This window comes from Phyllostomus discolor, chromosome 7, assembly GCF_004126475.2.
Source record: "Phyllostomus discolor isolate MPI-MPIP mPhyDis1 chromosome 7, mPhyDis1.pri.v3, whole genome shotgun sequence".
NCBI classification, from domain to species: Eukaryota; Metazoa; Chordata; class Mammalia; order Chiroptera; family Phyllostomidae; genus Phyllostomus; species Phyllostomus discolor.
The window spans coordinates 88,652,339-88,713,286 of NC_040909.2; the positions used below are offsets into that span (position 1 = coordinate 88,652,339).

At 38.3% G+C, this 60,948-nt stretch overlaps 1 protein-coding gene, 1 long non-coding RNA gene and 1 pseudogene across 2 annotated transcripts; 2 read left to right on the top strand and 1 right to left on the bottom strand.

Moving 5' to 3' along the window:
- The first annotated feature begins 10,275 nt into the window (after window positions 1–10,275).
- LOC118501875 lies at window positions 10,276–11,118 on the top strand. Its single transcript, XR_004904537.1, has 2 exons — window positions 10,276–10,309; window positions 10,851–11,118. It is a non-coding gene; the product is annotated as an uncharacterized LOC118501875 (long non-coding RNA).
- A 23,355-nt stretch (window positions 11,119–34,473) lies between these two features.
- OSGIN2 (oxidative stress induced growth inhibitor family member 2) lies at window positions 34,474–54,495 on the top strand. Its single transcript, XM_028518577.2, is given in 9 exon segments — window positions 34,474–34,996; window positions 37,191–37,345; window positions 45,340–45,476; window positions 46,024–46,098; window positions 46,100–46,123; window positions 46,125–46,172; window positions 46,174–46,218; window positions 49,170–49,261; window positions 51,783–54,495. Coding segments are annotated over 8 exon segments (1,533 nt in total). The 5' UTR covers window positions 34,474–34,996; window positions 37,191–37,278; the 3' UTR covers window positions 52,828–54,495.
- Window positions 54,496–56,627: 2,132 nt separating this feature from the next.
- Window positions 56,628–58,022, bottom strand: LOC114501908 (annotated as a pseudogene).
- Between the last annotated feature and the right edge of the window lie 2,926 nt (window positions 58,023–60,948).

Genomic DNA, 60,948 nt, shown 5'->3' on the forward strand with positions numbered 1-60,948 from the left:
TCTCCCTCTCTAAAAATAAATAAAAATAAAAAAAATCTAAAAAAAAATTCACAATGGTCCAAAACTTATGAGATACAGCAAAGGCAGTCCTGACAGGGAAATTCATAGTGATACAGCCCTACCTAAAAAAGGTAGAACATGTCAAATAAACAATATAATACAACATCTACAAGAACTGGAGGTACAACAACAAACAAAGCCCAGTGAGTAGAAGGAATGAAATAACCAAGATCAGAGTAAAATTAAATAACATAGAGACTAAAAGAACAATTCTAAGGATCTATAAATTCAGGAGTTGTTTCTTTGAAAAGATAAACAAAATACACAATCTTTTAAGCATACTCATCAAGAAAGAGAGAGAAGACTCAGATAAACACAATCAAAAATGAAAGAGGAGAGATTACAACTGATAGCACAGAAATACAAAAGGTTGTAAGAAATTACTATGAAGAACTGTATGGCAAGAAATTTGAAAACCTAGGTGAAAGGGACAAATTTGTAGAAAAACATAATCTTCCAAAACTCAATGAATAAAAGCAGAAAGCCTAAACAGACTGAGAACAGATGACAAAATGAGGCAGTAATCAAAAAACTCCCAGCACACCAAAGCCCTGGACTTGATGGTTTCATAGGAGAATTTTACAAAACATTTAAGGAAGAGCTAACCCCTACACTTCTCAGACTATTTCAAAAAAAAAAAAAAAAAAAACAAGAAGGGGGAAAACTCCCAAAATCTTTTTATGATGTCAGCATCATCCTAACCCCAAAACCAGACAAAGACACAACAAAGAAAGAAAACTACAGGTCAATATCACCAATGAACATAGATGCTAAAATCCTCAATGAAGTGCTGGCAAACTGCATCCAGGAATACATCAAAAAGGTCATAAATTTGATCAAGTGTGATTCATCCCAGGGATGCAAGGATGGCACAATGTTCACAAGTCAATAAATGCAATGCATCATATAAACAAAGGAAAACACAAGAATCTCAAATCATATCAACAGATGCACAGAAAGCATTTGATAATGTACAGCACCCATTTATGGTAAAAAAAAAAACAAAAACTCAGGAAAGTAGGAGTAGAGTGAGGCAGCCACTGGCCAGCAGTGACTGCAAATGCTGCAGCTGCTCATGATATGAGAAAACATATACATGGATTACCGAGTCCTGTGGAGAAATAGGGATGGAATGGCCACTCTCTGTAGTTTAGAGTGCCCGAATCCTGCCCTTCACAGGGTTTTTATAGGGTTTCAATTTGCACAGGAATACAGGTAAAGTTCATCAATCACTGTCAGGCAGTAAAGATCAAACAACAGATAATGTTCAAGGAACTAAAAAGGGCTCCCGCTGAGTTGGGGTCTTATCACCTAAAAAACTACAAAACTTGAGGAGCTAAATCCATTTCCTGCCCAGGCCTTCATAATCTAATTAAGAGCATCCTCAGCAAGCAGGTTTCACAGGAATTTACATATTCCTTTTTCAGGTCTGATCATTCTGGGAAGTCCGAAGTCCCCAGTACGGATTGCACCACCCCTTGTTATTGTCACAGGCTTGAGTAGGGCAGAGGTGACAAAGGCAGCCAGGACATGTGGATGTCTTGCAGGTAGAATGAAGACTCAGGCTTTATCAAAGCCGAGGGGTGAGGTCCATTCACCCCTTTTTCCACAGCCCCCCAAATCCTTCCCTGGGGCCTCCACATGACCATGCCTATCTTAAATGACTCCCCCCTTAGGGAATCTTACCCGTCATTGGCTAACTGGTCAAGCATTGGGGGCCAGACAAAGAGCAGAAGAAAAGAGCGCTCCTGCCAGGGAAATAAGCTTATCTCCTTAGTGTCTCTTGGTTGGAGGTCTCTCATCCAGCCTTAGCCACGGGTGGTTACAGCTTCCTGAGATCAGGCAGGGTGGATGCCAACAGTAGAGGGAACATACCTCAATGTAATAAAGGCCATATGTGAAAAACCCATAGCCATAATCATACTCAACAGACAAAATCTAAAAATTCTCCAAAGATCAGGAACTAGAGTAGGATGTCTGCTTTCATCACTTCTATTCAACACAGTATTGGAAGCCCTAGCCACAGAAATGGGACAAGAAAAAGAAATAAAAGCCATATATATTGGAAAGGAGGAAGTAAAACTGTCATTGTTTGCAGATGACATGATACTGTACATAGCAATCCTATAGATTTGGCCAAAAATACTGTTTGACTTAATAAGTGAATTTGGCAAAACAGTGGGATACAAAGTCAGTATCCAGAAATCAAAGGCATTTTTGTATACCAACAATGAAACATCAGAAGCAGAAATCAAGAAAAAAAATCCCATTTGATGTAGCAACAAGAACAATAAAATACCTAGGAATAAACCTAACACAAGGAGGTAAAAAACCTGTACTCCCAAAACTACACAACGCTGAAGAAAGAAATCAAGGAAGACACAAATAAATAGAATCATATACCATGTTCATGGAATGGAAGAATTAACATCATCAAAATGTCCATACTATCCAAAGCAATTTATAGATTCAGTGCAATTCCTATTAAAGTACCGATGACATATTTCACAGATATAGAAAAAACATTTCAAAAATGTATATGAAACCACAAATAATCCTGAGTAGCCTCAGCAATTTTGAGAAAAAAACAAAGTAGGAGGGATCACAATACCTGATATCAAAATATATAAGGTATTACAAGGCCATGGTAATCAAACAGTATGGTACTGGCATAAGAACAGACACATAGACCACTGGAACAGAATAGAAAGTGCAGAAATAAACCCAAGTCTCTATGGTCAATTAATATTTGAGAAAAGGGACAGAAGCATAAAATGGAATAAAAATAGCCTTTTCTTTTTTTTTTAATCTTTTTTAAGGATTTTATTTATTAATTTATTTTTTAGAGAGGGAAGGGAGAGAGAATGGGACAGAGAGAGAGATATCAATGTGTGGTTGCTGGGGGCCATGGCCTGCAACCCAGGCATGTGCCCTGACTAGGAATCGAACCTGCGACGCCTGGTTCGCAGCCCGCACTCAATCCACTGAGCTACACCAGCCAGGGCTAAAAAATAGCCTTTTCAACAAATGGTGTTGGGAGATCTAGACAGCTACATGAAAAATGAAACTAGATCACCAACTTATACCATACACAAAAATAAACTCAAGGTGGATAATAGACTTAAATATAAATTGTGATACCATAAAAGTCCTGGAGGAGAACATAGACAGGAAAATCTGAGATATTCCATGCAGCAATACTTTCACCAATGTGTCCTGCAGAGGAAGGAACATAAAGGAAAGACTAAACAAATGGGAATTTATACAAATAAAAAGCTTCTGCATGGCTAGAGAAAACATCAGCAAAATGTAAAGGGAACAAAACATAGGGGAAAATATATTCGCCAATGATATCTCAGGCAACAGACTGACCTCCAAAATATATAAAGAACTCACATAACTCTACTCCAGGAAAACAAACAATCAAATTAAAAACTTGGCAAAGGGCCTGAACAGACACTTCTCCAAGGAGCACACACAGAGGGCCCATAGGTATATGAAATGATGCTTACCATCAATAGCCATTAGAGAGATGCTAATTAAAACCAAAATGAGATACCACTTCACAGTGATCAGAGTAGCCATCATTAATAAATCAACAAACAAGTAGTGCTGAAGAGGTTGTAGAGAAAGGGAAACCCTAGTGCATTGTTGGTGGGAACACAGACTGGTACAGCCTCTGTGGAAACAGTATGGAATTTCCTCAAAAAATTAAAAATGGAACTGCATTTTGCCCTGGCAATTCCACTGCTGGAATTATACCCTAAGAATCCTGAAACGCTAATGCAAAAGAGCATATGTGCCCCAATGTCCATAGCAGCACAATTTACAATAGGCAAGTCCTGGAACAGCGTAGGTTCCATCAGTAAATGCGTGGATCAAAACACTGTGGTACATTTACACATGGGACACTACACAGCAGAAAGAAAGAAGGAACTCCTACCCTTTGTGACAGCATGGATAGAACTGGAGAGGATTATGCTAAGTGAAGTAAGCCAAGCAGTGAAAGACAAATACCATATGATCTCACCTATAAGTGGAACCTAATTAACAAAACAAAAAAGTAAGTACAATATAACCAGACACATTGAAACAAAACAAACTGACAGTAACCTGAGGGGCAGGGGGTGGGAAATAATGTGGAAAAGAAGAGAAAGGGCTGTAAATGAACATGTATAAAGGACTCATGGACAAAGCCAAAGTGGGATAGGATTGAGGGTGGGAGATAGAGGTGGGTAGAGTAAAGGAAAGTCGTGATGGGAAATGAAGATGACTGTATTAGAATATTAATAAATATATATATCAAAAATCAAAACAAAAAGTTATTTGTAATTAAAAAATATTTTCCATTTAAAAGGTTGTATTTATTCAGAAAAAAAGAGAGATGACCCAAATAAATAAAATCAGAAACAAAAGAGGTGAAATTGCAATCAATACCACAGAAATTAAAAGGATTTAAGAAATTACTCAGAAGGGTTTGATTTCCAAAATATGTAAGGAACTTTCATGACTCCATATCAGGAAGACAAGCAGTCCAGGTAAAAAAGGGGTCCCTTCCCTCTCTAAAAATAAGTAAATAAAATCTTTAAAAAAAAAAAAAAGGCCCTGGCTGGTGTAGCTCAGTGGATTGAGTGCGGGCTGTGAACCAAAGTGTCGCAGGTTCGATTCCCAGTCAGGATATATGCCTGGGTTGCAGGCCATGACCTCCAGCAACCACACATTGATGTTTCTCTTTCTCTTTCTTCCTCCCTTCCCTCTCTAAAAATAAATAAATAAAATCTTTAAAAAAAAGGAGGGGGGCAAAGGACCTGAACAGATACTTCTCAATCATGCAATAGAGAGGGCCCATATACTAATGAAATAATGCTCAACATCATTAACCATTAGAGAGATGCAAGTTAAAATCACAATGAGCTACCACTTCACACTGGTCAGAATGGACATTATTAATAAATCAATAAACAACAAGTGGTGGCGAGGTTGTGGAGAAAGGGATCCCCAGCACACTGTTGGTGGGAATAGAGACTGGTGCAGCCACTGAGGAAATAGTATGGAATTTCCTCAAAAAACTAAAGATGGAACTGCCTTTCAATCCAGCGAACCCACTGCTGGGACTATAAACTAAGAATCCTGCATCAGCAATTCAGAAAAACCTAGGCACCCCATGTTCATAGCAGCACAATTTACAATAGCCAAGTGCTAGAAACAGCCTAAGTGCCCATGAGAAAATAAGTGGATAAAAAATTTGGTACATTTACACAATGGAATACTATGCAGCAGAGAGAAAGAAGGAACTCTTACCCTTTGTTGATACAGACTCCGGCCCACAGGGTCCGTGTGTTGTGGCTGCAATGAATAAATTCACACGGACTACAGAAGTCCTGTGAAGAAATAGGGATGGCATTGCTCCTCTCTAAGTGAGAGAGAGGGCCCTGACCCCTGCCTGGACAGGCTTTTATTGTTTTTTCTGGGTACATTACGTGGAGGATGGTCCTAATTTAGTTAGCACAGGTTCACTTTAAGTGGTTACCTTTTACAGATAACAAAGGAAAGAATGTTGCTAATTACTTCAAAGAGAAGGATGTTGCAGATCAAGGGGAAAAGTGGTTGAATTGGTTACACTCCATCCTTGGGAGGTGTAGCACAAATTTTAAGAAGGTGCTTTAAAGATATGCAGTAAACATTTGCTGCCTCAATTCAGGGTGAGGGAGTTTTAGCAAAAAGCAAGCCTCATAGCAGCCTAGGTACAATGCAGGCCTGATTCCCCACAGAAAAACTGATCAGTAGGTTTGGCTTCCTGTGTGCCTACCTCGCTCTCTATCAGGTTTTCTGAATCAGGGGCTGGGCTACATTTACCATACCATGTGGACAGGTTCCCTATACTTCACAACAGCATGGATGGAAATGGAGAGCATTATCCTAAGTGAAATAAGCCATGCAGTGAAAAACAAATGCCATATGAGCTCACCTATAAGTAGAACCTAATCAAAAGGCAATTAAATAAGCAAAATAGAAACACAGACATTGAAATAAAGAACAAACTGACAGTAACCTGAGGGGAGGAGGCAGGGGGATAACAGGGGAAAGAAAGGAATGTAACAGGGTGCAGCCAGGGGACCTCCCAAATAGGGACTTGTAATAGGGTCCAGAACTCAGGGTGTCCAGGAAATATTAAAAAAATATTGGCCCTGGCTGGCGTAGCTCAGTGAATTGAGCGCGGGCTGGGAACCAAAGTGTCCCAGGTTCGATTCCCAGCCAGGGTACATTCCTGGGTTGCAGGCCATAACCCCCAGCAACCGCACATTGATGTTTCTCTCTCTCTCCCTCTCCCTCTCCCTCCCTCCCTCCCTCCCTTCCCTCTCTAAAAATAAATAAATAAATAAAAAATATTGATGTCCTCACCCCCACAAATCTGAACTGGGGAATGGGACACATGGAGTAGGTCCATTGAGAGTAGTTCTACATAGCAACAGTTTTGCAACTAACCTCAGACGTGGTCATTTAACATCTCTATAACTTTTAACTGGTTTCATGGATATGTTAAACAGCTGTGGCCACGCTTTGAGCCGGGGTGATAGGAGTGACTTCTACCCAGGACGTAAATAGGAAGCAACCCCCCCGGTTACATTGCCTGCATGAGAGCTTAGAGATAATTTGCTCCATGCCACAGGGCCACACCTGCCCAGACTTACTATGACAGTCCAAAAAAGCTGGAAAAATATGAGAATGCTGGCAAGTGTACCCGATTGTGGGAGGAGTCAGAAATGAGGATGAAGAGGAAGACTGGCACTGGAACTTCAATCCAGGCATGGCAGTCATGAAAAGAGGGGACCACGCTAATTTGGCAAGAAAGGTTAGGACCACATGGCTTTTGGTGAGAAAGGGAGAGCCACATAGCTTTGGGGCTCCCTTTGCCATGCAGCTTAGGAAGCCAGAAAGCAAGATGTAGCAGCATTGCAGAGCTCTCTCTTAGAAGTTTGGAAGAATGCAGGAGTGATGTGGTGGGTAAGAAAAGGGTGGAAGGACTCTTGCTGGTGGGCCATGAGAATGTGCCATGTGGGTTTGGATTAAGAACTGGAGATCGTGGTGATGACACAGCTGATGGTGCTTGGAACAGAAGAAGGCCTGCCAACTGAGCATGGATTATTGGGAAGAACCAGGGGCTACATGAGCCACAGACTTTTATCTCTTTTCCTGAGATATGGTACCCCAGACTGGGCAAAGAGGGGGAAGGAAGGACTGCATGTGTTTGTGGGTGTTTTTAAGGACTTTGGGATTTTAATGAAGGCATTAAGTCATTACCCTAAGTCTGTACAACTTTTTGAATAAATAATTTCTTTCCTATTCCTATATCTAACATCGAGGACTACAATTCCCTGGTGGTGAGCAAGGTGAACTTACTACAGGGGGACCGCAGGAGAAGGGAGGGTTCATTCAGTAATAGTATTTTTGTCCCCTCTCCCATGGGTCAGCTCTGTAATAGGAAGGGGGAAGCAAAAGAACACAGAGGACTGATGGGCACAGACAATGGGAAGGATTGACTGTTGGAGTAGTGGGGACAAGGTAGGGGTGAGCAATGGTAAAGAAGGCAAGACAACTATAACTGAACAACAATAATTTTGAAAAATAAAATTTAAAAATAAAAACATTTTAAAATTTTTAAAAATTCTAAAAGTTAAAGATAAAGAGAGAATCTTAAAAGCAGCAAGAGAAGAGAGTTACCTACAAAGTAGTCCCCATAAGACTATAATCTGATTTCTCAAAAGAAACTTTGCAGGCAAGGAAGTACTGACAGAAGTATTCAAAGTGATGAAAAAGAAGGACCTACATCCAAGATTACTGTATCCAGCAAAGCTATTGTTTAGAATACAAGAGCAGACAAAGAACTTCCCAGACAAGGTAAAGCTAAAAGAGTTAATCTTTACCAAGCCCCTATTGTATGAAATGTTAAAGGGACTTATTTAAGAAAAAGAAGATCAAAACTATGAACAGTAAAATGACAAAAAACTCACAAGTATCAACAACTGAATCTAAAAAAAAAAAAGCAAAATAAACTAAGCAAACAACTAGAATAGGAAAAGAATCATAAAAATGGAGATCACATGGAGAGTTATCAGTGTGGAGGGGGAAGGTGGAGAATATACAAAAAGTTAATGAATCCAAGAGCTAGTTCCTTGAAAAGATAAATAAGATTTACAAAACTTTAAATAGACTTATCAAAAAAAAAAAAAAGAGAAGACCCAAATAAATAAAATAAATGAAAGAAGAGAAATAACACCTGGCACCAAAGAAATATAAATGATTGTAAGAAAATATATGAAAAACTATATGCCAACAAACTGGACACCATGGATGAAGTGGATAATTTCCCAGAAACATAAAGTCTCCCAAAACTAAATCAGGAAAAATCAAAGAATCTCAACAGGCAGATTATACCCAGTGATTTTGAAACAGTAACCAAAAAACTCCCAAAAAACAAAAACCCTAGATCAGATGGCTTACCAGAAGAATTTTTAAAAATATTGCAAGAAGAACTAACTAACACCTCTCCTTCCCAAACTACTTCATAAAATTTAAGAGGACAGAAGGCTCCCAAAATCCTTTCACAAGGCCAGCATTATCCTAATTCTAAAACCAGATAAAGACACTACAAAGAATGAAAATTATAGATCAATATCCCTAAAGAACATAGGAAAAATATTAGCACACCAGATTCAGCAATGCATCAAAAAGATCATACACTATGATCATGTGAGATTTATTCCAGGAATGCAAGGTTGGTACAGCAAATCAATAAATATAATTCACTACATAAACAAAATGAAGGATAAAAACCACTCAATAGATGCACAAAGAGCCTTTGATAAAATCCAGCACCCATTTATGATAAGAATTCTTAGCAAAGTGGAATTAGAGGGAACAAATTTGAACAAAATAAAGGCCATATATGACAATCCTATTGTCAGCATCATACTCAGTGGGCAAAAACTATAGGCATTCCCTCTCTTATTCAACATAGTACTGGAAGTCCTAGCCACAGCAACAGACAAGAAGAAGACATAAAAGACAACCAATTTGGAAAGAAAGAAGTAAAGCTGTCATTATTTGCAGATGATATTATATTATACATAGAGAAGCCCAAAGATTCCACCAAGAAACTACTAGAAGTGATCAATGAATTCAACAAAGTAGCAGGATGCAAAATTTGTATTCAGAAATCAGTTACATTTTTATACACCAGTAATGTTCTAACAGAAAGGGAAACTAAGAAAACAATACCATTCACAATTGCTACAAAATAATAAAATACCTAGGAATAAACCTAACCAGGAATGAAAAAGATCTGTACATGGAAAATTATAAGACACTGAAGAAAGAATTAGAAGATACAAATAAATGGAAGCACATGCCGTGTTCATGGATATGAATTATTAATATCATTAAAATGTCCATAGTCCCCAAAGGAATCTATAGAATCAATGCAATTTCAATCCAGAGTGAGTCCAATGACATATTTCACAGAACTAGGACAAATATTTCAAAAATATATATGGAACTACAAAAGGCCCCACATAGTAACAGCAATCCTGAGAAAGTACAAAGCTGGAGGAATCATGCTACCTAATATGAAGCCATCCTATAAGGCCATAGTAATCAAACAGCATGGTACTTTCATGAAAACAGATATATAGATCAATGGAACAGAACAGAGAGCCCCAAAATAAACTCACATCTTTATAGTCAATTAATATTTGACAGAAGAAGCAATCACATACAGCAGGCTAAAGACAGTTTATTCAACAAATAGTATTGGGAAAATTGGACAGATATGTGCAGTAAAATGAAGCTAGACCGCCTTCTTACACCACACACAAGAATAAATTCAGAATAGATCAAAGGCTTAAATGTTAAATCTAAAACCATAAAAATGTAGAAGAAAACATAGGCAGAAAAATCTCACACATTGGTCATGCCAATATTTTTTTGGATATATCTCCCTTAGGAAGGGAAATGAAAGAATAAACAAACTAAAAAGTTTGGGACAGCAAACTTTTACCCTGGGACTACATCAAACTAAAAAGTTTTTGCACAGCAAAGGAAATCATCAACAAAATAAAATGAAAACCCACAGAATGGGAGAACATATTCACCAATACATCTGGGTAAAGGGTTAATATCCAAAATTTATAAAGAACCTACAAAATTCAACACCATAAAAGCAAACAACCCAATTAAAAAACAGGCAAAGGTCCTTATAGGAGACTGTTCTGCATGGTATGGGCCCAGACAGGACCCACGCCCACAGATAGGTTTTCCCATGGGGAATCAGGCCTGCGGTGTACCTAGGCCACTTTGAGACTTGCTTTTTGTAAAACTCTCTTACCCTGAATTGAGGCAGTAAATGTTTACTGTGTATCTTTAAAGTGACTTCCTGAAATCTATGCTAAACCTTCCAAGGATGAATGTAACCTGTTCAACTACTTTTCCCTTTGCATTTGCAAATATCCTTCTTCTGTGATGTGATTATCGGCATCCTCTCCTTTGTTTTCTGTAAAAGATAACCACCTAAAGCAAACTTGTGCATAAAAAATGAGGACCATTATATAATGTGCACAGAAAAGCAATAAAAGCTTGTCAAGGCAAGGGTCAGGGTGCTCTCCCCTTGAGAGAGTGGCCAAGGTGCTCCAAGGCTGTTTTTCCTCTTGAGAGAGAAGCCATGCTGGCCCTTTTCCTCCACAGGACTCAGTAGTCCATGCGAATTTCTCGTGTCTCATCCACAATGTCATCAGGTCCTGAATAGATACTTCCCCAAAAAGGACATATGGATGGCCAATAGACACATGAAAAGATGTTCAAAGTCAATCATGATCAGAGAGATGCAAATTAAAACTGTAATGAGATACCATCTCACACCTGTTAGAATGGCTATCATCAAGAAATCAACAAACAACAAGAGGATATGGAGCATGGGAACCCATTTGCACTGTTGGAAGAATGCAGACTGGGACAGCCACTGTGGAAAGCAGTATGGAGAGATACCTCAAAAAATTAAAAGTGGATCTGTCTTTCAACCAGTGATCCCACTTCTGGGAATACATCTGAAGGAACCCAAAACACAAATTCGGGAGAACATAAGCACCTCTATATTCATGACAGCATTATTTACAATGTCCAAGATATGGAAGCAGCCCAAGTGTCCACCAGCAGATGAGTAGATAAAACAACTACGGGACATTTGCACAATTGAATACCACTTGGCCATAGAAAAGGGGAAAGTTTTACCCTTTGCAACAGTATGTATGGACCTGGAGAACATTATGCTAAGTGAAATAAGCCAGTCAGAGAAAGACATAGCATATGCTTTCACTCATATGTGGAATTTAATCAACAAACTGAATTAACAAGTAAAATGGGGACAGACTCATAGATAGAGAGCAATATGACAGCTGAGGGAGGAAGTTTAGAGGGTGGCAGGATTGAACAAAAAGGAAAAAGGGTCATGGACATAGACATGGAGAACACTGCAGTGATTGCTGGGGGGAGGTGTGTAAAAGGGAACTAAATGCTAATCAAGAAAATACAAAAAGGATTAAATTTTTAAAAATAACAAGAAAGAAAAAGAATATTACAAAAAATACTAGAAACCCTGGAAACTTTGTCACAAGAACTCCAGAATGTGAGCTCTATCCACAATATAAATCCATGCCTTATCTTTTACAAATATCAACTTCAGCTTAGTGTTCCTGAAAGTGACAAGCGCTGGATCCTTCTTCCTATTAACCAATACTGTTTTTGAAGTAGGTGGTAAAAATTAAACAGCTTCAAAAATTACAATACCTAAAATATCTCATTATCTTTTTTTAGATCATGCCCCTGCTTTCCATGGTACTGAATGCAATACATTGCCAAGAAATCAGAAAAAGAATAGGGTGAGCTGAAAATAATGAAAATACAGTGGCTGATACTTGGAAAGAACATTAGAGATCAGATGGTCCAAATTCCAGCCAACAAATTCTTTCTACAATGTGCTAAGTAACACTACCCGAGGATGCAGCAAATTCAGTCCTTCCTGAAAGCAGCACTTCTGGCTGCCAATCAATGCTAATTTCTACTCCTTTTTTAATGTTTGTCACTATTACTTCTACCATAACTGTCACTACTACTGATTTTATTATATTTGCACAGAACTTTCACATATATTATCTCATTTAATCTTCACAAAAATCATATGAAGTAGGGGGGTCAAAAATTATTATCCCCATTTTATAAATGGGGAGACAGAATCAAGAGATTAGGGAACTTGTCTTGGATCACAGAGTTAGCAAATGCTAGCCTGCCACTGACTAAAACGCTCAGCCTCTCTTCTATGTTAATTATGCTGCTTTGTTAGGAAGTTTTCTTGTGCTGAACCAAAATTTGCTTCCTTGGTATTCTTCTCTACATTAATGCAAATCACTGTCCCCTCAACCAAGAACTCTAAAATAATGTTTTTTCCCCAACTCCTTTGGCTTTTATATTGACATTTGGAAGGAACTTAACAAAATTCTCCAGGAAGTTACGAAGAAACTAGGAACATTGTATAAAGTATCTGTTTGGGTTGGGTTCAGCTACTTGGGAGAGAAACCCAAAATAACCATGGCTTAAAGATTGGCTCACATGAATGTGGAAATAATGTCATCAAGGGCTGTTAGCATGGCTTCACACACTACTGCACTATCTCCACTGCACCAGGGGATACTAAGAGCAATTAGTTGAGTGGACTCTGCTACAGGAAACCTCTATCTGATCAAGAATTTGTCATCAGGATCTAAATAAGCACATATAGAGATGCTCAACAGTATTAATTATTCACAAAAAGTAAATAAAACCAGAATGAGGTGCTACTATATACCACCAGAGTATTTAGTATTAAAAAGATGGACAACACCAAGTGTTATGGAGGATAACAAACAACTGAAACTCTCATAATCACTGATGAGAATGCAAAGTGAGAAAGACAGTAAAGAAATAAAATGTAGTCATTATAGTGGAGCTGAAAAGTTACTAAAATCAGGTCGGCTGAAGCATAAGGAAATGATTCTATTCTTGTTTTAACTTGCCTAAGTAGACTGAGGCACAAGAATATAATTCAATTCTTGTTTTAGCTTGCTTAGGAATGTAAACTTTTGAACAGCCCAACACTCATCAATGCTTGGATATACATAGAACCTCCAGATAACCCTCTATCACCCCCTGAAGAACTAAAGAAAGAATGTTCATGTATCTAGACCACCTGACATCCAGTATATCTAGACAACTGATCATCTGGAGGATCACCATCTCAGACCAGTCCAAAGGCTAAGAATTCAGGCCTGTGAGAACTCTTTTCTTTATTCACAGGAACATTCTGGGTATTGTCCTGTTGTATTTCCAGTTTGCAAACCCTGAGATCCTTGAATGAATCTTTATCACTTATTTCTAGCCAATGTCTCCAGACTCTTTTTGAATTCCTTTGACAAAAATGATACAGTCACTTCGAAAAACAGTTTAGAAATTTCTCATAAAGATAAGTGCTCTCTGCCATATGATTCAGCAGTCCCACTCCTAGGTATTTCTCCAACAAAACGAAAACATACATTTACACAAAGACCTGTATGCAAATGTTTATGACCATTTTATTTATTTTTAAGATTTTATTTATTTTTAGAGAGAGGCAAAAGGAAGGAGAAAGGGAGGGACAGAAATGTTAATGCATGGTTGCCTCTCACATGCCCTATCTGGAGACCTGGCCTGCAACTCAGACATGTGTCCTGACTGGGAATTGAACTGGCAACCCTTTGGTTCAGGGGCCTGCCCTCAATCCACTGAGCTACACCAGCCAGGGCATGACCGTTTTATTTTTAAATTTTTATGCATAATAGCCCCAAACTGGAAACCACTCCAAAGTCGATCAACTGGTAAATAAGTTGTAGTAGTTCACATACTAGAATACTACTCGGTAACAAAAGAGAACACATTCCAGGAAAATTAAAAAGCTGGCACAAAGCCTCAATACAAGACATATCTTGGTGCATTGCTATCATGACTAGGATTTGGAAGTCACTGGAAGTTTCAGTAAAAGGGGATAAGCAGCAGTTAAAATAGACATAACTTGTATGCTATGCCAAGGCTTAAGGTTTATATTTTTGGTGAAGGAATAATTTCTACAATTTGATCTGAACATAATACTGCAAAGAAGCAGATACTGAAATAAAATAAGTAGATAAGGAAGTATTTGTTCAACAGAGCATGTACTGATGTACCATTAAGCAATCCTAACCTGGGCAGGTAGGTTTGGAGTCAAAGCCACAGAAGAGAAGAATGGTATCCATTAAATTTTCCAAGTGTGTGATTTGATATGTAGGATACACGAGATCCACAATGTGTTTCTAAGTCATTTCTGAGTGCTTGCATTAGTTATACAGTTTTTCTTTTAATATTCAGGTGAACACATTATTAAAGTCACAGAAGTAGTGACAGTCTTGACAGTCATAAATATGAAGCTCTTTCAAGTAATCAAGAGAATATCTATAGAGGAAAAAACCAATATTTTCTTCTGCCAGTGGAATAAATGAAGTTTTAACCCTACAGTATATTACTTCAGGTTTTCTCTCTAAAGTATACCTTAAGATGAAGCCAAGAAGTTTAACATATCAATGAATCACACGGGGTTTACAGACAACACTTCCGTTTAACAAAGTAAAGTCTTGTTGACAAAGCCCATCGGTTTGGATTGGTGACAGGAGTACCACAAGTAGAAACAGAAAGTAGAAAGAAAAGGTGGATTTTGGAGAAAAGTTGGAATCAAAAGAGGTAGAGGAGACAGTTAACAAAGGTGTAATAAAGCAACTTACATTCATGGAAGTTTATTGCCAGCTTCTACCTTTGTACCAAGGTTCTCCTTCACAGTCCTGAACACCCTGCCTGGGCCTGTCGTCTTAAAGAGGTAACCAGATGATCATGCTGGAAGGAAGAGATGCACGTCTAAAGGAATAAACAAATAGAGGAGTGAAGAGTCAGTATAACACAATGACTCAGTTCTAGTAGATTATAACCCTTCTCTAAGAGCTCACAAGCCACTTGAATTTACTGCATTTGTAGCTGTCTAAACTCAGCACATGTCTGAGACTGTCAGATGTGTTCAGTTCATTTAACTGTGCCTCAATTCATTTACCTGTGCCTCAGTTCAGAGGTAATGAGGCCTCTGTTGCAACCCCAAACCCTAGTGCCCATTTTGACTAAAATAAATAATATTCAGATTAAAAACAGGCCAGCTTGTGCCATGTGTCAGTGTTATTTTCTTGGTACTTCCATCTATACAGAGCTTTCTTGGATTTTCCTAGACCCACTCCTATGAAATGGAATCCTGGCTCTGAGTAATGAGCAATTAGATGTAAATTCCATTGCCAAAGAAGTTCTGTTGGCTGTAATTAGCTGTCAAATAATAATAAAATAATATTTAAGTACTGTACATGTCAGCAGGAGATTCAAGTTCAAAATACTGGTTTGATCCTTTTTAAGAAATAAATGAAATATTTTACTTTACCCTAGGAATAATGAACATTCAGAAACTATATAATATTAGACAAAATTTAGTCAACTATTTTAAGGGAGAAAAAGGGAGAAAATTCTTTACTTACTGTTTTTGCACTGGTGATTCAACTAATCAACCTAACTGGAACTCACAGGAAGCAGTAAAAGAAGAAAAGATTAGGAAGATTTGTATATTTTAAAGAAATTAGTAGATTTTAGGTTACACATAAGAACAGCTGCTATTGGAAGGACCTCTGCCTCCCAATACAAACACATTGATGAATTATAACAAGGGGTATCTATCAAGCTAGAAATCAACAGGAAAATCTCCAGACTGTAGAAATAAAGGAATGGAAAATGTGGGCAGTGATTAGTGAACTGGAGCAGAAGCCAAAACAGCTTATGTCTTAGGGTGACTGCAAGGTCATCACACATACTTATTTGCTAAGGGTACGCTTGCTTTGCACCTGCTGCTTCAGAGTAATGAATAATTATGTCCCCTTCCAGTTTTCAAAGTGTCCTGATTTAAATGGTATGTATAAATCCTCCTAGCTAATGAACATGTTGAAACCAGTGGGGTGCTAGGTTTCTGAAAAACATAAAGATGAGTGTCCTGGATGAAAATCCGAAGTATAACTTCCTACATAGAACCACGAGTCATAAGGGGTCACCTTTCCATGGGATGGAAAAAACTTGATCCACTGACTCTGCCTAGAGAACTGCAAGGGAGCTTGGGTGGAAAACAAGACACCCACAGGAAGCCAGCACCTCAGCCTGTGGGTAGCTGTGGAATCCAAATTCAGTCTGTTTGCTTGCCCCGAATGATCTTAAACTCAGACATTTAAAACTAGTCTAGTTATAGTAAAACCCACCCAGTCTGGGCAGAGACAAATGTAAAACTGGCTTGTAGTTAGGATTCTACATCCTGAGTATGTAGCCTAAACCCCAAAATTAAGCCCTGCTGGAGATGCATTTACAACTACAGATTATAATAATCCATTTGAAGAATCACTATGAGGAAGTACTAGCAAACACAACAAATCAAAGAATTACACACCAAGGACTAGAGAAAAAGGATATAATATAGTCTGAAATATACTTGACATAAATATTTGAAAGGAAAAAAGGAATATAAATCACAATGAAAAAACAAACTACTATTTAAATAAGCACAGACAGATATGTAAATAAACCACTCAGAATCTTTCTACCAATGAAATATATACTCATAAGAAAAAAATTACTGAATATATTTCAAATATCCTTTATTTAATTAGTTTATCTAAAACTGGGATGTCTTTTGCTAGATAACTCTGGAGTATACTCTTTCATACATAGTATTTTAAAACAGGGAAGAAAATTAATCACCTTTAGCCCTGGTCTGCTAGAACTGCACAAGGAAACTAAATGTGTTTTACATGCTTTTATACAAAGAAATTGATTCCAAACCATAGTTCTGAGCTCTGGATGCCATACTAAATGAAGTTCTAACATACTTATAGAATAAGTTTAATTGACTTCTGTTTAACAATTAACATTAAAATGCACACAAATAAGCACATTCCTCAGTAAAACCCCAAAAGAACAACCCTATTAAATATTCCATTTATAGCACTGTAACAGGCAATTAGACAGTTGATCAAATGACTTTGAATTATGTCATGACTGCTACATATTCTAAAATAAAAATTTAAGATATAACTATATATTCACATTGTGATTCAAGCTACTGTTTGGGAGGATTTATAATAATCTATCTTAAGACTGAGGACAAGGACAGGACTACAAGCCAAGAGGGAGGCATAGGTAAATATACTTTTTGCATCCTCGAACAACCAAAAGAAGGACAACAAATTTATACAAAATAGCAACAAAAAATAGCAGAACTGGCAGAAAAATCCAACTGTATAGAAGTCTGATAACCAAGGAATTAAAGAAGAAATATTCATTCAAACTGGAAGGAGGAGCAGAGATGGGCAGCCAGGACAGAGAGGATGAGTAACAAGGCAGCAGCTAGAGGCACAGGGGAGTGAGGCAGCAGATGGTGGATAGGGCAGTCCCACATTTGCCTGCAGATAAATTGGGAGGAACAACTAGGGAGCAAGACAGATTGCGGCAACCCAGGGTTTCAGCAGAGGGAAATAAAGCCTCAAAACTTCTGACTGAAAAACCTGTGGGGATTGCAGATGCAGGAGAACTCCCAGCCGCACAGGAGAGTTCGTTGGAGAGACCCACAGGGTCCTAGACCATACACAAACCCAGGCACCTGGGAATCAGCACCAGAAAGGGCCCAATTTGCTTGTGGGTAGCAGAGGAAGTAACTGAAAGCCAGCTACTAGCTGAGCAAGCAACATTGTTCCCTCTCAGACCCTCCACACATACAGTGCCACAATGCAGTGATGTGGGTTGCCTGTAACATCCAGCACACGTGAGAACCAATATCGGAGACTTTCAAGGTATCAAAGATGTTACTTTATTGGCCAAGTTTAACCTGCGCAGGGGAGAACTCTCAAAGTGTCCAGCGACACAGTGCCCACAAGAGCTGCAAACGAGAGCCGCCCCGAGCGCGTACAAACTACGTTCTTATATAGGGGCGGGCAAGCAAGCGTTATACAGAAGCAGACGTGGCAGTTAGCAATTCGCTTACAGAGACCACGCACGGGAATTTCAAACCAAGCATTCTTGCATAAGGCGGGAAGGCAGACTGTTTGTTCATTAACCTAGTAATCTCCTGGCTCTAGCTAGCTAGTTTTCTATTTTCTCATTAAAAACTACAAAGCATTGCTTATCTAGCCTACCTAGGGGAGAGTATCTGCTAGACACGGGATGTTTGCTTAACTGCCCTGTGTCTCCCTTATCATTTCCTTTTAGCTACTAATGTGGTTCTTGTCTATTAAGGTTAAATTTAGTTCTTAATTTCCTTGTTCCCAACATTGCCCACCCCCCTCCAGTGAATATCTAATGCTCCTCCTCATACTACATTACAGGCATGCTGAGACAAAGAAATATGGCCCAAATGAAAGAATATACCAAAGCTCCAGAAAACATACAACTAAGCAATGAAGAGATAGCCAATCTATCAGATGCAGAATTCAAAACACTGGTACTCAGGTGCTCACAGAAATGGTTAAGTATGGTTGCAAAACAGAGAAAAAGTGAAGGCTATGCAAAGTGAATAAAGAAAAATATACAAGGAGCCAACAGTGAAGGGAAGTAAACCAGGACTACATCAACGATTTGGAGCAAAAGGAAGAAATAAACATTCAACCAGAACATAATGAAGAAAGAAGCATTCAAAAAATGAGGCGAAGCTTAGGAACTTCTGGGTTAACTTTAAACATTCCAACATCTGAATCATAATAGCACCTGAAGCAGAAGAGGAAGAGCAAGAAATCGAAGACTTATTTGAAAAAATAGTGAAGGGAAACTTTTCAGTCTGGCAAAGGAAATAGACTTCCAGGAAGTCCAGGAAGCTCAGAGAGCCCAAAGAAGTTGGACCCAGGAAGCACACACCAAGGTACGTCATGGTTCAGTTACCCAAGATTGAAGAGTCTTCAAAGCCCAAGAAAGGAGACAGTTATCTACAAAGAATAGTTCCCATTAGACTATCAGCTGATTCTCTCAAAAGAAACCTTGCAGGCAAGGGGCTGAAAGAAGTATTCAAGGTCATGAAGACAAGTATCTACATCCAAGATTACCCTATCTAGCAGAGCTATCATTTAGAATGGAAGACAGATAACGTATTTCCCAGATAAGGTCAAGTTAAGGAGTTCATCATCACCCAGCTATTATTATATGAAATGTTAAAGGGACTTATATAACAAAAAGATTATCAAAAATATGAACTGTAAAATGACAACAAACTCACAATTACTAACAACTGAACCTAAAAACAAAAACAAACTAGCAGACAAGAAGAGAATCAGAAAATGAGATCACACAGAAGGTTATCAGCAGGGTGGGAGAGGGGAAGGAATGGGAGAAAAGGTACAGGGAATAGAATCATAAATGGTGAGTACAAAACTAGACAGGGGGAGGTTAAGAATAGTGTAGGAAATGGAGAAGCCAAAGGACTCATATGTATGACCCAGGGACATGAACTAAGAGAGGGTAATGCTGGTGGCAGAGGCATTACAGGGCAGAAGGGAATAAATGGGAGAAGAAAATGGGACAACTGTAATAGCATAATCAATAAATATACTTAAAAAAGATTGAGGAAAAAGGAGAAATGTATAGCTATTTTAGTAATACTATCTATCTGATATAACTATTACATAAATGCATGTTATCTGTCTTCTTTTTATATAGTTTATAATTTTAAATGTCTTAAAATGCCAGGTTAAAAATTCTTCTTTTACTTTTGAAGCACATCAAGAATAAATTATGTAATGGTGGATATTCAAGTTTTCGTTTCAAATAACTTGAACTGATGTATTTGACATTTAGTTCTTTCAAATCTATAAAAAAATAAACACAAATAGTAGTTGATGTTCAATGAGAGTGAGAATCTTCAAATAAGTAACTGTTTCATTTTAGGTACTTCTTAACATTCTTATATCCATGTTTCAACAAGCATCAACAATGAATATACATACAAAAGAACTGCTATATTGTAAAACCCTTTTATTGACTGGGAAGGTAAATAGTCTTTTAAAACTAAAAAAAAATAGAGGATCTAAGATGGCATCGGAGTAGGAAGGAGCAGATTCGGCTTTCCTCTGCTCAGAGAAGAAAATCCTGACCGATCTATGGAGTAGAAAGGCAAGCAACCAACATATTTCAGCATTTTTGAAAACAGAGGACCAAGGATTGTGGCAGAACCGAAAGAACAAAGAACGGATCCTAAGTGGAGTGCTGCAACAAGGTAGGGTCCCAGGATAAGCGTGTGCTCCCGGGGCTGCAGCCCAGGCCTGGGGCCACTGCTGGGTTTACCATAGGGTTCTTGGGAGAGAGCCAGGTCAAACTGCTCCCTCCCCAGCCGAGCAAGGTCTGAGTGGCCCTGGGAGGAATCCAAGTGCTGGCAAACACACGGGGGGCGGTGAGCACCTTTGGAGGCGGTGGACACCGGAGGGGCTGAGTCGCGCAGCGGACCCGGACTCCCACGGTCACCGATCTGGCTGGAGCTTTGGCGGTGGGAGAAGCCAGCCACGGTGGGGAGCGGCGGGCTTGACGGGAGGAATTTCTCAAGAGGAAGGAGTGAATAGACAAAGACACTGTTTGGGGAATTCTCCTAAAGTGATCAGTGGCTACAGCCTGTCTGCTACCCAGCTGTAGGCGCGCCGGCCCACCGGCACACCAGCCCACTGGGCCCACCAGTGTACAGCCGCACTGGCGCCACGGGCGCACCAGTGCACGGGCGCGCCTGCAAGGAGAGCATCCCTGCACACTAGCCACAGCAGTAAACCGGGGGAAAGAACTGATTCCCCACCCAGGGCCCAAAGCTGAGGAGCCAGTGTGAACTCCACTGGCCAAGGAAGAAAAGCCAAACAAATCATCCTTCAGACTGTCTCAACCAGCAAGAGCAGAAAAACCGGTTTGGCCACTTGAAATCAAGAGACTTTTAATTGATTCTATTTTTTTACCACTTTTAATTTTTAAGTTTTATTGTTTTTATTCTCTTTTTGATTTCTTTTCCTCTCTTTACCTGATTTCTTGTTTTATTCCTTCCTCCTTCCTGTCCTCCAATTTATCTCTTCTTCCTGCCTTCGTCTGCCTTTTCTTTTTTTACTTTTTTAATTTTTCCTAAATACCTACAAGTGAGACAAATCCTGGATCTGTGAAAAGACCAAAGTTGAACCCAAAGAAGGGGCATCACAACAGCTGGGACAGTGGAGAATAAATGTCACTCTGCTATTACAGAGAACCTGCAAGTTATTGCATATTTGTATCATTATTATTTTTCCAGTGTTCCTACATCTTTTTTTAACAGTATTTTTATATTCCTCTTCTTTTTGTATAGCCTGCTTTGCTAGGCTGGATATATTGTATGACCTGACAGCTTTCCCCTGATATCACTTTCTATACTGTATTACTAATCTACTGTCCTTGAACTCACCTGTGTCCCATCAGCACACTACTCGATGTTCTGTACTCCCTATTCTTGTTACCTAGATCTCATAGACTCTGCCATATGAATGTTGCCATAATATTATTGTAAATAACCGCTGTTCCATGCAATTGTAATTACTTCACAACACCCCCATCCCCCAGATCTTAGCCCATTTCAAAGTTTCCTGAACTCTATTACTGTAGTGGTTAACTCTATTCTCTCACACACTACACCTATTTACTATCCTTTACTCTCACCTTACCCCAGAATCTGACCGCCCACAACCTCCCTGCTTTCTAGATCCAACTCACAATCCTTCCTCCCACAACAAGAGTCTTATCTTCTTTCCATCCTTTCTAAAAATCAGCTAGCTGGGTGGAAGACCACAGTTAACACTATACATAGTGAAAGGATCTCCTATATCTTCCCTACTTGCTACTACTCTAAATAGCATAGAATTCTCTGTTGCTGTCTTAAACCATTTTGCCTTCCCCCTCCAACTGAGGACAAAAAAGAATAGGTGGAGGAGGTGAGCACCAGGATACCCACTGGAAGAGGAAACCCAACAACAAAGGAACCACTAACAGATAACAGCAGAAGAAGGTGAAGGAGGGAGTAGTAACCACACAAACCTCAACCGAGGACTTAACTGGAAATACAACTAAACAGTAGAGACAGTACCCAATACAAGCAACTGAACAAGATTTCTTTAAACCTTGTACACAAAGAAGAACCAACTTCAACACAACCTGCCGTTACCAGCACAACAAAATACAGAAGGTGGTAGACAGAGTGACCCACATTCAACCAGCTGGTAGCAAGGAACCACCAAAGAAAGACTCAACAACAATCAAAACCCAAAGGCAAACACAAAGCCAACTTAAACGGAAACCCAAGACTAGTGAGCATGGGAGATCAAGGAAACAGCAACCACTGAACTCACTGCTATTCTACTTAAGAAGTTCACAACATAACCCAGGGAGCCAGAACAGATCAATATAAGGAGCTGGGGTGAACAAGAGGAGTCTCACAAAACAATGGGAGACAAAGAAATAATCCCCAAATGAAAGGAAAGGAGGAAGCCTCAAAAAGAATGCTAAATGAAACAGAGGCCAATTCAACTATCACATATTGAATTCAAAGCAGTGATTGTCAGTAAACTCAATGAGCTCACAATGAGCGTACAAGAAACTACAGGGGAAACTAACAATGAACTCAATGAAACTACATCAGCATAAAAAAGGAAATAGAAACTCTCAACAAGGGCCAAGAGAAATGAAGAATACAATTTCGGAACTGAAGAACACAGTAGAAGGAATGAAAAGCAGGATCGATGAAGCAGAAGATCAGATCAGCGAGCTAGAGGACAAAGTAGAAGAAAACACCCAGAAAGAGCAAGAAAAGGAAAAGAGGCTCAGAAAAAATGAAGAGGGATTAAGAGAAATGCAAGACAATATGAAATGTAATAATATCCGTATAATAGGGATACCAGAAGGAGAAGAAGAACAAAGGATAGAAAACCTAGTTGAACAAGTGATGATGGAAAACTTCCCTAATTTGATGAGAGAAAAAGTCACCCAAATCCAGGAAACACAGAGAGTCCCAATCAAGAGGAACCCAAGGAGGCCCACCTCAAGACACATCACAATTAAAATGGCAAAATTTCAAGATAAAGAGAGAATCTTGAAGGCAGCAAGGGAGAAACAGGAAGTAACATACAAGGGGGCCCCAATAAGGCAAACAGCTGAATTCTCAATGGAAACACTCCAAGCCAGAAGAGAATGGCAAGAAATAATCCAAGTAATAAGAACCAGAGGCCTGCAACCACAACTACTTTACCCAGCAAGGCTCTCAATTAAGATAGAAGGCCAAATAAGAAGCTTCTCAGACAAAAAAAGTCTAAAAGAATACACCTCCACTAAACCAGCTCTGCAAGAGATGCTGAAGGGACTGCTTTAAGGAAAGAAAGGAAAAGAGAGAGTGAGAGAGGATCACACGTACCTAAAAGACAATGAATAAGTACCTATCCATAATAACCTTAAACGTAAATGGATTAAACGCTCCAATCAAAAGACATAGAATAGCTGATTGGTTAAGAAAACATGACCCACACATATGCTGTCTACAAGAGACCCACCTCAGGATAAAAGATCTGCACAGGTTGAAAGTGAAGGGCTGGAAACAAATTTTCCAAGCAAATGGACAAGAAAAAAAGGCCAGGGTAGCAATACTCATATCTGACAAAATAGACTTCCAAAAAAGGACGATAAAGAGAGACCCAGAAGGTCATTTCATAATACTCAAGGGAAGAATTCACCAAGAAGACATAAATATTGTAAATATATATGCACCCAACATAGGAGCACCCAAATACATAAAGAAAATCTTAGAGGACTTCAAGAAAGATATGGACAGCAGCACAATTATTGTGGGCGAATTTAACACCCCACTATCAAAAATGGACAGATGGTCCAAACAAAATATCAACAAAGATATTGTGGCATTGAACAATACCCTAGACGAAATGGGCTTTACTGATATTTACAGAACCCTCCATCCCAAAGAAGCTAAATACACATTTTTTTCAAATGTACATGGAACATTTTCAAAGATTGACCACATGATAGGACACAAAACAAGCCTCAACAATTGCAAAAAAATTGAAATCATACTAAGCAATTTCTCGGATCACAAGGGACTGAAACTAGAAACCAACCCCAAGGAAAAAAACCCAAAACACTCAAATTCATGGAGATTAAACAGCATGCTATTAAACAATGAATGGGTCAAGAATGATATTAGGGAAGAAATCAAACGATTTCTGGAAACAAATGAAAATGAACTCACAACAACCCAAAACTTATGGGACACAGCCAAGGCAGTCCTGAGAGGGAAGTTCATAGCGATACAGGCCCACCTAAAAAAGTTAGAAACATTTCAAACAAACAACCTAACCCTACGTTTACAAGGACTCGAGGAACGACAACAAAGACAGCCTAGAGCAAGCAGAAAGAAGGAAATAACCAAGATCAGAGCAGAATTAAATGACATAGAGACTAAAAGCACAATTCTAAAGATCAATGAATCCAAGAGTTGGTTCTTTGAAAAGATAAACAAAATCAACAAGCTTTAAGCAAACTCATCAAGAAAAAAAGAGAGAAAACCCAAATAAACACAACCAGAAATGAAAGAGGAGAGATTACAACAGATACCACAGAAATACAAATGACTGTAAGAAATTACTACAAAGAGCTGTATGCCAAGAAATTTGAAAACCTGGGTGAAATGGACAACTTTCTAGAAAAATATAATCTTCCAAAACTCAATAAAATGGAAGCAGAAAGCCTGAACAAACCAATAACAGTAAAAGAAATTGAAGCAGTAATCAAAAAACTCCCAACACACAAAAGCCCTGGACCAGGTGGTTTCACAGGAAAATTCTACAAAGCATTTAAGGAAGAACTAACACCTATCCTTCACAGACTATTCCAAAAAATCCAAAAAGATGGAAGACTCCCAAACTCTTATTATGAGGCCAACATCATCTTAATTCCAAAACCAGATAAAGACACAACAAAGAAAGAAAACTTCAGGCCAATATCGCTGATGAACATTGACGCTAAAATCCTCAACAAGATACTGGCAAACCGCATTCAACAGTACATTAAGAAGATCATACACCATGACCAAGTGGGATTCATTCCAGGGATGCAAGGATGGCACAATATTCGCAAATCAGTAAATGTAATACATCACATAAACAAAAGCAAAGACAAAAACCACATGATCATATCAATAGATGCAGAAAAAGCATTTGATAAGGTACAGCACCCATTTATGATAAAAACACTCAGTAAAGTGGGAATAGAGGGAGCATTCCTCAACATAATAAAGGCCATATGTGAGAAACCTACAGCCAACATTATACTCAATGGGCAAAAATTAAAATTGTTTCCACTAAGAACAGGAAGAAGACAAGGATGTCCACTTTCACCGCTTCTATTCAATATAGTACTGGAAGTTCTAGCCACAGCAATCAGACAAGAAATAGAAATAAAAGGAATCCAAATCGGAAAGGAGGAGACAAAACTGTCACTGTTTGCAGATGACATGATAGTGTACATAGAAAATCCTATAGACTCCACCAAAAAACTGCTTGACCTAATAAATGAATTTGGCAAAAGAGCAGGATACAAAGTCAATATCCAGAAATCAAAGGCATTTCTGTACACCAACAATGAAACAGCAGAAGCAGAAATCAAGAAAAAAATCCCATTTGAAATAGCAAAAAGGAAAATAAAATACCTAGGAATCAACCTAACCAAAGAGGTAAAAGACCTGTATTCAGAAAACTACATAACACTGAGGAGAGAAATCAAGGAAGACACAAACAAATGGAAACATATACCGTGTTCATGGATTGGAAGAATTAATATCATCAACATGTTCATACTACCAAAAGCAATTTACACATTCAATGCAATACATATTAAAGTACCAATTGCATATTTCACAGATATAGAACAAACACTTCAACAATTTATATGGAACCATAAACGACCCCGAATAGCTGCTGCAATTTTGAGAAAGAAGAGTAAAGTAGGAGGGATCACAATACCTGACACTAAACTATACTACAAGGCCACTGTAATCAAAACTGCCTGGTACTGGCATAAAAACAGGCACATGGACCAATGGAACAGAACAGGGAGCCCAGAAATAAACCCAAGCCTCTACGGTCAATTAATATTTGACAAAGGAAGCAGCAACATAAAATGGAATAAAAATAGCCTCTTCAACAAATGGTGTTGGGAGAACTGGACAGCTACGTGCAAAAAAATGAAACTCGAGCACCAACTTACACCTTATACAAAAATAGATTCAAGGTGGATAAAAGACTTAAATATAAAGCGTGACACCATTAAAGTCCTAGAAGAGAACGTAGGTAGGAAAATCTCAGATATTTCACGCAGAAACTTTTTACTGACTTGTCTCCTAGAGCAAGGGACAGAAAGGAAAGAATAAACAAATGGGACCTCATCAAAATTAAAAGCTTTTGCACAGCTAAAGAAAACAGTATCAAAATAAAAAGAGAACCAACTGTATGGGAAAACATATTTGCCAATGATACCTCAGACAAGGGTTTCATCTCCAAAATATATAAAGAACTTACATGACTCCACTCTAAGAAGACAAGTAACCCAATTGAAAAATGGGCAAAGGACTTGAACAGACACTTCTCCAAGGAGGACATACAGAAAATCCAAAGACACATGAAGTGATGCTCAGTATCGCTAGCCATCAGAGAGATGCAGATTAAAACCACAATGAGATACCACTTCACACCAGTCAGAATGGCCATCATAAACAAAGCAACAAACAACAGGTGTTGGAGAGGCTGTGGAGAAAGGGGGTCCCTAATGCACTGTTGGTGGGACTGCAGACTGGTACAGCCACTGTGGAAAGCAGTTTGGAACTTCCTCAGAAAACTAAAAATGGATCTGCCTTTTGACCCGGCAATTCCACTGCTGGGATTATATCCTAAGAACCCTGAAACACCAATCCAAAAGAACCTATGCATCCCAATGTTCATAGCAGCACAATTTACAATAGCTAGGTGCTGGAAGCAACCTAGATGCCCATCAGTAAATGAATGGATCAAAAAACTATGGTACATTTACACAATGGAATTCTATGCAGCAGAAAGAAAGTAGGAGCTCCTACCCTTTGCAACAGCATGGATGGAGCTGGAAAGCATTATGCTAAGCGAAACAAGCCAGGCAGTGAAAGACAAATACCACATGATATCGCCTTTAACAGGAATCTAAACAACAAAACAAGAAAAAAAACTAGCAAAATATAACCAAAGACACTGAAATAGGGGATAGTCTGACAGTGACCAGAGGGGAGAGAAGACGGGAATTTCCAGGGGGGAATGGGTAGGGTTTACAGGAACAAATTGGAGGACACTATGGACAAAAACTAGGGGTGCGGGGTAATTGGGGGTGGAAGGGGGGAGGGAGGGTTGCGTGGGTGGGCTGGAATGGGAGTAGGGGGGAGAAAACTCTACTTGAACAATGATTAAAATTAAAAAAAAAAGAAGATTTCGCACATAGAACCAGACTGGCTGTGTTATGTATTAATTTTGTCACATTAGAAAAATAGTTAACTTCTGGGGAGGGTTGGGTGGGTGGGCTGGAATGGGAGTAAAAGGGAGAAAACTGTACTTGAACAATGATTAAAATAAAAAAATTTAAAAAGAAAGAAAAATAAATAAAGTTTGGAGCAAAACAACAAATACATTTTAACATGAAAAAATAATGACCAGCGTCCTTATGAAACTACCTTATTTCATGGCATAAAGTAAAAATTCTGAATCCTCTGCAGGGAAATGTAGTAAATAAGTCCCTTTCCAAAAATACCTTTGCCAGGCATCTTAGAATTTATTGTGATTTAATCACCAAACAAGCACTGAAGAGGGTGATTAGGTAGAAAGGATGTCTATAATTATATTTGTTCTAATTCCTTTCTTATGGATAAAAGCAATTAAGGGAAGGCAATGCACTTTGCAAGATGCTGACTGGGTAGGTTTATACTAAAAAAGTAACTCTATTGAAATTAAATAAACAAATTTATCTGTTTAAAAAAAACTATAACAATCCCTTTTTCTCCATTCAGTGTTCTTAATAACTTTCCTAATAAGGCTTAACTAGTACCATCATCCAAATAGAATCTAATTCTGGACTCAACTGACGCCTAACTGGAACAAACTCTAAAACTACTGCATCAATGTCAATAAACTGAGTTAAACTGTCTCCACACTTAATTATTCTGAGGTATTAAAAAGCCTAATTTATGAAAGAAATCAAAATTTTCTTATGAACCTGAAAGACTAAATATGCAAATAGACCATGGCCAGACCACATATAAAAATAGAAATTTGACCCACAAACTGCAGCAACCTGCCCAAGAAACAAACATTTTATCTGTAATAAACAGACCAAGAAGTCAAGCTATGTCAGACTTTTGGGAAGCCAGATTGCTATCATTGGTGACAATCCAGGAAGCTAAATAAGAACTTCTGTAACAATCAGTCCCAAATCTCCAGGACTTCATAACTGACAGCTTCCCTAATTTTTGTCCCCACTTCTCAGTACCCAGCACAGAAGGCCAAATATACACGCCTAACCAGCGATGCCTCATTTCTAGTTAGCCAGCCTATAACTTCTACTTGCCTCCAGCCTCCATCAGGACACCTGTGGACATCCCTGTTTTTTCCACTAAAAACTTTTCCATTGGTCTTTCTGCCTTTGGGTTTCTGCAAAAATATGAGTGATGATGGTTAAATTTATTTCTGTAGCCAGCTAAGAATAAATAGCCTTTACTTTTCTGATCTGGTTGGTCTTCATTAATTTTCACAACCCTACATAACAGAAAGTATTACTAATTAATATCTCATAAAAGTTAATAGCTAACAATTTTCAGGAACTTATCATGAACTAGGCACTGTATTAAATGTTTTTGCATGCACTGCTTAATTTAATTTCACAGAATATATAATTATGCCTTCTGAAATTGGTACACTTACTATACTTATTTTACAGAAGAGAAAACTGAAGCAGAGAAATATTAATTAACTTGTTACAAAGTTAATGAGTATATAAGCCAGGATTAAAATAAAGACAATCTGATTCTAAAAATGATAATTCTTAATCACTCTACTAAATTCAGCTTAAAATATGGAAATAGTGCATGTTTCAACTGCTTTCATAAGAAAATAGAAAACAACAACATACAATTAACATTGTGTTTTCACCTCACCACTGGTAATAAATTAATGTTTGATAGAAGAAGAGAAATCTGAATTCATTTATACCAATCTGCTTTTTTAGATTACATAAGCGAGACTTAGAGAGGTGAAGGTAACTTGCCCAGTATTGTATTTAACAGGCAAGGCAAGACTAAAGCCTAGGTTTTCTGACTCCTAGCCCAGATATCCACATGCTTCACTCGGGGACAGAACATTTGCCTGGGAAGATTTATAACTCCGCAAAGACTTTATGCAATGGTGTAATGCTAGCACATTCCAAACACTTAGTATATAACATGAATAAACACATATCTTTTGTGAAGATAATGAGCTAAATGTTATTTAAGAGGTCACTGAAGTTCAACATTTATTTAGTGCCAACTATGTGTTAAGCACTGTTTCAGATACTTAAGCTTCATCAGTGAACAAAAGAAAAAAAAAACTTATTCATTGGTTTACATTTTAGTGAAAACAAATATTACACTACAGATATATTAAGTAGGCAAATTATATAATGTTATAAATATGTTATCTTTATACTAACAAATATAGGGCAGGTCAGATCAAGAAGTACCAGTTTGGGACCAAAAGTGCAGATTGGAATTTTAAACAGGGTGATCAGGGTCAGCCTCATTGAGAAGGCAATATTTGAATAGATTCTGAGGAGGTGAGGGAATTAGCCATGTGGACACAGTGGGAAGAGTGTTACAGGTTGAAGGAATAGCCAACACAAACTCCTTTAGAGAGATCGCCTACTATGTTTGGAGAGAACAGCATTGGGTGCACTGAGAAAAACAGGTGAGATTAGAACTGTAAAGTGGTATACTTGCAGGGAGCTTTTAACAACTGATTTAACTTGATCAGTGAAATACAAGCTACATGTTTCCTATTCACTACAACTATTTATTATTAGGTGAAAGAAGTATACAGTAGTCCCCCCCCTTTTTTTTTGCAGTTTCACTTTCCGTAGTTTCAGTTACCATGATCAACCAGTCTGAAAATATTAAATGAAAAATTCCAGAAACAAACATTTCATAAGTTTTAAATTGCGTGCCATTCTGCGTAGCATGATGAAATCTCCAAACTACAAAAGTTTCAGCCATGGTGTGAGATAAATGCTCAGTTATGATGTAAAAGACATGAAGCTTTAGCATAGGTATGTATAGGACAAGACACTATATACAAGGTTTTAGGCATCTACCGGGGGTCTTGGAACATACTCCTTAGGGATAACAGAGAACTACTGTAGTTCTTTCTTTCACTGTTATAAATACTAGAATGAAAACTGGTTCGAAGCTGTTTTATCAATTCAATCATGTAAAAATTGCATATGAATTGCACATTAATGATTTGAATCATGCGAGCTTCCTTCACCAGACTTTTTAATTCAATCAGTGTGGGAAGGACACTGAGTTTTATTAATGCTCCTGGTGATTCTAGTATGTAGCCATGACTGAGAAGCACTACTCTGCCACTTCTGAATGAGAAGGTTTTCTCCTTCCTGCTCCCAAGTAGTCAACCCAGGATGCTCATCATTTTTGCTGCTCTAACTCACTCAGTGTCATCACAACCTGGAACTCCCAAACCATAGACTTCTTCACAGAAATATGGGGATCTTCAATATAGTGGTGGGGGAAAGGTAGGGCAGGCCACAGTTCTTTGCTGCCCCATTCATGAGCTCCCACAACACCAACAAACAAGAGTGGTGTCAAATGACTGGATAATTTGTTAGAGAATGACCCTGTCAGATAAAGGGTGAGAGAAGAGAGCAGCGATGTGGTGGCATCAGTTGAATAGAACATTTTAATAACAAGGCATCTAATATTCACTTTAACATTTTGGCATTGTCAAGGTAGAAAATATCCTGTCTCTCCAAATCGTTTCATTTTATGTAAGCCTGGCACATTTTTTGGCATACAACAAATATGAGTACATGAATTCAAGTGGGCTGAACACAAAAAGTAATAAACCCCAGCCCATCCTTTCCCAATCTTCTAATCTTGTTCCCAGAGGGTAACTGCATTAACTTCATTGTTACCTTCCTCTCTATACACTTATGCTGCTAGTTCAAGATAGATCCATGTTAGATCTTGAATACTCACTTCATGCCAAGATAGGTAGGATTTTACTAAATTAACCACTCTAAATTTTCTTTCCCTGTAAAACCTAATCAACTATATAACTATTAGCTTTTCCACTGATAACAATCAGCATTGGGCAAAAGTAGGTTTACAGTTGTGAGTAATGAAAGTGTATTCTTGCATTATTTTTATTTTTCACACAAACTGGAAACCCAGTTTTGCCCAACCCTGCACGTAAACTCCTATTTCTTGTGTCATTCACAAACAATATCTCTTCACTTTATCAAATAAAAATATTGTACCCCATACCCTTATCATCTCTCTTGCTCTCTTTTACATTATCATGGTTAGCATTCACACTCTGTTTTATAACCTTAAATAAGGGATTCTTGCTTTGTTTACAGGTGGACTGTAAATCTGAAAATCAGCATGCCTACATGCCTACATAAACATTGTTCTCTGCCCAGCCAAATTATATTCTATGACTACACTACTTGTTTTTTTTTTGTATAGTATGTCTCATACCCCCACCCTTACTGGACTTCTAACAGCCCCTTTAAATTTGTCCTGAATTTTATGGCATCATTAGAGTAGGTTCTTCCTACATTACCAGAATCTATGGGTTTTTTTTTTTTAACATGTTTTGCATCTAATTGCATCTATGGGCTTTTTTTTTCCCTACAGGAAGTTCTCTAATAATCCTGGGTTATAAGGCCTGCTACACATTTATCATCCTGGGACTTGCCTTCATTGCTTTTCTGAATTTGTTCCATTGTTCACAGAACCAACCTGATCCAATTCCTTGGATAATTTCCTTGTTTTGCCAGCCCACATATTCAAGTAACACAATAAAAAAAGAGTATTCAGGAGACAAAGCTTTTTCAATTTATGTTTAATTTCCATTTTCATTCTGCCCCCATATTTTATCAATAGTTTTCCTTGGTATAGGATTCCAAGTTCAAAGTTATTTCCTTGTGGAACTTTCAGGGCATTGCTCGTCTTTTAATAACCAGTCCTGGTGATGAGAAGCCTGTTGTCAGTCTGATTTCCATTCATTTGTGGAGGACCTATATTTGCTCTCTGGAAGCTTTTAGAATCTTTCTTTATTCTTGCTATCTTTAAATTTCATCATATGTCTACATGTAGACTTTCTCCTTTTTCCTGCTCAGTACTCAGCAGGTCTTATAGATTTGCACTCAAGTCTCTATTTAATTTAAAAAATTTTTTCTTGTAAGTTTCAACCAACCATTTGTTCTATTTTCACTTTCTGGCACTCTGATGTTGAAACCTCCATCAATTCTGTTAGGACTTCCCTTTTCTGTCACATTTTATGTTTCTGACTATATCGTTCTCTATTTTTTCCCTTTTCTTTAATCTTGTAGTAATGCAAATAAAGCTTTCAAGTTGACTTCACAGGCAATGAGACAAAGAAATGAGTGGTAACTGTTGGGGAAGAAAAGTCTTTTACGCTAAGGTTTTTCTGACCGGACTAACACCCAAATTGACGTGAGGCAGATTAGCAAAAAAAGAAATTAAGTTTAATAACACATATACTTCCTGTGTACATAGAAGGGACCAAGGAACACTACATAACTCACCAAATGGAAGTCATCACCTTAAATACCACCTTAAACTAAGGACAGAAGTTGGGGGTGGAGAGTCAGGTGTAGGGGAAAATATTGGGCGGAGAACAGGGGTGGCGGAGAGGAAGGGAGAATTCGAGATGAAAATGGAACCATAAAGGAAAAGTTATCAAGTGCTTGTGAACTCCAATTCCCCATGTTGGCACGGATTTTCAGGTATTTTTATTAAGTCGTCTGAAAGGCTAATGTTAACAGAAAAACAAGTTCAGGCTTCACCTTCTTAAACAACACCTACATCAAATGAGTGTGTCAAGTGACAATAATTCAGAGAAAACACAGACGTTTTAAAACGAGTGTGTGTATACACTGCCTCACATTCTGTAGCCCTGCCGCGGGATGAGTCTTGTAGGCTTAAATGTCAGAGAGTCTGAAACACCTGCCTAGTGCAAGTTTGTTTAAGAGCAACAGTCAGCAAAATTGGAAACTTAAATGAAAATATTTGAAAAGGGAAACTTACACATCTGTATTCCAAGTGAGAAAACAACTGGTTTGGGAAGGGAGAGCCAGCTGTGTGAGAACGAGCGCCGCCAGCTGTCCTCCCGGGTCCCTGTGTCCGTCTTTGGCCTGGAACTGCTTTCAGACCACCTCCGCCTGCAGACCCACCCCGACCGTGCCCCCTCCCCGACTCCACCCCCAACCGCCTGCGGGCCCGCCTGTCCCCTCCCTGGGGCGGGACAGGTCCGTGGGTCTTCTGTCGGGATTCGGGTGGTTCTCACAGCCAAAGGACTCTGTGGGCTGCACACACAGGGTAACGGGGCGCCGGCTCTGGAGGAGGTGCTCAGGCGGTGGCGTTGGAGGGCGGATCTCTCCTCAGTGCCCACCCTCAGTCTCTCAGGCTCCGCCCCGCGACCCGCGGGGCTCGCTGCACTCGCAGCGCCCGCTGTGCCAATCCCGGGCCCTGCACCTGCGAAAAGGCGCCGCGCCGCCCCGCCTACCGCAGCGTCCGAAGCGTCCCTACGGCGTCGGTCCGCGCGGTGGGAGCGGAAGCTGCGTCTAGTCCGCCAAGTGCCGAGGGCCGCCGGTGTGCTGAGGGCCACTGGTTAATCAGCCGGGCCCCGCGACCCTGGATCCCGCCGGGTAGCCTTGCGGAGGGAGGCGGCGGCGGGGCCCGCGCTCCCAGCCGGTGTGGTGCTGCCTCTGCTTCCTGGCCGACCACATCAGGTGACTTCCCCGCCTGGGAGGGTCGAGAGGGAACGGACGGATAGACGGATGGACGCAGGGAGCGACTGACGAGCGGCCGGGCAGGCGGGCCGGGGTCTCGTGGGCCAGGAGGGGCGAGACGAGCGTCGGGATGCCTTGGCCTCCCTTCACACCTCTGCATTCCGCGGACCACGCCAGTCACGCGCTGGAGATTCACAGGCCCGAGCCAGACCAAAGTTTTAGGGAAGGGTGGAGAACCGTCCACCACCCTAAGATTTTTTTTATTTCTTTAAAAGCCGTAAGCTAAGTTACTGAGTGGAAGGCGGTAAGGAAGTAAGTTTTCAGTGTGATAATCTGTTTACAGTAGGTTCTAACTAAGACGTTCGTCATCTGAAGCCATAGATACTGTAGAAACTTAAGAAAGATGCAAGTCTGGAATACTGAGGACAGTTGTCGGGGTGACGAGGGCCACACTTATAAAGAAGAGCGAATGTGTGTACTTGGTCTAGTTCCAGCTGCTTACGGGGCTGCAAAACCCAGGAGGACCTTGCCTTCCAGGTACCAATGTACCAGAATAATGATGTGAACAGCCCTCTTTTTTTTTCTTTTTTGGCAAGTACAAAACTCTCATCAAGAGTTTTTAAATTGTATTTCATAAAATGTAAGTGGCCCATGAACTTGGATATAAAGAAAAGTACAGCAGTATTTTCACTAAACGTTAATAACCTAACTTTAGTATTCAGTTATGGATAGAAGCAACAAGCACTAATATTTGTGACTTTGTCACTGCTTGAAATCACAAATATTTTCATGTTACAGTTGTCACACATACCTAAAAATACTGTTTGTGCTTATTTCTTCAAAATTACAGTATTACTCGTCACTGAACTTGTTTAAAGAAGCACACAAGCATACCTCTTTATTGCGCTTCACAGGTGCAGGGATTTTATACACTGAAGGCAAGACCCTCTACCACGGGGGTACAGGGGTGTCAGACTCATTTTCACTGGGGGCTGCATCAGCCTCCTTGTTGCCTTCAAAGGGCCGAATGTAACTTTAGGGCCATATAAATGTCACTACTCCTTAACAGTTAAGTGCGAGTTTAGCGCAGCTGCCAGGTAGAAACAAGGTGCAAGCCATATAATACAAGGTGGCCAATTGGCCTTGTGTTTGCTCTACCAGCAATTACAGTTAATTCTATTCATACCAGCATCAAAAAGAATGATATAGGAATAATTTTAACAAAAGACATGTAAGACTTGTACACTTAAAACTACAAAACATCACTGAGCACAAAGAAGGCTGAGGTAAATGAAAAGGCATCTCATGTTGTATGGATTGAAAATCTTGATATATAGGATGAGGCAAAACGGTTTATGGTTGTATGTGAAACAGTTTATTCTTGTGTTATATTTTTTTACTATTTTACTATTTTCCATATGAACAACTGTAAACCTACTTTTGCCCCACCCTCTACTTAAGATGGCAGTATTTCTGAATAAATCTACAAAGTCAGTGAAATCCTATCAAAATCCTAGCTGCTTTTTTTTTCCCCAGAAAAGCATATAGAATTGCACAGAGCCCAGAATAGCCAAAACATTCTTGATAAAGAAAAAGTTGGAGGATTTCAACTTCCAGATTTCAGATTTTTCTACAAGAAACAATGGTGGTGCTGGCATAAAGATAAACATATAATCAATGAAATACAATTGAGAATCCAGAATAAATCCTTACCCTTATGGTCACTTGATTTCCCATTATATTCTGAGACAAAGGGGAAATAACAGTCTCTTCAACAACTGGTATCAGGACAAATATCCAGAGGCAAAATAATTAAATTTTACTCCTGCCTCATACCATATACAAAACTAACTCAAAATAAATGAAAAACCTACTGTAAGAACTAGAACTGTAAAACTTGTAGAAATAAGCATTGGAGTAAGTTTTTGACCTTGGATTAGGTATTAATATTTTAGATATGATGCCAAAAACACAGCAAAAAAAGAAAAAATAAATTGGACTTGATGAAAATGTAAAACTCATGTGATTAAAAAGACAAAAGAAAGTGAATAGGCAACCTACAGAATGGAAGAAAATATTTGAAAATCATATCTGAAAAGAGACTTGTCTCCAGAATATATAAAGGATTTTTAAAGCTCAACAATAAAAGAAAACCAGTTTGAAAATGAGCAAAGAATTTGACTTTCTTCAAAGAAGGTATATAAATGGCCAATAAGCACGTGAAAAGATGTTTAACATTAGTCTATTTATTGCATGAGTGGGTCAGAATGCTAAAGCTAGTTTCTAGGAAGGCAATTGGGAAAGAAAGATTGGAAATCAACATTAAGATCTTCTATATTTCAGTATCTCTTTGAGAATTAATATAATGTGTAAACCTAAGTTAACAAAATGCACAATTTATAGTATTTAAGTACAGTAACTTTTCCTTAAACTAGTATGTGTGACTTTTGTTTTAAATATACTGTCTCTAATGTATTTTCTATTAATGAGAGAAAAGTAAAAGAGAAACTACCCATTCCTAGGAGATCTTAGAATATTAAAAATTTTCATACAGTACTGTGTCCTTGGTCATTAAAGATAGTTTGTTATGTAGGACTTGCCTGTAAAGTAGTAAAAAGACATTAGCAGCTGTTTAGGATTTCTGACATTCAAAGTGGTGTAGGTTAACATGTAGCTTAGCTACTAATTTGAAAGCATGAATCAGGAGGATTCTCTTCCTTTATGAAACCTGAATGTTTTTGGCCTAAATAAAATCTAAATAAAGATAGACTTTTATAAAGGCTATATTGACTATATTATCTCATTTGTTTTCCATGTTTACTTTTTAAAAAAAGAAAGTATGGTGACACTGAAACCGAAGGAGAAATTTATAATTCCTTAGTGCAATATTTTGGTGATAATTTGGGGCAAAAAGTTAAAGCAATGCCATTAGTTGAAGAAACTTCTTTACTTGAAGATTCATCAGTGACTTTGCCTGTAGTAGTAATTGGTAAGTTATTGCATTTTATCTCTTAAAATTATAGTTGTGATCCTTGCTGCTATTATAAATTACAGTTACATAGTTACAAGTTCTTAGGATTGTATTGAAAACTATTATTAGGTTTGATGTCTTAAAACAACCAATAACCAAATTTTTCTCCAAAGATATTTATCTGATATTAGGTCCTGTGTTACAATGCAGCATGCATTCATTAAGGGTTGATACTCTACTTTAAAATACTATCAATTGTGTTGATTATATGACAGTGTCCTGGTATGATGACAACCTTTATTTTGTTTCAAAATAGGTGGGAGAGAAAAGTCCTCTCTGACTGGCATGTGGGAGATTCAGTAAAGGAATGAAGGAAAGGAACAAAGCAAGATAGTTCTATACTAGATTCCCCTGTTAGGGAGAGGATAGAGAGGAGTTTTTACACTGGTTCTCTTCCAGGATATCTTGGAGACTATACCTCGTGTACCATTTTCCAACATATGTCCACCCTAGTTTTTCGTCCTTGATATCTTAGAATAAATAAAGGAACTCTAACTTCTTGTTCTATCTGGGAGAGCCAGGAAAAGCAAAAACCACCTCTGTCTTTACCTGTCCACCTCACTCCCCGCTGCCAACAGGCTATTCCTATTTGGCCTCAGCTAGCCAATGAGTGAAACCAATGTATACAGAGCCATTACTGTTGGCAATAGTGCCACCAGCCTGAGCATAGATAAAGAACTAATTTCCTTTATTGGTTTTATATAGTATGGATGTTTCACAATTTGTGTATCCATTCACTAATTGAATGACATCTTGGTTGTTTCCAAGTTTTGACAATTATGAGTCAAGTTCCTATAAACATGCAGATTTTGGCATGGCCATTGTTTTCAACTCATTTGGGTAAATATTGAGGAATGTGATTGCTGAATCATCTGGTAAGACTATGTTTAATTTTTTAATAACTGTCAAACTGTCTTCCAAAGTGACTGTACCATTTTTGCATTCCTAGCAGGTATAAATGAGAGTTTCAGTTGTTCCATAGCTTTTTCAGCATTTGGTGGTGTCAGTATTAATGGATTTTAGTCATCTGATAGGTGTGTAGTGAGCTCTTACTGTTTTAATTTGCAGTTCTGTAATGATATATGATATTGAGTATCTTTTCATATGCTTATTTGCCATCTGTGTATATTGAGGTGTCTAGATCTTATACCTTTTTAATTGATTGGATTGTTAGTTTCCTTATGGTTGAGATTTAAGAGTTTTTTCAGATGCATGTTTTGCAAATATGTTCTCCCAGTCTGATTTGTCTTCTCATTGTCTTACAATGTCTTTTGCAGAGCAGAAATATTTAAATTTTAATGAAGTCTTGCTTATCGGTTTTTTCTTTCATGGATCCTTCTGTTGGTGTTCTAAAAATTCTTTACCAAACCAAAAATCACCTACATTTTCTCCTATGTTATCTTCTAGAAGTTTTATAATCTTATGTCTTATGTTTAGGTCCATGACACATTTTGAATTAATTTTTGTAAAAGATAAAGGTTAGTGTCAAGATTCATATTTTGGCATGTGGATGTACACTTATTCCAGTACCATTTATTGAAAAGACTTATCTCCATTGAATTATCTTTGCTTTTTTGCATTTTTAAGTATATTTTATTGATTATGCTATTACAGTTGTCTCATTTTCCCCCCTTTACTCCCCTTTGCCCTACACCACCCCTCCCACCAGCATTACCTGACCCCCCCCTTAGTTCATGTCCATGTGTCGTACATAAAAGTTCTTTGGCTTCTACATTTCCTATACTATTCTCTTTTTTTGTCTTTTTAAAAATATTTTATTGATTATGCTATTATTAGCTGTCCCATTATCCCCCTCCATCCCCCTCTATCCCACACACCCTCCTCCATCCACATTCACCCCTCTAGTTCATGTCCATGTGTCATAAGTTCTTTAGCTTCTACATTTCCCATACTATTCTTGCCCTCCCCCTGTCTGTTTTCTACCTACCATCTATGCTACTTATTCTCCATATCTTTTATTCCTTCCTCCTCCTCCCACTCCCCTGTTGCTAACCCTCCATGTGTTCTCCATTTCTGTGGTTCTGTGCCTGTTCTAGTTGTTTCCTTAGCTTGTTTTTATTCTAGGTGTGGTTGTTAATAATTGTGAGTTTGCTGTCATTTTACTATACGTGTTTTTTATCTTCTTTTTTGTAGGTAAATCCCTTTAACATTTCATATAGTAAGGGCTTGGTGATGATGAACTCCTTTAACTTGACCTTCTCTGAGAAGCACTTTATCTGCCCTTCCATTCTAAATGCAGCTTTGCTGGAAAGAGCAATCTTGGATTTAGGTCCTTGCCTTTCATGACTTGGAATACTTCCTTCCAGCCCCCTTCTTGCCTGCAAGGTCTCTTTTGAGAAATCAGCTAACAGTAGGATGGGAAGTCCTTTGTAGGTTATTGTCTCCTTATCTCTTGCTGCTTCTAGGATTCTCACTTTCATTTTTACCTTGGCTAATGTAATTATGGTATGCCTTGGTGTGTTCCTCCTTGGGTCCAACTTCTTTAGGACTCTCTGAGCTTCCTGGACTTCCTGGAAGTCTATTTCCTTTGCCCGATTAGGGAAGTTCTCCTTTATTATTTATTCAAATAAGCTTTCTACTTGTTGCTCTTCCTTTTCCCCTTCTGGTACCCCTATATTTCGGATGTTGGAATATTTCAAGATGTCCTGGAGGTTCCTAAGCCTCTCCTCATTTTTTTTGAATTCCTATTTCTTCATTCTTTTCTGTGTGGTTTTTTTCTTCCTTCCTTCTGGTTCACTCCATTGATGTGGGACCCAGCTTTCTTTCCATCATTATTGGTTCCCTGTGTATTTTTCTACATTTCACTTACTGTGGCCTTCATTTTCTCATCTAATTTGCGACCAAATTCAACCAATTCTTTGAGCATTCTGATCACCAGTGTTTTGAACTATGCATATGATAGGTTGGCTATCTCTCGATTGCTTAAAAGGATGGGGCTTTCATTTGTTCTTCTGTTTGAGCCATCTCTCTCTCCCTCTCTCTCTCTCTCTCTCTCTCTCTCTCTCTCTCTTTTTTTTTTTTTTTTTTTTTGGTCTGGTCGTGCCTGTTCTGTGTGAGGGGTGGAGCCTTAGGTGTTCACCACGGCGGGTCAACCCAGTCGCTGGGTTGTGACGCTCTATGTGGGGACCAGGTCTGAGAGGAAACAATGGCGCTTGCTGCACTCTCTGCTGATTTCAATCCCTTCTGCCGCTTCCCCCAAGCAAACTGGGCCTTTTTGGTGCTGATTCCCGTGTGGGTGGGCTTGTGCACCCTGTGGGTCTCTCCCTGCACCTCAACCCCCCACAAGTGTTTTCAATCAGTGCCCCAAGGATCTGTTTCCCAGCCCTGGGATCCTGGGCTGCCCACAGTGCCTTGCTTCACAATCGCCGCCTCTCTGGGTCTGCCGGTTGCCACCCCTTGGCCGGGTTTTGCCAGCCGCCATCTGCATGCCCAGGGTCTGCCCGCTGCGGTCTTACGCACCCAGTCCCAAGGCTGTTTGTGCTGGGCAACCCCTCTCCGCGTGGCTTTCCGACTCCGCTCCTCCTACTGGTCTGAATGAACGTGTCTATTTTAACTCCTTGGTTGTCAGACTTCCATACAGTTCAATTTTCTGTCAGTTCTGGTTGTTATTCTGTTTTTAAATTGTTGTTTTCCCTATCTTGGTTCTGCGAGGAGGCACAGTGTGTCTGCCTATGCCTCCATCTTGGCCGGAAGTCCCTATACTATTCTTAACCTGCCCTTAGAAATAAGATTATTTTCTACCTACCATTTATGCTACTTATTCCCTGTACCTTTTCTGCCATTCCCCCACTTCTCCGCTCATAACCCTTCATGTGATCTCCATTTCTGTGGTTCTGTTCCTGTTCTAGTTGTTTGCTTAGTTCGTTTTTGGTTTTTATTTTTTAGGTTAAGTTGTTGCTAGCTGTGAGTTTGTTGACATTTTAGTGTTCATATTTTTTATCTTCTTCTTTTTCTTAGATAAGTCCCTTTAACATTTCATATAATAAGGACTTGGTGATGAGGAATTCCTTTAACTGGACCTTATCTAGGAAGCACTTTATCTGCCCTTCCATTCTAAATGATAGCTTTGCTAGATAGATAACCTTGGGTGTAGGTCCTTGACTTTCTTGGCTTTGAATACTTCTTTCCAGCCTTTTTTTGCCTGTAAGGTTTCTTTGAGAAATCAGCTGATAGTCGAATGGGAACTTCTTTGTAGGTAACTGTCTCCTTTTCTCTTGCTGCTTTTAAGATTCTCTCCTCTTTAATCTTGGGTAACTTAATTATGATGTGCCTTGGTGTGTGCTTCCCTGGGTCCAACTTCTTTGGGACTCTGAGCTTCCTGGACTTCTTGTAAGTCTATTTCCTTTGCCAGATTAGGGAAGTTCTCCCTCATTATGTTTTCAAGTAAGTTTTCAATTTCTTGCTCTTCCTCTTCTCCTTCTGGCACCCCTATGATTCAGATATTGGAATGTTTAATATTGCCTTGGAGGTTCCTAAGCCTCTCCTCGTTTTTTTGAGTGCTTCTTTCTTCATTATGTTCTGGTTGAAGGTTTATTTCTTCCTTTTGCTGTAAATCATTGATGTGAGTCCTGGTTTACTTCCCTTCACTGTTGGCTCCTTGTATATTTTTCTTTATTTCACTTTGCATAGCCTTCACTTTTTCCTTTATTGTGTGACCATACTCAACCAATTCTATGTGAGCTTCCTGGTTACCAGTATTCTGAACTCTGCATCTGATAGGTTAGCTATCTCTTGGTCACTTTTTTTTTTCTGGAACTTTGATCTATTCTTCCATTTGGACCATATTTCTTTGTCTGGGTGTACCTGTTATGTAGTGAAGGGCGGAATCTTAGGTGTTCAATGATGGTGCAGGGCAACCCATGGTGCTGCTTTATGGAGCTGTATATGGTTGGGGGGTGGTTAGAGAAGGAACAAGGCCACTTGTTCAGCTCTCTGCTGGCTTTCAGTCACTTCCACTGCTACCTACAAGCAAATTGGGCCCTTCTGGTGCTGATTCCTGGGTTGGTGGGTTTGCGTATAGTCTGTGACTCTGTAGGTCTCTCCAACAAACTCTCCTGTAAGGTTCTGTGTTTCTCCTGCTTCTACAACCCCCACAGGTTTTTTTCAGGTAGAGGTTTTGAGGCTTTATTTCCCAGCATTGGAAACCTGGGTTGTATGGTCAGTCTCATTCCCCAGTTGTTTCTCCTTGTTTATCTGCAGGCAAATGTGGGACCACCTGGTCATTCAGCCACACTGGAAGCTCCTCCTTCCAGTGTGGATGAATGTTTATTTTTTAACTCCTTGGTTGCTAGGCTTCCATACAGTTTGATTTTCTGTCAGTTCTGGTTTTTGGTTTTTTTTTTAATTTGTTATTGTCCTTCTTTTGATTGTGCGAGGAGGTGCAGTGTATCTACCTGTGCCTCCCTCTTGGCCAGAAGTGCCTTTGCTTTTTTTTTTTTTTTTTTTTTTGGTCAAAAATAAGTTGAACTATATTCGTGAAGATCTATCTCTGGGTTCTCTGTTCTGTTCCATTTAATTTGTCCATTCATTATGTCCATAGTCTTGTTGACTGTAGTGTTATAGTAAGACTTGAAGTTGGATGATTTCAATCTTGATTTTATTCTATATTGTGTTGGTTATTCTGGTTCCAAGTTTCCATTTAAACTTTCAAATCAGTTTGCAAATAACCACAAAGCAACTTGCTGGTATTTTTTATTTGGATTCATTAAATCTGTAAGTCAAGTTGGGAAAAACTGATGTCTTAACAAGATTGAGTCTCCCTATCCACAAACATGGAATGTCTTTCCATCTGTTGACATATGCTTTGAGTTCTTTTATCAAGAGTTTTGTGGTTTTCCTCATATAGATCTTACATCAAAATAGTTTTCTTTTTTGTGCACATTTTAGCAGTGTTGTGAATTGCATTTCAAATTCCACTTGTTCATTGCTGATATATAGAATAGCAGTTGGCTTCTGTATATTAACTTTGTATTTTGCAACCTTGCCCTGGTTGCCTAGTAGTACCAGGAGGTTTGGGGAGCGGTGGTTTGTCAGTTCTTTGGGAGTTTCTACATAGATAATCGTGGCATTGTGAACAAAGACAGTTTTATTTATTTCTCCCCAATCAGTATACCTTTTATTTATTTTTCTTAATAGGGTTATCCAAGTGTTCCTTCAGGGTGTCTGTTGAGTGGGAATGGTCTTAAAGGGAAAGCACCTAGTTTTTCTCCATTAAGATGATGTTATTTGTAAGCTTTTTGTAGATATTCTTTTTCAAGCTGAGGCAGTTCCTCTCTATTTGTAGTTTGCTTAGAGTTTTATCATGAATAGGTGTTGGATTTTGTCAAATCCTTTTTCTGTATCTATTGATACTAAGATTTTTCTTGAGTTTTTCTTTTTTGATTCAAGGAAATTAGCTGTTTGCCTCAGATCTGAATTCCCATTACTTGTCCTTAGTTGATAACTTGGATGAAGGCAAAAGGCTTATTTTACTCTCTGTTTTTAAGGGTTTTTTTTTTTTTTTAGGATTTTATTTATTTTTAGAGAGGGGAAGAAAGGGAGAAAGAGAGGGAAAAAAACATTGATAACACAAGAGAAACATTAATCAGTTGCCTCTCACACGTCCCCAACCAGGGACCTGGCCCAAACCCCAGACATGTGCCCTGATCACAAATCAAACCTGTGACTTTGAGTTTGTGGGATGGTACCCAACCCACTGAGGCATACCAGTCAGGGCTGTCTTTTGAGTGTTATGTCATGCTCCAGCATTGTAAGTGTAAATAATATTACCCACGTTACTAACATTCTTATGATTTTACTTTCATGTTTACATCTTTGAGCTTATTTGGGACAAAATATTAAGCAAAGAACAGGATTTTTTTTTTTCCCTATGGCTAGCAGTTGTCCTATTTGGATTAAATTTTTGATGGATGTGGATAATGGAGAACAGACAACCCAGACTAAAGGAACTTCAGAAATGGAAGTAGCCCAATGAAAAAAATCTAGTTTGGTTTTAGTTAAAGTTTATGAAAATATAGGAAAGCAGTATTACGAGATGGGACTGGAAAGATGGTTGAGACTAGAACATAGCACTGGGTAGTCAGAAACAAGCAGTTAAGGCCTTTAGAATAGAGGGAGTAACATGCTGAAGACCATGTGTTGCACAGACTCATCTGAACGTGAAATGATTTTGGAGTAGGTGAATTTATGGATGAAGAATATGTCTTCTGAGTGAGAATATAGGAGTGAGCATAGCAAAGACAATGGAATGGATATAGATGACAAAATAGATTTAGAACCAGAACCTACCTGATTAACTTAGATTTTTTTTTCAATTTTTTTAGATTTTATTTATTTATTTTTAAAGAGAGGAGAAGGGAGGGAAAAAGGAAGAGAGAGAAACACCAGTGCATGGCTGCCCCTCGTGGGCCACCCACTGGGGACCCAGCCTTACAACCCAGGCATGTGCCCTGACTGGGAAACAAACAGGTAACCCCTTGGTTCACAAGCCAGCACTCTGTCCATGAGCCATACCAGCCAGGGCTGATTAACTTAGGACTGTGCTAGTACCATATGTTGAGAAGGGATTTTGTTTAGAAGGAGAGGGTACCTAAATGAATGAATTCATGAATTTGCTTTTGAACATATTTTGATTAAGTTATTAGTGGGTCTATCAGGTGGAGTAAATTAGCAGCATGTGGAAATGTGGGGTATATTTTGAGGGAAGAGGTGGCCTAGAGATCTAGATCTCATTTTGGGAGTCAGCATAAAGAGTTGAAGTTTTGACTAAAAACGGCTCCCAGAAAAACCAGGAATGAAGACAAAAGTTATAATTCTTTTTAATGCTTGGTCTTCAGAGTTTAGAGAAGGCAGAACTGATGAGGGAGGAAAGCCAAGGAATAGGAGTATTCATGCATGATACAGCCTCTTCACATTTTTCTGTTTTTAAATAGGAAATGGACCCTCAGGGATCTGCCTTTCTTATATGTTATCAGGCTACAGACCATATTTATCATCAGAAGCAATACATCCAAATACAATCTTACATGGTAAATTACAAGAAGCAAGACATCTTTCCATTGTAGATCAGGTATTATTTTTTATCAGTGTTTTAAGTTTTTTTATACTAAACCAAGATTAGTTGTACTTATATAAGCATTGTTTCTTAATTGAAAATCGTTTCTTCTAATAACACTTTCTATCATTTTTATTTTAGATTTATAAATACATTCTGCTGAGTTACTTCTGTTTATTTTCCTGAATTGATAAGAGCAGAATTTCCCAAACGATTTCCTGATAAAGTTTTAATAGATACTCTGTGCTCAAATAAGTTTGGAAAGTGCTGTCTTTTATATTGCAGTGTCACTATAGACATATTAAGGCATATTAGCATATTAAAGGCATCTTCAAGTTTTGCATTAAAATGATCTGGTTAGATTTGTTGTAACCCAACCTTTTCCATATTTATTTGATCAGAGAACTTACTAAGATGTCAAGGAACATGAGTGTTTTATAGCACACTATCTGGGAAATACTGGAGTAGAGTAATGGCCTTCACTTTATGATAGTGTTGGTTTGTGTTTTTGTTTTTTCCAAATTCTATCTTTTTCTTTCTTTTTAAAAAAATTTCCATTCAGGACTTAGAATACTTGTCTGAAGGTCTTGAGGGCCGATCATCCAATCCAGTTGCAGTACTTTTTGACACACTTCTTTCATCCAGATGCTGACTTTGGGTATGGACTATCCATCTGTTTTGCATTGGAAATTGGAGCAACATCATTATATCCCCTCACTTAGTACTTGGTAAAGGTCCACCTGGTGGAGCTTGGCATGTGAGTATACTTTTCTTAGCATTCTAGTGTATGTGAGTTATTATATATATCTTAATAAGATAATTTTGATTCTTAAACACTATGATATAATGTTATATATGATGTTCACCTGAATTTTTTATCTGGAATTTTACTCCCGTTCAGTTAAATATGGTTAGTCAAATTTGATTACAATAGTCTTAAATTAAGCATTCTGTGTACTATTTTATAATTATATAGAAAATATTTTTAATATTTTTACATAGTAATTTTATTCATTTTAGAATAAATTACACACTATCTCATATCTATCCATATCTTTTTTACATTTATTTTCAAGATCTTAAATAAAAAATGTATTGTAAAATAATTAAATTACATTAGTCGGGTTGGTCATCTATAACAAACTATTCATAGACCAGTGGCTAAACAGCAATACTTATTTCTCACAGTTTAGAAGCTGCAGTATTCAGGATCAAGGTGCCAGTGTATTCAGTTCATGGTGAGGGCTCTTTTCCAAACTTGCAGATAGCTGCTTTCTTGCTGTGTTCTCATATAGCAAAAGAGAGCATGATCTCTGTCTTCCTACTTTATAAAGCCACTAATCCTGTCATGAGGGCACCACCCTCACGTGACCTCATCTTGGCCTAATGACCTCCAAAGGACCCACCTCCAAATACCATCCACATGGGAGTTAAGGTTTCCCCTAGAATTGGGCGGTGATACAGTTAGTCCATATCAGACTAGACGTACTGATAACATTAAGATTCACTGCATTTCTTTAGGGGAGCAGCAACTAACAATTATTGTTCATCCCTGTGTCCTTAGCAGTCAGTGTAGTATCTGGTGTGTAGAGAGTACGCATTTGTTGTACAATGTTTAAAAAATGTGCTATGTTGTGAAGTACATACTTGACAGAAATTTTAACACTGAATATCAAATCCTGAGTACAAACTTCAATTGGATATGGACTATATTAGTGCAGAGTTATATGTCTAAAAGCTGTTTACATTTCTTTATCAAGTGAACAGCCAGTTAGGGATATCCATCCATGCATTGGCAATCCAGGCATTTATCCGGGGCCTTACCCCCAGTCATAAAGGTCAGCAGCACCCATGTGACTGGCCCTGCTCCCATAGCAAATAGCAGTGTTCACCATAAATCACATATGCCATGGTCACACTGGTACAGCATGGCCCATGGCTTCTGGCATGCAGAAAAAACTCTTTATCAGATAGAATATCCCAAGGATAGAGGGTTGTCTCCTAGGGGCTAGTTTTGAACACAGACCTTTCTTAGTAATGTGCAGGGCTAACACTACCTACATCTGTTAATATTTTTCTGCACAAGGCTAAACTTTTTATTAATAGACAGTCACATAATTTGTTTGTTCTGCCTGGAATAGTCTCCCTTTCTAATATGGCACTCCTCAAAGTCCTTGTGTCCTTTAGGAAATACTCTCTCTATGCTTCTACAGTACTTCGCAGGTTGCATTTGCATCCCTTAATACACTGCATGTCCATGACAGCAGGCACTCAGAGAATATAGATTGCATCAGGAAAAAAAGAAAGCCAATTGGGAGAAAAATGAAGAGATCACAGGACTAGGGCTCATAACCAATTGGAACAATGGGGCAGTGTGAATAAAGTTTAGAGATTGTTGACAGAAAGTGAAATATTAATGCCTTAAGGGTTTTGAGTTTCAGACGAGATACTCGTGTGGTCCACATAGTGTCTTACATACAATATTCTTTTGTTTTTTTTAAGATTTTATTTATTTTATTTTTAAACAGAGGGGAAGGGAGAGAAAGAGAGGAAGAGAAACATCAATGTGTGGTTGCTTCTCACATGCCCCTCCACGGGGGACTGGCCCGCAACCCAGGCATGTGCCCTGACTGGGAATCGAACTGCTGACTCTTTGGTTCACAGGCAAGCGCTCAATCCACTGAGCTACATCAGCCAGGACTACATAGAATATTCTTACACAGCTCCCATTTCTGATGATCCCAGTTTTCCATCCTGCTCTTCTGATCCTATTCCTAGGCCCAGGCCACCTCAAAGCAGTGGCAGCTTGCTGCATTTTATCATTTTGGTGATCTGTGTCACAAATAATAGGCTTCATAAGGCCTGGCACATAGTAAGTTTTGATAAATGTTAGCCAATAATAATAAGTCCCATTTCCAAAACTGGGCTGTGTAGACACAGGGCAAGAGAGTTAAGAGAAAAGAAGCCATGGCCCGAAATAGTTGGTTGAATGAAAGAAACTGAAGCCACCTGGAACAGGTGCTGTTGACCTTGGGCTTTTTTAGCTTTGTACTGAGCAAAGCAAAAGTAGGACATGCAAGCTGAAGGGCTCCACTTTCTTAAAGGTATCATTGGCAGTAACAATGAATCTATTCTTAATCAGGCAACCACTGCCTGCTTTTGCTAGTTCTAGAAGGAAATGCTGCCTATATCCAAATCAGTTTAGGACTTTACAGTTAGAATTGATGGGGTGGTAAGGGGAGAGAGAAGGCTGTTGTATCGCCCATTTAAAAAATCTAATAATATTAAAATGAAAAGACATCTAAAGTGTGGAAATTAATGAACTCTTTTCCTTTTGTTTAAAAAGTGACAATACTGATTTGTTTCTCCAACATGATATTCTATATCTGAATTATGTTTGATTATAAGCCAATGTGATCAACATTGTGTAGGCATTGGGTAATTTTGTACATTGGTCTTGTAAATGTTATAACTATAAGAAAGAAGGAATATAAATAGACAACTACCAAGTGATGAAAGTATTATTTTGAAAGTTTGTTGGAATAAACTTTTGAGAGGTAATCTATACAGCGATTTAGGACTTCTTTGAGTTCTCCTTATCAGACTCTTCTAGTAAATAAATGGCTTTGGTTCAAAAAAAATGAACAAACAAAAAACTTGTTACTGCTTAAATGTGTTTTTTGATTGTACCATTTTTTATTCAAATAGAGTATGGAAGGCTCCATGTTGACAATCAGCTTTGGAAATTGGATGGAGCTACCTGGGCTTAAATTTAAAGACTGGGTAAACCAGCAAAGAAGGTAAAGATCAAATTATTAAAGTACTTTGGTGTACAATGGGAAGAGTGTGTCAGCAAACTTCCAAAATATTTGTGATCCTGTCTTAAATGAATAGTAAAATATCTGTCTCTCAAATAAAAGCCTGTTTGCAGCAGTGATTGTCAGCTAGTTGCTACTTAGAGATGTATAGACAGAGCACAGGGGTAAGGAATGGCTTATCTGTAGATGGGTTCCTGATTTCTCTATTAATCATGCCTTTATCCAGTCCTGTTCAACCACTGTGTTTAGTTACTTTCTAATTCACCCACATATCCTTTTCACACTTATTTATTTTTATGAATGGATCTATAAATCCACAGGTGCATATTTCAGTGGTACATACCTATAGTGTTTGACTTTCAGACTAGAAGAGTGTGTACAGTTATAAACTAGAATTGAGGGTGTGATTGGCTACTTGGGTATAGAGTTAAATATTTAATAAGAAAGTCTGAATGAATAACTAAGAAGAAATCTCAACTTGAAAAAATACAAGTTTATTTTGGGGGAAAGAACCCAAAATTTAAGAAGATTTGAAAAGTTCTGTGATTTTCAAGGATAGTAAATAATAGATAGAAATTACTAAAACAGAGACTGTACTCTATACGCTAATCTGACTTCTCACAAAACAGTAAATGAAAGCAGGAAGTTACTAAACCTTTGTTAGAACAGGGCTGTAACATTTGAATGCTTAACTTCCTGATAGACAGAAACCATTTTAATCCTCAGAAATTATCCTTAATTTGACAAGATTTAAGGAGAGCAAATTTAGACCAAGATGAGTAATGGAGATTAAACCTCTCAAATATTCCTTTTGCGTTTTTTAAAAAAGAATTTTATATGGGTTTGAAATAATAAAGTTTCAAAATCAGGCAAGTTGTACAAGTTCCTCATTTTCATAAGTCCACAAGTGAAACTGCTCAACATCCTTCTCTTTGTGATGTGAGTAAAAGAAAGGAAAGCTTCGTGACTTATGTACAAAGTGTTTTTCCTTCTCAGTTTGGTGATCTTGTGTATAGAATAAATATGTGAGAATGAATCTTACGATAAATATCTTTAGTTCCTACCTTTGCATCATGTTAAGAGAAGGAAGCCTCTTAGATCTCTAGAGATTGACTCAATAACTTGTGTGACCCTGATCACATAACTTAAACTAGCCATCAATTTCCTAGTCTGTAAAATGGAGATAGAAGTAACTACTACATAGGGTTCCTATAAAAACTGAAAGTTAATACATTCTATTATTATGGTCATTAAACTTCAGGTGATTTGGTTTGTTTTTCCTGCTACTTATCTCTGATTACGGTACAATGTTTAGGGGTTTAGGGGTGTTAATGCCCATTGCTTTAAATTTCAACTGGAAAATAAAGGATGCACTAATGTACTTTCTTCATAAAGATATTTTATTTATGTATCTCTTTATGAGTAGGAAAACACAGAAATGTCATATTATTTACTTAGGCATAAGATGATTTTGTTCGCAAAAGACTGATCTGACTTACTTTTGGTCATTAGGAAAATAGAAAGCAACTTACTAAAAATTGTTTCTGGGTGGTATATATTATCTTTTCTGAAGTATATATATTACAATTAGATCTGGAATATTTCAACGATTGCAACCCAAATAATTTAGTCTATACTTTACACAGTGATTTTGAACCTTTTTTATCTAATGGCACACATAAACTAATTACTAAATTTCTGCCATTCTGACAAAAAATAGGTATAATTTGGATTATTCACACCAAATGGCTATTGTTGTGTTGGCTGTTTTCATTTTTTATTTGACAGTCTAAGGAAGAAGAGGTCAGTGCCCTGACTAAATACTTAGGCATTGAATGGTTTAAAAATTCTTGCAGCTCTGGCTGGTGTGGCTCAGTGGATTGAGCAGCTGCCTGTAAGCCAAAAGGTTGCTGGTTCGATTCCCATTTGGAGCACATGCCTGAGACGTGGGCAAGGTCCCCAGTTGGGGACATGCAAGGGGCAGCTGATTGATGTTTCTCTTACACAGTGATGTTTTTCTCTCTCCCTCCCTTCCCCTCTCTCTAGAAAAGTAAATAAGAAAACCTTTTTTAAAAATTCTTGCAGCACACTGCTTGAAAACCACTTACTTAAAGTATAGACATAGACTGAATAGTATAGTTATAGACTGAATTACGTACATTACAATTATGACATAGGCTACAAAATAGTCTTATTTTCATATATCCACATTCTAATCCCTTCATTTATTTACTAAAAGTTTATTGATAAAGGCAGAATCCGAAAAGGCACTATGAAAGACATTGGAGAGACAGACATGTATTACATACAGTCTCTGCCCTCACAGGGCTTCCTCTTTTTAACTAAAAAGAAAAGGTGTTTTTGGTAAGATGTTAGGATAATTTATAGCTAAGTCAGTTCAGAGGAATTAAAAAGATGTTATAGCTTACTAGATGGAAAAGTAATAATCATGGGAACTAAAAGTACTTTTTCTCCTAGGATATTTTTCCTTTTCCTTTTCCAGAAACCTAAAAGGGGATCGAGTTATGCCAGAGGAAGTAGCTTGCTACTATAAGCACTATGTAAAAGTCATGGGTCTTGAGAAGAATTTCAGAGAAAATACTTACATTACCTCTGTGTCAAGGCTCTACAGAGATCAGGATGACAATGGTGGTCACAACAGAGCTATTTCAGCACAGCATTTACAGATCGAGAACTCCAAGTTGATCAAGAGAAACTGGGAGATCCAGGGTTATCAGCGAATAGCAGATGGTTCTCATGTTCCCTTCTGTCTCTTTGCTGAGAATGTAGCTCTGGCAACTGGAACATCGGATTCTCCTGCCCATCTGGAGATTGAAGGGGAAGATTTTCCTTTTGTGTTTCATTCAGTGCCTGAATTTGGAGCAGCTGTAAGCAAAGGAAAGCTACATGGCAAAGAGGACCCAGTGTTAATTGTAGGTTCTGGACTTACTGCAGCTGATGCAGTACTGTGTGCTTACAACAGTAACATCCCTGTGATTCATGTGTTTCGCAGACGAGTAACTGATCCAAGTTTAATTTTCAAACAGCTTCCTAAAAAGCTGTATCCAGAATACCATAAGGTCTATCATATGATGTGTACTCGGTCATATTCTGCAGCTGACTCTGCAGACTCAGATCTTTTATCTGACTATACCAGTTTTCCTGAGCACCATGTGCTCTCCTTTAAGTCAAATATGAAATGCATCGTTCAGAACGTCTCTGGATTGAAGAAAATATTTAAACTTTCTGCAGCAGCAGTATTGATAGGTTCTCATCCTAATCTGTCTTTTCTGAAGGAGCAAGGCTGTTACCTGGGCCATAACTCAAGTCAGCCAATCACTTGTAAGGGTAATCCTGTGGAAATAGATGCATATACCTATGAATGTGTTAAAGAAACCCACCTTTTTGCATTGGGTCCTTTAGTCGGAGATAATTTTGTTCGATTTTTAAAGGGAGGGGCCCTGGGTATTACACGCTGCTTAGCAATAAGACAGAACAAAAAGCAGCATTTATTTGTTGAAAGAGGAGGAGGAGATGGAATAGCTTAAAGCAGGTTTATGAGTAATTTATATGGACAGTTTACCATTAAAGTTTTTAACAGTGTTTTTGCAGTGTACACTTTGCGGTATACTTGAATTTTCTGGACTTGAATTAACTGGAGGAGAGTCTCAAGGTATAGTAACTATTTTTTAAAGTTACAAGAACTCAGTGTTCTGACTTATACTGTAATAAAGCAATTTTCAACCTTTTTCATCTCCTGGCACATAAACTAATTACTAAAATTCTGCAGCATACCAAAAATATATATTTTTTGCTGGCCTGACAAAAATTAGGTAAAATTTTGATTCATTTACAGAAAAAAAAAGAATAGTAATTACCTACCCTTTTTGCTCCAAAGTGACTTTTTAAATTATCAGGTGCCTATTCTTGTATTTAAGAATTTCAGGTACTAAGAATTAACCAATCAGATGCAATCTTATTATGCAACATGAACAATAAGATGCAACTCTGTTATATGACCTTAACATTTATGGTTCAAGACAGGGCATTCATACCAGACAACTGTTGTTGCATTGGCTGTTGTTGTTTTTTTATTTGCCAGTCTAAGGGGAAAAGGTGCTCCTGACTTAAATAGCCAGGTATCTCATGTTTTAAAAATCAAAGGTGTCATTGTCAGACAAATGGAAACACTGCCAATTTGGTATACTTTAAGTTGTCACCTAACAGAAACATTATTTTCTTCCAAGAACTTTTTGTGATCATTTTTGGTTGCTATGATTGATTCCATAACATTATAGCCTGAAATTATAAAATCACACAGTCATCAGGCCAAAAGTTGCCCTCACTACATATTGGGTCATCTTGCTAATTAAAAGTGTAGTCCAAAACCCAGCATCAGCTCCATCTGTCGCTTGTTAGAACTGTAGACTCCAGACCCCATCACAGACTTACTGCATCAAAAACTGCACCACAACGAGATCCTCAAAGAATATGTATGTTCATTAAAGGTTGAGACACAGTGGTATAAAAGAAAATGGGATATGAGATGGGTTGGGGATAGGTGGCATTTACAACTCAGGTTTTATTTTGAAATTACCAACTATATAAATCTAATTTATTAGCAAATATGATCTTTTAACAATATTTTTATTGAAAATTTGACATACTTCATATTCTTAGCTTCTAGTAATTTAAACAGTCCAATACTGTTGACATACACTTAGACATCCAGGAACTTGCCAGATATTTTTTTGGAGATTTATTCTCTACTTAACATATTCTAATTTGCAATTCAATAAATTTTTAATGGAACTATTTATCCCTGTGTAAATGATGGCTTAATTTCTGTTTAAGTACTGCTAATATTATAATACTATTTGGGTATTGACAAAATTATTAAAAATTAAAGTTGAAAATCAGGTGAAATCTGTCTTCTGTTCCCAAGATTCCATTGAAGTTTGTTCACAGGTGACATGGTAGCTCATTTTATGGTTATTTATTGAATTGTGTGCTCTATCTTAACTTATGTTTATTTAGGTATGCTTAATGTTTGTATTTCCATACAAATCCCCAGAATTTTAGTGCTAGACAAAAAAAGTCCTTTGAAGTCTTCCATGGGAAACTGAGTTGCTCAGTTTCTCTCTCTTTCCATAGAATTTATTTCATCTGGAATGTGTTTATTGAATGTCTAAATATTCTATTTTTTCTTAGTATTAAAAAAAATGGACCAAAGTGTCAATATTTTTCTATCTCTTTGCAATGTTATGTGCTCACAGCATCATATTTCACCTTAAAATATAGTTGTTTAGAACAAACTTGCCTGTACAACTAGCTGTTTCAGATAAACTGGTAGGTTCTTATACTTTTGATAACTCATGTCTGATTAAGTGTAGCAGTTTTTAGAAATGTGATCCAGTTTAAGTTTATATAATGGTAACTTTTTTCAAATTAATTTCACCTCTATTGGAAATGATATAGTATCCTCTGGCTGCACTTGATTGACTACTCTCTTGGTGACCTTTTCTTTTGAGCTCTGAATGAGTTGTATTGAATGTTTTTCTTAATGTCACTTCTAAATTGAAATGATATTGTTATAAAGATGGTTTCTAGGGAAGGATAAGAACTGTTCACATCCCCTTGTCTCAAAAGTTTACTCTTACCCATCCAGTAGCGCTTTTGTGATAAGATTATTCACACACACACACAGTTTTTTCAGGGGAAAATAAGGCTTCCATGAGGCCCTAAATAAACCTAGTGAATAGTTTCATCTTCAGTTACCTCCCATTTCTCAATCCACACTCAGACCCAACTGTCCTGTGTTTCATATAACATGAAAGTTATATGTACTTTCTGTGTTGTATTCTTGTTTCTGTGATGTACTATGCTCTTGTTCTCTTAGTTGATTGATTTCTGTCCCAGAGTTATAATCTCCCTATTCTTCATTGTCATCTAGCTATTCAGGGAGAGGACACAGTGCTAAATATTTGGTAAGTCATAACATTATGTGGGCATCTCTCCATCCCTCAAAGTCTAGCTCTTGACAGTGTTTAATACACAAAAATAAGACTGTCACCTGTAAGTATTTTAGGCAGTCTGAGAGTGTGAATTTCATTCAACTGTTACTTTTTTGAAAATCTAAGAAATTTTATTATGAGATACGTTTCCACATAATCAAATTCTGGTTAACACATTTTTTTAAAATCAGACTGAAAGGTATTTTTAACTATTATGTAGCCAATAGGAAATGGTGAAAAATTCTTCTAATCCTGTTACTAAACGAAAGCACTTATATCCCAGCTGTGGGACATTTGAAACACAAAGAATGAAACAAAACTAGATGGAATTTAAACATTTTAAAGTATAATTTGATTACAGGAATGTTTACTGAATAAAGCCATTTTGATCAGACAAAATCAGTCTTTTAAACTATACTGTATACATTCCCAGAGGTGCAAATGGGCCAGGGTTGCTAAACCTAACCTGAAAAAAAGAGTATGTGCAGCAAAGGGGCCAGCGTTGCTAAACCTAACCTGAAAAAAAGTATGTGCAGTAAAGATTAGATACTTTGCTAATTTAGAATGCCCTTGCCCCACTACCACCAGGCTAAGAAAAATGGTGTCTTTAGGAAAGCAGCAAGGCAAAAAAGTAAACTGATAAGGTCTTGGTTGGGTAGTTCAGTTGGATAGACCATCGTCCTGATACACCAAGGTAGTGAGTTTGATCCCCAGTCAGGGCACCTATAATGAATCAACCAATGAATGCATAAATGGAACAACAAATTGATATTTCTCTCATTCCCTCTATCTCCAAAATCATTTTTTAAAGTGATGAACCATAAAAAGAACTAAAAATAACCTTCAATGTGAATTGAACTTGGTCTTGACTGTAATAAACAACTGCAAAGAAAAAACAAACATGGTTAGCAGCCCTGGACTGGATTTTTAAGAGAAGAAAGGGGGTGAGGTATACAATCCGGACTCTGCCTGTGGCTAACTTTCAAACAACATTTGAAGGGCAGTGTCGAGTTCCTGCTGGAGTTTGATGAGTAGGAAGGGGGAGGAAGGAGAGAGGGAGCAAGCTGCACCAGAAGCAGCTACAAAAATTTTGCACTATAATACCTTTTGTTCAATGTTTCATTATTTTTTAAGTTATATTTTATTGTGTTATTACAGTTGTCCCAATTGTTCCCCCTTTGCCTCACCTTCCACCTAGTAACCCCACTACCTCAGTCAATCCTCACACCATTATTCATGTCCATGCATCGTGCTTAGGTTCTTTGGCTATTCCACTTCCTATATGTATTTTACATCCCTGTGGCTATTCTGTGACTACCTATTTGTACTTTTTATTTTTTAAGACAGGGAATACTTTATTCAAACCCATCAGAAATGAACTGGTTGGGTCTGTAACAAAGGATCATGTTTTAAAGCATAGGCCAGTAATTGTATATGAGTATACACTACTACATACAAATTAACTGATCAGATGGCAACTTGTCAATGTTTAAAACAATAAGTTTCCCTGTAAAAGCAACACCATTGTGACATTTTAACTTAGTATTCCTCTCCTTTTTCCTCACCCTTTCCTTCAGAAGAATCCCTGCCAACCTCCGCATAATCCTCCTCTAGAACACCCATGACCTCACAGGCCTCAGAAAACTCTCCTTCCTCCATGCCTTCACCCACATACCAGTGGACAAAGGCACGCTTGGTGTACATCAGGTCAAACTTGTCCAGGTGAGCCCAGGCCTCAGCAATAGCTGTGGTGTCGCTCACCACAGAGGAAGGCTGGTAATTAATGCCAACTTTGAAGCCAGTGGGGCACAGTCCACAAACTGGATGGTATGTTTGGTTCTGATGGTGGCAATGGCAGCACTGACGTCTTTTACCATGACTAGGGTCACATTTCACCATCTGGTTTGCTGGCTCAAAGCACACATTGGTGATCTCTGCTACAGAAAGCTGTTCATGGTAGGTTTTCTCAGCAGAGATGACAGGGGTCTATGTGGCCAGAGGGAAGTGGATGCAGGGATAGGGCACCAGGTTGGTCTGGAATTCGGTCAGAGCATTCAGGGCTCCATCAAACCTGAGAGAAGCAGTGGTGGAAGACACAATCTGGTCATACATGGCCTCATTGTCAGCCATGAAGGCAAAATCAGAGTGCTCCAGAGTGGTGGGTGGTGAGGATGGAGCTACAAGGCTTCACTACAGCTGTGGAAACATGGGACGGGGCAAGGGCAGTGCTGGGTAAAGGGAGAACTCCAGCTTGGACTTCTTGCCGTAACTGACAGACGCTCCATCAGCAGGGAGGTGAACCCAGAACCAGTTCCCCCGCCAAAGCTGTGGAAAACCAAGAAGCCCTGAAGACCTGTGCACTGTTCAGCCAGTTTCCAAATTTGGTCCAGGACGAGGTCAATGATCTTGCCAGTGGTATAGTGTCCACAGGCGTAGTTATTGGCAGCATCTTCCTTTCCCGTGATCAGCTGCTCAGGGTGGAAGAGCTGGTGGTATGTACCAGCGTGAACTTTATCAACGACTGTGAGTTCCAGGTCTACAAACACTGCCCTGGGCACATGCTTGCCAGCGACTGTCTCAACTGGTGTTGAATGAGTCATCTCCCCCTCCAACGGTCTTGTCACTTGGCATCTGGCCACTGGGCTGGATGCCATGTCCCAGCAGACATTGCCAATCTGGACACCAACCTGCCCAACATGGATGGAGATGCACATGTGTGGTTGCTGCTTTGTGGCCACTGAGCGGGTAGCTGAGGAAGAAGGGAAGTTGTTGCTTCTTACAGCCTGCCTCTTAGGTGGTTGATGTAAGAGAACCTGCCCTATTTGTACATCTTAACACCCTCACCTCTTGAGCCATTCACCAACAACCCCACCCCATTTGGCAACCATCAGAACACTCTTTTTACACATGATTCTCTGTTCCTGTTTTCTTTGTCTTTTATTCAATTGCTAATAAATATGTATTGATAGCCATTTTATTAAGTTTGATCTTTTTCTTAAACACATCCTTTTAACATTTCATATAATAAGGGATTGGTAATGATGAACTTTAGTTTTTCCTTGTCTGGAAAGCTCTTTAACTGCCCTTCAATTCTAAATATCTTTGCTGAGTAGAGCAATCTTGACTATAGATTTTTCATCACTTTGAATATTTCTTGCCAATCCCTTCTAGCCTGCAAAGTTTCTTTTCAGAAATCAGCTGACAATCTCAGGGGAATTCCCCTGTAGTTAACTAACTTCTTGTCTCTTGTTGCCCCTATCTTTAGCTCTGGCTGGTGTGGCTCAGTAGATTGAGTACTGGCCTTCAAACCAAAGTGTCACCAGCTTGATTCCCAGTCAGGGCACATGCCTGGGTTGCAGGCCAGGTCCCCCATAGGGGTTGCTCAAGAAGGTTTCCTTCCATTGAGGTTTCCTTCATTTCCTCTCTCTAGAAATAAATAAATAAATAAATAAATAAATAAATATATATATATATATATTTAAATATATATATATATTTTAAAGAAAATTCTCTTATTTCTACTTTGCTAAGTGCTTTTAAAATTTTTTTCTTCAATTTTTCATCCAATGTTTTATTGTTGTTCAAGTACAGTTGTCTCCATTTCCTCCCTACTATTCCCACCCACCTCAGCTATCTCCATCTCCCTCCCCTTATCCCACCCCCTCTTGGTTTTGTTCATGTGGCCATTATACTTGTTCCTGCAAACCCTTCCCCCTTTTCCCACCATTATCCCCTCCCACCTCCCCTCTGGTTACTGTCACTTTCTTCTTAATTTCAAGGACTCTGGTTATATTTTGCTTGCTTGTTTGTTTTCTTGATTAGGTTCCACTTATAAATAAGATCATATATTTGTCTTTCACTGACTAGCTTATTTTACTTAGCATGATGCTCCCCAGTTGCATCCATGCTTACATGAAGGGTAGGAGCTCCTTTTTTCTTTCTGCTGCATAGTATTCCATCATGTAAATATACTATAGTTTCTTTATCCACTCATTTACCGATTAGCACTTAGGTTGCTTCCAGCACTTGGCTATTGTAAATTGTGCTGCTATGAACATTGGTGCATATGTGCATATGTTCTTTTGGATTGGTGTTTCAGGGTTCTTAGCATATAATCCTAGAAGTGGAATTGCCGGGTCAAAAGGCAGTTTCATTTTTAGTTTTCTGAGGAGATTCCATACTGTTTTCCACAGTGGCTGACCAGTCTGCATTGCCACCAACAGTGAACTAGGGGTCCCTTTTCTCCACATCCTCCTCAACACTTGTCATTTGTTGATTTGTTTATGATGGCCAATCTGACCTGTGTGAAGTGGTATCTCATTGTGGTTATAATTTGCATCTATCTGATGGCTCTGTATGTCCTCTTTGGAGAAGTGTCTGTTCAAGTCCATTGCCAATTTCTTAGTTGGATTCTTTGTCTTCCTGGACTGGAATTGTGTGAGATCTTATATATTTTGGAAATGGAACTCTCATCTGAGGTATCATTGGCAAATATACTTTCCCATATGGTTGGTTCCCCTTTCATTTTACTGAAGTTTTCTTTAGTTATGCAGAAGCTTTTTATTTTGATGAAGTCCCACTTATTTTATTATTTCATTTATGTGCCTTGCTCTAGAGGACATATTGGTGGAAATATTCTGCATGGAAAATCTGAAGATTTTCCTGCCTATTTTCTCCCCTAGGACTGTAATGGTGTTGTGACTTATATTTAAGTATTTTATCTACTTTGAGTTTATTTCTGTTATAGTGTAAGTTGGTGGTAGAGTTTCATATTTTGCATGTAGCTGTTCAGATCTCCACAAGCATTTGTTGAATAGGATATTTTTTACTCCATTTCATGCTTCTGCTCCCTTGTTGAATATTAATTGACCATAGAGACTTGGGTTTTTTTCTGGGCTCTCTATTCAGTTTCATTGGTCTACAACTTTGTTCTTTTGCCAGTACCATAATCTTTTGATTACAGTGGCCTTGCAATATAGTTTGATATCAGGTATTGTGATCCCTCCTACTTTCTTCTTCTCAAAATTGGTGTGGCTATTTGGGGTCATTTATGGTTCTATATAAATTTTTGAAATGATTGTTCTATATCTGTGAAATATGTCATTGGTATTTTAATAGGGATTGCATTGAATCTGTAAATTGCATTGGATAGTATGGATATTTTGATGATTTTAATTATTAAAATTCATGCACACAGTACATGCTCCCATTTATTTGTGACTTCCTTAAATTCTTTCTTCAGGGTTGTGTAGTGTTCTGAGTAAAGGTCTTTTGCCTCCTTGGTCAGGTTTATTTCTATATGCTTTATTTTTCTTCTTGCTATAGCAAATAGGGTTTTTTTTCCCCAATTTCAGATTCTGTTATTTCATTGTTGGTGTATAGAAATGCCTTCACTTTCTGAATATTTAATTTGTATCCCACTCTTTTGCTAAATTCATTATTAGTTTTCTGGTGGAGTCTATAGAGTTTTCTAGGTACACTATCATATCATCTACAAACAGTGACAGTTTCACTTCCTCTTTTCCAATTTGGATACCTTTTATTTCTTTCTTGTATGATTGCTGTGGCTAGAACTTCCAACACTATGTTGAATAGGAGTGGTGAAAGTGGAGAGCCTTGTCTTGTTCCTGATCTTAGTGGAAAGGCTTTTAGTTT